The sequence below is a fragment of the Capricornis sumatraensis genome, chromosome 8 (genome assembly GCF_032405125.1).
Source record: "Capricornis sumatraensis isolate serow.1 chromosome 8, serow.2, whole genome shotgun sequence".
NCBI classification, from domain to species: Eukaryota; Metazoa; Chordata; class Mammalia; order Artiodactyla; family Bovidae; genus Capricornis; species Capricornis sumatraensis.
This window is the reverse complement of record NC_091076.1, coordinates 20534421-20606509: the sequence shown is the minus strand read 5'-3', so window position 1 is coordinate 20606509 and position 72089 is coordinate 20534421.

Genomic DNA, 72089 nt, shown 5'->3' with positions numbered 1-72089 from the left:
GTGAAGAAGTTCTCTTTCAGTGATGACACGTCAGTGGCCGCAGCTCGCTTCCTGTCTAGAAATAGCTTTCTGTCATTCTTCATAATGGTCCCACTGGGTTTGGGAAGGGCAGCGTGTTTAGCCACTGACCATACAGGGCGCTGAGTGAAGGATGACGCGGAGCGGAGTGCTGTCAGACCTTCACGCACGCTGGACTAAAAGCGTGTAATTCACAACTTCTATAAGCTTGGGGAAGTTATCATTTAAAAGTTGTTGCTCCAGAGTGCCTTGACAGTCTAACAATACAAAATAAATCTTCTATTCACGCCTCTCCAGCAGGGAAGAGTGCTAGGAATATGCAGCAACAGCAGAAAACAGCGAGAAGTTCCTTGTTATGTTGTCAAAGATTACAGCCGTTCCATGTGGCCCTGATTACCATACATTAGCCTCCTACAGACCCATGAAGACTTTCCGGGAAGCTTTCGTTCTGGACAGCACTTTACAAACATTTCGCATAAACCCTCAAGTCCCATAGGGTTCCCCCTCCAGAATCTCTGGTTTCCAGACGTTTCCAAGCTATAATGTGTTTTCCCTCTTTAGGTTGAGTGTCTTGCAAACATCCCATAGAGCTTCTCTGGTGGCTCATATGGTAAAGAATCTGCCTACAGTGCAGGAGACCCAGGTTCGATCCCTGGGTCAGGAAGATCCCCTGGAGAAGGCAATGGGAACCCACTCCAGCATTTCTTGCCTGGAGAATTCCATGGACAGAGGAGCTTGGTGGGCTACAGTCCATGGGGTGGTAAGGAGCCAGACATGACTGAGTGACTAACACACACACACACACACACACACACACACACACACACACACACACACACGCCATAAAGGGTTGGATGGAACCACAAGGCAAAAACAATCATCCACCAGAGATCATTTCTGCACTCAGCCCCATACTTGGGCACTGACAATGTGCTGGAGGCTGGGGGAAGCCGGAGGCGTTCATGTGAAGGAGGGGAATTGGCACCCCAGGCAAGACTCAGGAATGGCTCATAAAACGGACATCTGTTTGGAGGAGTAACTGAAAGAGATGAAGACCTCATGGGCTACTGAGTCTGAAACACCAAATTAATCAGGGAGGCTGAGTAGGAGAGAGCCGTTTCCACCTTTTGTTGCAGTCCTGGCTGCGACCTCGAAAGTGTGATGCTCTTCTGGAGATTGTCTGAAGCACCGCCTCAGCCCTGAGCTCACTCCCGGACAGCTGCAGGTGTTTGCTTGCACATCAGAGCATGCATGGGAAGGAGGGAGCTTGCTAATGAGCCGTGCAGCCCGTTTGACAAACCCCATCTGCTCCCTTCCATCAGCCACCCAGGCTCTGTGCTTTCTCAGCCAGCACCCCCGGGCATGTGTGTGTCCCTGCTGTGGGCCCAACGGGAGTGTGAGATCCCCGATTCTAAGCTCCTGCTGTGGCCAGGCTCTAAGGAGCCAGCAAGCAACTCCACGCCTGGTGCATCACCAGGGCCCGTTCGAGGTCACAGTTGCCTCTTCCCTCCTGTTCTGAGAAGGCTGCTCTTCCCAAGGAGGTCCTCCTCAGCTCTCTCCTCCCCCTACTCCCAGCATCCGCCTTCTCCCAGGAGACCTTTCGACCCAGAAACTAAATGACTTTGATATGGAGCCATGTGGTCTGAATTTTCCATGTGGTTGCTGTCTTGTAAACACCAAAAGGGTTGGGGGAGACGGTGTCTGGACTGTTTCTTGCTAGGTCCCTGGAACCTTGCAAAGTGCCTGACACATGGAGAATTCTCAATAAATAGCTGTTGACTATTTGGATGGACAGATGGACAGATGAATGAGTGAATGAATGAGAACCATGGTGTATTGGGCAGGAATGGGGATGTGACAGTTCTGCCTTCTTTTATAGGACTCCACATTAGCAGAGCTTCTTAGCCTAAAATATATCAGATCACGTCCTCAAAGGGCTATTTCTAAATCCTGCCCTCCCACTCCTTAAGCACTGTGACACATCCCAGACTGCCTATTTTCACTGAGAAGGTTAAGGCACTTTTAGGATTGGAGAATTTTTAGACTCAATTTATGTTTGAACCATTTACCTTGATGACATGATATAGTAGATTCTACCTAGTAAGCAAACAGTTTACTATTGTCTACCATTTAACTGGGCGTGGCAGGTGGCGCAGTGGTAAAGAATTCGCCTGCCAATGCAGGAGAGGCAGGAGACTCGAGTTCAATCCCTCAGTTAGGAAGATCCCCTAGAGAAGGAAATGGCAACCCACTCCAGTACTCTTGCCTGGGAAATCCCATGGACAGAGGAGCCTGGCAGGCTACAGTCCATGGGGTCACAAAGACTCGGACACGACCTAGCACACATGTACCATTTTACTTACTGTTAATATTGCTGCTGCTGCTGCTAAGTTGCTTCAGTCATGTCCAACTCTGTGCGACCCCATAGACGCAGCCCACTAGGCCCCTCTGTCTCTGGGATTCTCCAGGCAAGAATACTGGAGTGGGTTGCCATTTCCTTCTCCAATGCATGAAAGAGAAAAGTGAAAGTGAAGTCACTCAGTCGTGTCCGACTCTTAGCGACCCCATGGACTGCAGCCTACCAGGCTCCTCGGTCCATGGGACTTTCCAGGCAAGAGGACTGGAGTGGGGTGTCATCGCCTTCTCCGACTCTTACTATTATCATCATATAAAACAGAATGCCAGAGACCTTTACTGTCCTACTTGGGAACTTTGGGGCATTTATGATGGAGCTGCATATACAGGAGGCTCTCATTCACGTTGTCTTGAAGATGCAGCTGATGTTGACAGTGGCAAGGAGTGTGGGGGATGGGGTGGGCTCCCAGGCCAAGTACTTGTGGTTCAGACAGCAGAGCCCCTCCCCCGCCCCAGAATCTGTCCACACTTTATGACAGCGCTTCTTGATGAGCTAGGACAGCATCCACATTGATTGGTGTCTAGTAGAGAGGACGCAGAAAGGTCAGGCTCCACGTCCATGAGTCAGTTACACATGTCCAGTACTCAGCACATGGCACACATATCACAGATGCCGGCAACTGCTTTTTATAACTGTTTTTAAATTGAAGCATTACTAATTTATGATGCTGTTCATGTAAGGTGCACAGCAAAGTGATTCAGTTATACATACATGTATATGCACATACACATATACTCTTTTTCAGATTCTTTTCCTTTATAGATTATGAGATTATTAGGAGATATCAAATGTCCCTGTGCTATATAATAGGTCCTTGTTGCTTATCTATTTCCATGGAAAAATGCAAATGAACATTTTAGTCAACCTAATATATAAGTGTGTGTGTGTGTGTGTGTGTGTGTGTGTGTGTGTGTTGGTCACTCAATCATGTCTGACTCATTGAGACCCCATGGACTATAGCCCACCAGATTCTTCTGCCCATGGAATTCTCCAGGTAAGAAAACTAGAGTGGGTAGCCTTTCCTTTTCCAGAGGATCTTCCTGATCCAGAGATCAAACTCAGGTCTCCCGATTGTGGGCAGATTCTTTTTACCATCAGAGCCACCAGGGAAGTCCATTATATATATAAAATGGACTCTAGGAGATGCTCATCATCCATTTATGGATATATATATATATATATATATATATATTTTTTTTTTTTTTTCTATAGTGACTTTTTGGTGACTAGATTCCAACCTGTGGGGTCTTAGATGAAAGGAAATGGTTAGTCACTATGAAAAAAGCTAGTAGAGGTGACGGAATTCCAGATGAGCTATTTCAAATCCTAAAAGATGACGCTATGAAAGTACTGCACTCAATAGGCCAGTAAATTTGTAAAACTCAGCAATGGCCACAAGACTGAAAAAGGTCAGTTTTCATTCCAATCCCAAAGAAAGGCAATGCCAAAGAATGCTCAACCTACCACACAATCACATTCATCTCACACAAGAGCAAAGTAATGCTCAAAATTCTCCAAGCTAGGCTTCAACAGTATGTGAACTGAAAACGTCCAGATGTTTAAGCTGGATTTAGAAGAGGCAGAGGAATCAGAGATCTGATTGCCAACATCTGTTGGATCATTGAAAAAGCAAGAAAATCCCAGAAAAACATCTACTTCTGCTTCATTGACTAAAGCCTTTGATTGGGAAGATTACAACAAACTGTGGAAAATTCTCCAAGAGATGGGAATACTAGACCACCTGACCTGCCTCGTGAGAAATCTGTATGCAGGTCAAGAAGCAACAGTTAGAACCAGACATAGAACAATGGACTGGTTCCAGATTGGGAAAGGAGTATGTCAAGGCTGTATATTGTCACCCTGCTTATTTAACTTATATGCAGAGTACATCATGTGAAATGCCAGACTGGATGAAGCACAAGCTAGAATCAAGATTGCTGGGAGAAATATCAGTCACCTCAGATATACAGATGACACCACCCTAATGGCAGAAGGCAAAGAGGAACTAAAGAGCCTCTTGATGAAAGTGAAAGAGGAGAGTGAAAAAGTTGGCTTAAAGCTCAACATTCAGAAAACTAAGATCATGGCATCCAGTCCCATCACTTCATGGCAAATAGATGGGGAAACAATGGAAACAGTGAGAGACTTCATTTTCTTGGGCTCTAAAATCACTGCAGATGGCGACTGCAGCCATGAAATTAAAAGACACTTGCTCCTTGGAAGAAAAGCTATGACCAACCTAGACAACATATTCAAAAGCAGAGACATTACTTTGCTGACAAAGGTCCATCTAGTCAAAGCTGTGGTTTTCTCAGTAGTCATGTATGGATGTGAGTTGGACCATAAAGAAACCTGAGCAGCAAAGAATTGATGCTTTTGAACTGTGGTGTTGGAGAAGACTCTTGAGAGTCCCTTGGACTGCAAGGAGATTTCCTAAAGGAAATTAGTCCTGAATATTCGTTGGAAGAGCTGATACTGAAGCTCCAATACTTTGGCCACCTGATGCGAAGAACTGACTCATTGGAAAAGACCCTGATGCTGGGAAAGATTGAAGGCAGGAGGAGAAGGGGATGACAGAGGATGGGATGGTTGGATGGCATCACCGACTCCACTGACATGAGGTTGAGCAAGCTCCGGGAGCTGTCGAAGGACAGGGAAGCCTGGTGTGCTGAAGTCCATGGGGTCACAGAGTCGGACATGACTGAATGATTGAACTGAACTGAACTGAAGTATTAGGCTTCTTTAGTTTGCTTGAACTTTGAGCCTCAGTATTGGGAATTCAGGTTCCTTTTGTTGAAACGAGCAGCCACTATTTCATAAGAACCAGGTTCAAACAATGAGCCACTGCATTTCCATCAAGTTCCACTGCGAGCCAGTTTCTGGGCTGGGCACTCTCTCTTAGACCCTGTGTGAGCCATCCCCATTCACTGTGCCCAAAGCACACCACTGTCCGGAGCCTGCTCACCTCACTCCCAAGGGAAGTGGAGGCTCTCACTGGAGTCCACAGCCAGGTAGGACACCCCAGCAGAACATAACAGACAGATCAAAGCACTAAGGACACCTGTTTCTCCATTTCATTAGTCACAGCTCACTATGTATTAGGCCCGGTTTCCCCAGCTCAGACCATGGACTGGCTCCCATCATTGAAATAAGGCTTGCCTTTCCTTGTAATCACTGCAAGGTTTTATGGAGATCTCTAGTGAAAACAATTCAGCCACACATCTGAGCTGAAAATAACTTGATTCAAGGACTGTGCCTTCAGATGCCCAGGACTAGGGGAGATGAAGGCATTTTCAGCCTTGCTTCCCTTTGTGGCTGGAGCATTAACAAGGCTTTGGGATTCACTTCAAAATCATTAAAAACATGTTCATTAGTCCAAAGCACCTCTCACCACCTGCGTATGAAGCAAATAAATTGGTGGAATCTCTGACCCATCCCTGATCCCTATTGCTTGCTTCTCCTTGGGCAGTCCCTCATTTATCTCCTTCCCACACATTCACCCTGCCAAGATGATATCTTTTTTTTGTTGTTATTGTTTAAAAAGTTGAAAGTATTTTGGACCAAAATATTACCTTGAGATTTGGCTTACTTGACTTTCACTGCAGTGAGTGGGGAATTCTGCCCAAAGAGTGAATGAAGAACTGACTCCCTTGCTTATTAAAGATTCTTTTTTTGATGAGGACCATTTTTAAAGTCTTTATTAAATTTTTCACAATGTTGTTCTTGTTTTATGTCTTGAATTTTTGGCCTATGAGGCAGGTGGGATCTTAGCACCCTGACCAGGGATCGAACACTCACCCCATGTGTTGGAAGGCAAAGTCCTAACCACTGGACCACCAGGAAAGTCCTGATATTAGCTTTGATATCTTTGCAAACATCTTGACTAGCATTAACCCTGTTGCCATCAGAACTTATGAGCTTAGATCATTTGTATTGAGGTTAGTTGGAAGAGGAAATGTAACCCATTCCAGTATTCTTACCTGGAGAATCCCATGGCTAGAGGAGCCTGGCGGGTCCATGGGTTGCAAAGAGTTGGACATGACTGAGTGAACAACACACACACACACACACACACACTGAGGTTTGTATCTGTGATGACTTTTATGCAAATAGGTCACAACTATGAGGCAGAGAATGGGATTCTTCTCTCAAAGCTTCTTATTCAAAATCTAAAAAGTGCTAAAAGCGATAAAACACAGCCCAAACAAACCAAAACATAAACAGCTTCTTTTAGGTTGCTGTTGAGTCGTGTCCGACTCTTTGCGACACCATGGACTGTAGCCCACCAGGCTTCCCTGTCCTTTTAGGTCACCTTCCTGAAACTGCACCCTAAATTGAGAAGATTAGTCGTGGACACGGAAGCGCCTAAACCCGTTGGTCCCTTCTTTTGGCTCCGAAAGTCTGCTCTTATGGTGTTGACTTACTTAGAAAAGGAATTGAAGTCTCTACGTTAAACCTTCATCTTTCTTCTCTAGAACCACAGCAAGTAGCACTTATGAGCTCATTTCCATAACAATGCTGGGCACACTTTACCCCCACACTCAAAAGTCTGGGGATATCAAGATTCCCGCTCGGCCCCTGCAATGACTGGGTGGAAGGGATGAGGCTGAGAAACCAGATGGTCCTGCTTCTATCTTAGCTCTCACGCCTCTTACTGTGTGACTTCAGGGACACGCTGAACCTCTTTGAGCCTTCTATTGACTTCTCTGTAACAAGGGGGGAGGATAATGCCTTCTATTGTAAAGGTACAGAGAGATTGAAGAAGACAAACCTGAAGCCACACTCTGCCCAATGCATAATCATGTTCAATAAATGGCAGCTATTATTTTTATTAGAAGATATACTTTTTGTTCTCTTTTCCATTGGTTACAGTGCTTACAACTCTCAGTAAGTAAAAGCTGCACCGAAACAGTGGTTTTAACTGGTTTATGTAAAGTTCTTACAAAACCCAAAGCTGAGCTCATCCACCAGAGAAGAGCAGGAATTACTGTGTGTTTTCAATATTAATAAACAAATGACCTCCTTCCTTATTATGTATCTGTATTCAAAATGCCACAGCTAGTTCTAGTGGTAATGACTAAATTTTCAACATTTATAGAGAGACAGCACACACAGAATGGAGATAATTGCCCCATCAAAGTCTTAAGAAAGAGTCAGTCGTCTATAGATGAAGGATTTTGTAATTATCACTAGTGCTATGTGTTAAAATTAGAAAGTAGGTAAATAACAAATAAGAACAGTATTTATTTATCCATTATCACTCAAATGTATGTCAGTTGAATTTCCTAAAATTTCACAGACAGATTGTTTTTCTCCTTTTGAGGGGAAGACTATTTTTAAAAATTGAATTTTAATTTATTTAGTGTTGAAGTATAGTTGATTTATAATGTTGTGGTAAATTCTACTGTATAGCAAAGTGACTCAGTTATATACATCAATGCATTCTCTTTTATATGCTTTTCCACTATGGTTTATCCTAGAATATTGAATAAAGTTCCCTGTGCTATACAGTAGGACCTTGTTGTTTATTCTAAATGTGATAGCTTGCGTCTATTAACTCCAAACCCCTAGTCCATCTCTCCCCTCCTCCTCCTCCCCGTTGTCAACCACAGCTGTTCTCTATGTCTATGAGTCTATTTCTCTTTCATAGATAGGTTCATTTGTACCATATTTTAGGTTCCACATATAAGTGATATCATACGGTATTTGTCTTTGTCTTTCTGACTTCCTTCGCTTAGAGCGATCACTCTGGTTGCAAGATTTCTTTTTGAGTTTACGCTTCCTGAGGTAGAGTGAGAAATCCATTGTTTGACAAGCCGACAGGATTATAATGGCCCCTGGATTTAGAAGTGGGCTGAAGGCAGGTTTCATCTGTCTGTGCTCTGGATTCATTGCCTCGGTTCTGAATTAAATGTGTTAGAACTGCTTAGAATTGTAAAGTTGGAGCCCCACAGGGGACAAAAGAAAGTTCTGGCTATGTTTTCATTTATAATCCCTCATGCTAAATTTGAAGGTCAGATCCAAGCACAAATCTCCAAACCAGAAATTTCCCAAGTGCTCCCAGAGTTTTAGGGATGCTTGTCAATCCTCTCCTTCCCACCCACCCCTCCTCTTCCCCAGCTGGGAGCTCAGAAGTCACGTGGAAGCAAAACCCCAGGCTCACGTCTGCTCCAAGTTCTGCTCACCATGTTGTTCCAGCCCAAAGCTGCTCAGGACGCTGTGGGAGCCTTACCACAATCAATAATTGTCCAGGAAACAAACTCAGAGAAGAGAAATAAGTGATTTATAGAAAAGACGGGCAGAAATGGCACAGGCACGGCGTTCCTTCTAATCAGAGACTTGGCTCCTAGAGGAGCCACTGAGCAGAGCCTCGTTAAACAAATGTGGATACACTGGGCACAATCAAAAGCAGTTACAGGGAACATGGTACCTGATGAAAGAAGCGAAAACCTGCTGCATTTAAAACAGGGCCAAGGAAAGAAGCACATAATTGTAGGAGCGCAGGGAGAAAAAGACCAAACAGGAAAAAGCCAACTCTACTGAAATTAACAGCAAAGGGGGAGAAAAGTAAAGGATTGCGGCATCGATACACAGCAAAAAGAGCCAAATGTGTCAACAGCCCATCTAAGACCAGAGGATGAACAGCGTGCACTCTGTTGAAGATGATGTCTTTAGCATCTGGCAAGTGAAAAGGAATGCAGATTTCCTGAGTCAGAATCAGTTTCCAAGGAGGAAGAGGGCAGCGTGCTGAGGGCAGTGGCTGTGCAGAGCCAGTTAGCAAAAGCTGATGGTGACTTAGATGCCATTGCTGGCCAAAGGCTGCAGATGACCAAGGCATCTGCCATCTGGTCTCCAGAGGCAGAAGAGCATGGGGTAAGGTGACCATGCAGCTCTCTTCTCTGCGCTGTGGGCCGGAGAGGTGGAGGGAGGGGCCAGTCCTGCCACTGACCAATCATGCATCCACACGACCAAGTCTCTGATGGCCAGTCACAGGAACCCTGTCTGTTACCTCCCCATCCCCAGCCTGACCAGGAAGTGCTTGCTTTCCCATCCTTCTCACACTTGGGGAAGTGGCCGGGGGCTCCAGTGGGAGGGAGAGGCATAGATGATAGACTGGCCTTTTGCAGTTAATTGCTTCTGATTCATCGAAAAGGCCAACAGTGACTTAGGAAGGCTGAACAGTGAAGCAAATACATGTCTAGAGGGAGGCCAGGTGGCAGAGTGCCAGGTGCTTAATCAGCTTGGGAGTAAGGTAGATGCTTGAATCCCGCCTCTGCCATATATGAGCTGTGTGGGCTTTGGGCAAGTTCCCTAACCTCTCTGAGCCTCAGTTTTCTCACCTAATTATGATGCCATCTCTCTCACAAAGTTGTGACATATATTAAATAAATATGAGGACTTTATTGTGGCTCAGCAGTAAAGAACCCGCTGCAATGCAGGAAACTCAAGTTTGATCCCAGGGTTGGGAAGATCCCCTGGGGAAGGAAATGGCAATTCACTCTGGTATTCTTGCCTAGGAAATCCCATGGACGGAGGAGCCTGGCGGGCTACAGTCTATGGGGTTGCAAAGAGTTGGACACAACTGAGTCACTAAGCACAAATAAGCATGCACAAACCATGCACAAATAAAAGTATGTATACCAAGCACCCAGAATGTTATAGGGTTTCAGTAAAATGTTAATCACTCCACTTTTCTATATATTCTGTTTAAAGTAGGAATTTGGTGTGTGTGTATGTGTATGACAGAGAGAGACAGAACCTTAAGACTCCTCTGGAGACTTAGGAAATACTACAGAGAAATAAATCCTCTTTGATTATCAGGACTCCCCCATCACATGGACTCTATAAAATGACTATAAATGTTGATTCCAGGTGTGCCCGCACCTCGAGTCCACCGCTTGGTCCCTGGTCCCCAAATTCTTCAGGGATATTTCACAGTCATTCAATTTCCTGCGATGTGAAACTTCATTAGACAGTGAACCCCCAATGGCAGGGAGTGTATCCCCACCTTCCTGCCCTGGCCCAGAGCCTGGTCCAAGTGAAGAGTCAGAATGATGTGGCTGGTGAGGACGTGTGGGCAGCTATAGGCATCTAGACACCCATCAGCCCAGTGCAACAAGGGGGAGACACGCAGGGTCCCAAGGAGATGACGTTAACTGAAAGATGGCTGGAAACCTGGGGTCCCTAGTTTTCTGGGCAGCCTGGGGTGATGAGCTGGTTTGCCAGGCTCCTGCCTGCCCCCAGGGGTGTCTCTTGGTGTACAGTGCCCTCTCCTAGGCTGAGGGACACAAGAGCTTTCTGAGTGCAGATCCAGTCCCCTGTGCCACTAAGAGCAACATGCAGAAAGAACATAAAGATACAGGAAGCAACTCTCCGACATGGCTCCACCCTGCCTGTCAAGGCAAAAACAACACGTATATCAATTTCTCAGGTGTAATGAGGTGTAGTCGAGCAGGAGTGGGCAGGTCCACGGTGGAGGCTGCTCCTTCCAGCTGTTGTCACAGGCAAGATGGATAGTTGGTTCTTCCCGGCAGCCTCCCAGTTAGGAGAACCTCAGTGGGTCTCTTCCCGCGGTTACGATGTGCAGGGTCCCTTGGGTGGGGCTCAGGCTAGACTTTGGAAAATGACAGAGGATATGGTCTCCATATACCGCTCTGAGTAACGGGGAAAGGGTTAATGAGGCCAACCTCTCTGCCTGTCGGAAGGATTTTACCTGCAGACAATGTATCAGCGTGACTTAGAGTTCTGCCAAGATCGCAGCCGACAACTAACAGTTCTGCTATAAAGCAGCGGTTCTTTTCTGATGGAGTACTTTATTTTTGATTGGAGTATAGTTGACTTATTGGACCATAGTGGAGTATAGTGGTTATACCTATACATATATACATATCCACTCTTTTTTAGACTCTCTTCACATACAGGTTATTACAGAGTATTGAGTAGAGTTCCCTGTGCCGTACAGTAAATCCTTATTAGTTATCTAGTTTATATATAGTAGTGGATATGTTAATCCCAATCTCCTAATTTATCCCCCACCCCCACTTTTGGTAATCATAAATTTTTTTCTACATCTGTAATTCTATTTCTGTTTGGTATTAAGTTCATTTGTACCATTTTTTAGATTCCACATATAAGCAATGTGGAATTAGATATTTGTCCATATGGAATTTGATATTCTGCATATAAGTTATATTTGTCTTTCTCTCTCTGACTTCATTTAGTATGACCATCTCTAAGTCCATCCATGTTGTTGCAAATGGCATTATTCCACTCTTTTTTATGGATGAGTAATATTGCATTGTGCATATACACACACATATATACCCCACGTCTTCTTTATCCATTCCTCTGTGGGTGGGCATTTAGCTTGCTTCCATGTCCTGGCGATTGTAAATAGTGCTGCAATGAACACTGGGGTACATGTGTCTTTTCGAATTATACCTTTTCTCAGGGTATGTGCCCAGGAGTGGAACTGGTAGATTATATGGTAGCTTTATTTCTAGTTTTTTAAGGAACCTTCATACTGCTCTCCATAATGGTTGTACCAATCTACATTCTTGCCAACAATGTCTGGGGGTTCATTTTTCTCCACACCCTCTCCAGAATTTATTGTTGGTAGATTTTTGATGGTGGCCATTCTGACTGGTGTGAGGTGATGCCTCAATGGAGTTTTGATTTGCATTTCTCAAAGATATCAGAACTGTCCAGGAGAGGTCTCAGGGATGTCATCATTCAGGCTTCCCTGTGGCTCATCGGTGAAGAATCCACCTGCCAGTGCAGGAGACACCAGTTCAGTCCCTGGTCTGAGAAGATCCCACATGCCGCAGAGCAACTAAGTCCGTGCACCACAACCACTAAGCCCACGCGCTGCAGCTACTGAAGCTCATGTGCTCCAGGACCCATGCTCCGCACCAAGAGAAATCAGCGCGATGGGAAGCCTGTGAGCCGCGCTGGAGAGTAGCCCCTGCTCTCCGCAGCTAGAGAAAAGCCTGTGCAGCAGCGAGGACCCGGCACAGCCAAAAATAAAGAAATATTTAAAAAAAAAGAAAGGAAAAACAAGAATATCATCATCCAGACCTCACTCCAAACATTCAGCATTGGACTCTGCACTTATTTGGGGTCCAGAACATCTGGAATCTATTTGATGAGGGCTAATGAAGTTAGTCATCTAATTAATAGCTAATTAAGGTACTCAGCTGAAATTTGTATTCGAAATATTTTTCAACAATTTTCGTTCATTTATGCAATAGTTTTAGAGCTCCTACCATGTGGCAGGCATTGTTTCAGGGGCCGGTGGTTCATTCATGAATGAAACATACAAAATTCCCTGACCCATCTTATTCCAGTGGCAGTTTTTTAGGTGATAGTTGGCCCGTAGGGTAGAGGGGATGCTGCAGTAGGAGTCAGGACCCCTGGGGCTCAGGTTAACCTAGCAACGAAATGGCTATTGGTTACTATAGGTGTCCTTTGTCTTTCTTTTTTTATTGAAGCATAGTTGACTTACAAGGCTGTGTTAGTTTCAGGTGTAACTTTACAGTAAGCTTCTTTAAATAATAACCTAGACATTCTGTAAAGTAGGTCAATCTTCAGATCAAGTCATCCTTATCAGACACCTGTGCCCCTCATCCTATGGTGGGTCCATGATGAACTCAAGGCAAAGTGTGTGTAAGGAATGGATTCTGTCCCAGATGAGCTCACAGCCTCTTCTGGAAGAATGACTCAAATCTAGGGAGAAACGTGAATAAAGACACAAAGTTACAGGCTACGGACACATAATTATGAGCTGCTGCACGGGAAGAGGAAGAGGGTTCTGACCAAAGGAGGGAGTCAAGCAGGTAGAGCAGGCTTCCTGGCAGGTGAGGTGGGATGGAAGGGCAGATGGGAAGTTCTGACAGCGGGGAGAAGTGACAGACAGATGGAGAAAGCAGGTTGGAGGCAAAGTGGCCAGGGCATGTGGTTGGGGCCAAAGAGACTTGAGTTCTAAGCCTATTGTCATATACTGGGTATTTAATAGCATACGTATATCCATTCTGCAGGTGTGGAAACTGAGGGTCATAGAGATTAACAGCTACTTGGAGGGGTTTTGGTAGAGATTAGAGGTCACTATCACAGGTATCTAAATGACTGCCAGGTCACACGTGTGCAGGAGAGCAAGTCTTGCATCTGGGGCAAGGCTAGGAAAGTGCTGTGTGGCACACGTGTGGAGGTTTGCAGGTCCAAGGCACACAAAATGTTTTTAAAGAGCTCCAAAACACCCCCTCTTTATCTCTCTGGGGACTGAGAGGGTTGATGCACTGGAAAGATTTGTGGCTTCACGATGAATGGAGTCCCCTTATCGTAGAGTTCATTATTGGAAGGTTTTACTGGAAATGAGAAATGGTGTTTCTTCAGTTCTCAGGGACAGATAAGCGAGCAATCTCGGAGGGGTTTTCCTAGACAAGGTCTCTCTTTCTCTCTTTTGTTCGGGTTGGAGAAGCCGGCAGGGGGAAAACCCCCAGTAGTGCTTCTCATCACCATAAAGCTGACAGAAAGTTATATTTCTATGGGCTTGTGGAAAGGCACGGTGATTTGTTTAGTCCACTTTCAAATGACATCCCTCCCTTTGGAAGGGTTTCTCTGGCCATTCACCAGAATACTTCTGCTTTTTAGCTGAGACCCTACAGTTTTAGGTGAAGTGACATTTGGATTGTGTGACCTTGGAAAAATGACTGAACTGCCATGATTCTCAGCTCCCACACTTATAAAAGGGAGGCATAGCCATTCTCATCTGATAGAGTGTGGTAAAGAATTTGCCTGCAATGCAGGAGACCTGGGTTCAATTTCTAGGTTGGGAAGATCCCCTGGAGAAGGAAATGGCAACCCACTCCAGTATTCTTGCCTGGAGAATTCCACAGACAGAGGAGCTTGGCAGGGTACAGTTTGTGGTGTCGCAAGAGTCGGACACGACTCAGTGACTGAACCACCACCACCAGAGTGTGGTAGGCAGAATAATGACCCCTCTCCTCCCTTTCCCCAAAGAGATGCCCGTGTCTTTATTCTTGGAGCATGTGAACACTTTCTGCTACATGGCAAGGGGAAGGCATTAAGGCTATACGTGAAAGTAAGATGTGTTATCCACGTGGCCCAGTGTAGCCATGCAAGCATGCTCAGTTGCTAAGTTATGTTCCACCCTTTGCAACCCTAAGAACTGTAGACCACCAGGCTCCTCTGTTCATGGAATTTTTCAGGCAAGAACACTGGAATGGGTTGCCATTTCCTCCTTCAAGAGATCTTCCCAATCAAACCCATGTCTCCTGCATTAACGGTGCTTTCACATAAATCATCTCATTTCTCAGGTGGATTTTTTTTTTTTTTTAACCACTGCATCACCTAGGAAGCCCCAAGGATTTTGTGAGCCTCTGTAATCTACTATGTATGTCTGGTATTCCCTAGAGATAACCCAGAGAAGGAGAAATGGGAGTTGATGTAAGGGATTAAACTGTCCATCTTTGGAATACAACAAGAATCGAACCTATTGGCCTGCATCACTTTGGACATTTTGGATTCAACTAACACACTGCGTATCTACTATTTGTAACACCAGCTTCCCTGGCGGCTCAGTGGTAAAGAATCCATCTGCCAATGCAGGAGACACAAGTTCAGTCCCTGGGTCAGGAAGATCCCCTGCAGAAGAAATGGCAATCTGCTGCAGTATTCCCGCCTGGAATATTCCATCGACAGAGAAGCCTGGCGGAGCTACAGTCCATGGGGTTGTGAAAGAGTCAGACAAAGACTTAGTGACTAAACAACAACACGTCAGGCTGCTGCTGCTGCTGCTGCTAAGTCGCTTCAGTCGCGTCCGACTCTGTGCGACCCTATAGACGGCAGCCCACCAGGCTCCTCCGTCCACAGGATTCTCCAGGCAAGCACACTGGAGTGGGTTGCCATTTCCTTCTCACATCAGGCTAGGCACTTTCACATTCTGATTTCCTCTGATCCTTTGAAAGGATAGTGTTCTGCCTCAGCTAAGGCACAAAACAAAGCCTGGAGAACATGGGAGGGGGGACAATTGAAAGCCCCTCATCTGACCTCCAAGGCATTTGCTTTTCATTACAGGCTCATCTAACTTAGGCTTTATGCTTCCATTTTTCTGACTCTAGGTGGACAGAATGGCCTCTGCAGGAACGCAGGCTGTCTTAGACATCTGTGTCCCAGGAGGACCGGGGGGACACTTTGAATCCAGGTCAGTATGGACCCCAAATGAGCTCATGTTTCTAAAGTGCTTTGAGCTCCTCAGAGAACAGAAACTATTTAACTCCAGAGCCTGGCTGGTCTCCTCTGTGGGTCCCTGCAATGAGGAACCTGCTAGCACTAGGCGACTGCCTTGGATAAATACAGGAAACCAGTCTCCAGGGTTCTCTGTCTGCCATCCTTTCAGCCACAATAAATTAATTTTCAGAAAAAAATGGAACTCAACAAAAGAAAATCGAGGAGGGGGAAAAAAAACCAACCAATCTGTCAAGACTGAAAGGGAAAACAAAATTTCTGCTGCCTGCTGCCCCTAGCTGAAGCATGGAGGCAAAGGCTGACAGCTGGGTCCAGAACAGCAGTCCAGGCACCCTGGTGCCACAGGGGCTTCAGGATGGCAAGTGAAGGGGCAGGGGCCAGGTGGAGGGCTGGGCGTGTCTGGTGGCCGCTGTCTGTAGATAGTCTGGATTTCTTAGTGTCTCTCAAAATGAGATCAACTTGATGCTGATTAGAGCTGAAAACCCCCACCAGCCTGGCATGCCGAGTGTCTGACTCTAGGGCCCCTGAACAAATTGTTTTCCCTTTTCCTGCCGATCCCTGTGAACCCTTTGGCTCAGTGTGGTTCACCCGAGAGGACAGGGTTGGAAGTGGAGGCAGGTTTCCTCTTGGCACCTCGCTGTCAGAGCCATCCCCAAGCATCCTGGCAGGCTCCCCAAGTCCCAGCAGGAGGTGGACAAAAAGCATCTTTTCCCACAAGCCCATGTCTGCATATGCAAATGGGCTGAAGAGCCCACTGCCTTCAGTCAGATTCAAAAATTCTTATGGAAGGCGAACCTGTGCAGGTTAGTTGTTGTTTAGTCACTCAGCCACGTCTGACTCCTTTGTGACCCCCATGGACTGTAGCCCATTAGGCACCTTTGTTCATGGGATCTTTTCAGGCAAGAATACTGGAGTGAATTGCCATGCCTTCCTCCAGGGGATCTTCCCGACCCAGGGATCAAACCCTCATCTCTTGCATTGGCAATGCTTTCACCCAAATGGTCTCATTTCTACTCATGACAATCAGCAAGGCAGGAATTATATTACCTAAGATTTGCTATGAGGACATTTAGGTTCAGAGAGGGTGACACCTTGCCCAAAGTCACACAGCTGGCCATAGGCAGTATCCAGATATGGGCCATCTAACTCTTAACTCCAGCATACTTCCCACCACCATCAGGTTGGTTCAACACTGCAGCTCCAGGTAGAGCAAAACAAATGGGGTTTTTAAGTAGGAAACACCCTCAAAATTATGCTTAGCATCTGAACATCTGATGCAGAACAGGAATTCATAAATTTTGGCAATCTTCAGATGCTATGGACCTCTTCTCAGAATAATGTTTTCAAATATAAAACAAAATACATAGGATCACAAAAGGAAGCAATTATACTGAAATATAGTTATAAAAGTGTTAAGAGAAAAGCACACATGTGGGACAGTACAGTATGTGCTTCATTATCGACACAATGAACAGTAGACTTGAGCAAAAGTCTAATAACAGCTGTCATTTAGAGTTTTGACTGTGCAACCCCATGGACTGTAGCCCACCAGGCCCCTCTGCCCATGGGTTTCCCAGGCAAGAATACTGGAGTGGGTTGCCATTTCCTTCTCCAGGGGATCTTCCCCAGCCAGGGATCAAACTCAGGTTTCTGGCACTGCAGGCAGATTCTTTACGTGCCACAGGGAAGCCCTGGTAAGTGAGCATATTTTTGTGATTGTCAAGTTAACATCTGTTTCTCTTCCTAGATAGTGAGTGCCATGAGGCGAGACTCAGCCTGGTTTGATCATCTTTATGTCCCCAACCCCTGATCGACGTGCCTGGCGCCGGTAGATGCTCTGTAACTGTGTACAGAACGACTGAACAGAGGATGATGAATCCTGGGGACATCACCTATTGGCTCACTGTGACTACTGATGTACTTGACCCCTCCCCCCACGTTACCAGGTAACCAACCATCAGCTACATCTTTCTGTGGCTGTTTCTTAATAGGGTCCCTTTGTCCCCCTGGATTTTAGACCATCATTCTTTCTTTCCTCTGAATCTCCTCCAGCTTTTTCCAATGTTATTTCTGCTCTGAACATCCGGGACTTGGATGTTCTGGGAAGTATACCTGTGTGGTGTTGGGAGGCATCATCACTTAACGTGGATGCTGGCGCTCCTCCAGAGCACGTGCTCTGGTCCATCCCCAGAAAGGCAAGCACCTGTTGGGGCTCCAACCTGATGCTGCCAATTCTAGTCGCCCCCAGGACCATAGCTGAGGACAGGAAGGGAACAAATGGACATCTTTCTGGATGCCTAAAAGGCTTCCCCCTAAACAAAATGTTTTCATGAGGCCACTGAGTGCCTGAGCCCAGAGTCAGCGTCTCTGGCGGGGAGACACCCAATGGTGCAGCCTCAGGCCACCATGTTGGAAGTGAGGTGGGAAACAGCATTCATCTTCCCTCCCAGGCTGTGAGTATGATGCTGGGGCTGAGGATTTTTCTTTGTCCATTTTTGGATGCTCCCTACCCAAGCTATCTTTAGGTTCATCTGGATTTTCCTGTTTTTACTACTTGGTATTTAGGTAAATAACAGAGCAGAACCAAATTCCTCTTCTGTGACCCCAGACATTAAGGAAAGTTGGGGAAGATCTTTCTATCTTCAGAGGCTTCGTTAAATTCCTCGCTTTGGATGAACTGGGATCAGGATTACTTTAAAGGGTGATAGCACTGCCTCTTCTGGGGGTGAAGTAACTAGTCATATATATTAGAGGATATTCTTTTGAACCAGTTTTGGACATAATGCTAAAGGATTTCTAAAATTGTGTAAGGCTATCGTTGCATCAATAAATAGGAGGGCAGATCTCAAAATGACTGCTTTAAATAAGTAAATGTGTGAGTTTTGGTGAGTGTCATTTTCTTTGATTTGCACTTGAGTAAGCTAAAGGGGTGCTAGGGGTCGAAAGGAGCCCCTTGAGTCACAGATAGAGGGGAGGAGTTTTCTTCCTGTCTTTGCCTGAGCCTTGTCAAATGGTCTCCACTGGATAATGTTCCAATGAATTACATAATGTTAAATTGAATTGCACTGGCTTGTATTCAATCTTAGCTGACTTGTGATACTAGGGGTGGAGTTCCTTATCTTCTTCAATTTAGTTTCTCATCTGTACAATAAGGACAGTACTACTTATATATATATGTGTGTTTGTATATAAAAGGTAAACGTGTTAGTCACTCAGCTGTCTCCAGCATTGCAAGCAGCTTTTTACCAACTGAACCACCAGGGACACCCAGAGGGTGGATGTTGCCAAAAAGTCTGTTGGGAAGAAGTGAATTTTGATCTGAGCCTTGAACACACAGACACTTCATTTCCCTGAACACACAGACACTTCTGCTTCTTTTGTTTTTCGTCAAGACTAAACCTCTCAAGGTACAAAAAGAAAGCCAAGAGTGCGGCAACGATGACCATGTTATAATCTTACACTTCTGGTTGCCTTGCAAGAGAGAAAAAAAAAATGCATTCTGTTTCTGGTGGTGATCGAGTTGCTGGTTTGCTTGTAAGTCATTCATGAATTAACAACCCTTGCTAATTACTCCTGGCTGATATTTATCATAGTACCTTTTACAAGATGAGTTCCATCAGTGATGCTGGCAGCTACTCACCAAGTCCCACCAGCAGCTGCAAATATTCATTAATAATATTTTGTTTGGGTTCCCCCTTGCCACTCTCCGTCCTCCAGCTTCATAAGCATGAACGTCATCATTACTGAGCGGGGCCCGCAGAATGGAACACAAAGGCAACTCAGAAATTTTAAATGAAAACAGATGTTAAGAGATGCCACCATCCCAGGCATGCTACAGTAAATAACATTAACATTTCTAAGTGATCGCCCTCTGAATCGAATTGCGAGGAGCTCCTATTTACAATTAAACGAGGGGCTGATCCTCTTGCAACCCTGGATTCTACAGGTGGCTTGGTGACAATCATCTCTTAGTGTTTCCATTTCAGTGAGGCTGTTAAGAGCCAGCTAAGCAGGAATTGGACAGGCAGCAGGCATTTAGAAAGGTGTTAATGGTGCCAGATGCATTCCTTGTCTAACTGCCTGGATGCAAAACTCACTCAGCACAGCAGCTGAAATGTGAGAGCTTTTGCAGAGGTTTCTTCCTAACAGTGCACCTCCTTGTGCCAAGGGGTGGCATTATTGCTCATGTCACCGATGACTGGAGCCGGGAGTCTCCGTGCATTTTATCACCCCTGGTCCTTCATTAGAGCAGTTAGAAGAAAGATCACATCATAATTACGGGAATGGTGCTTTGTGGCCCAAGAGTATGTCCATATATGCCTTCACGTCTGTGAATAATACCATTCTGGGTATTATTACCAGCTAGACTTTACAGATGCTAAACCTCAGCACAGGGATTAAGAGCATGGATCGCAGATCACACAAATTGGGGTTGAAAACTGGCACTGCTTCGTACTAGCTCTCTGGTCTTATGCACATCCTTTATTCTGTACAGGCGTCACTGTCTGCACCTGTAAATCAGGGACACTGATGTTTACTTTGAGGTTATAGCTCCTGGCTTAAGTTCAACTCTGGGATCACTGTTACCCCATCTATTCACTGATGGAAATTCACCTTCACCAAGATGATATTCTAGGAGGCAGTGATGGCCAGAGAAATAGTGGGCCCAATAAAGTCAGGGCACAGCTTTCTTAGAGGATATGCTCATCATTTGTTAAATCAATCTCTCTTTCTTTCCATGCCTCAACCATTCATCCAACCACCCATCCATCCATCCAACCATCCATCCATCCATTCCATCTTCTTCTATTCTAAAGAGCAATCTAGACAATTGGGTAACCACTACACAGCTTGAAAGCATTCTTTTGAACCATCCCCCCCAACACATGAAAAGTAGATACATAATTCTGAACATGCTTAGAAGCAACAACTGCAATCTGTGTTAATTGGCTCCGCAATTGCTGAAAGTGCCCTTAGATAATTTATTCCCAACTTATAGGTTGGGGCTACATGTAACTGAAAATCTGTATTTTCTGTTTGTTTGTTTGAAGGAATAGCAAGCCTAGAATATTTCCGGAGGGGTTCTAATGTCTTATTAAAGCAAGTTTTGAGAAATAATTTGGGGTGATAGTTAGACACAGTAGGTGGTCAAAGAACTAGTGACAAGTCCATACTACTGGCTGAGCATTTGAAATGTCTTATTATTTGTAAAACATCATTTAGCAACTGTCTTCATGGCATGTAACTGGTTGACAAGCAAACATTACCTTAGCTATCTATCTATTTCTACAACTGTAAAAATAATATACTACTTAAATCTTTATATTTAATTGGTCTTATACATCTTATACTATTTAAACCTTGGAAACTCTCAAAAATTAAATGTTATTTCTTCATCAAATATTTCTCCATCTTCTTTTAAAAGAAGGAAAATGAACACATGTCCCAGATTCTACAGCCAGTGGGGGTCTGAATGGAACAACAGGGTCAAACCATTGCTGCACTGACAGTACGTTTGAAACCACTGTCGGTAACATTTGCTGCGAATAGCTGTTTCCCCTCAACTCAGGGCTGCATTAAATGAGAATAAACAGCATCTATTAATGCAAGGCCTAGGAGTCAATGCATGTTTGTTTTTAAAGTAAAGCTCACACAATGATTATACGCTTGGGAGATAAATATGATGGAGAAAATAAATAAATGAGCATGTGAAAATTTATAATTGCTTTAAGATAAAGCTATTCCTGTAAGATCATCCTTGGAAGAGGCTGCACAGAAAGGCAAGCCTCCTCCCTCTCCCAGGCGCTGAAATCATCCTCAGGAAAGCTTGAGGCAGGAGTGTATTTCAGGACAACATATTCCTCGCACATTCTAAACCACTCAAAGCCAGAGCTGCGCGTCTCGTTAGGGTAGAACCAGATGGAAGATAAACTCATGGGGCCACAGGATCACTCTTGCAAATTCATGCTGCTGAAGGGTCTTCTTTTCAAAGGGCCCTGCTCTCAGAGGTGACACTGGGGTTGGGCTCTGGTAATGTCATAATGAGCAGAAAGGATCAGCACAGCCCACGATGCAGCTCCTGGGACCTAGAAAAACCTGCGCCTGGACCCCAGCTTGCCCACTCTTCAAGGACCCAGCAGTGTTGTTCTTGTGTTTCTGTCTGATGCCCAGATGGCACGTTCCTTTGAGCAAAGGTTTGTTGAAACGGACTCTATCCTGGTGCCCAGATCAAGCTATGTTAAAATAAAGTTAAGGATGGATTGGGAGACTGAGATTGACATATGCACATCACTATGTATAAAATAGATAAATAATCCACCTGCCAAGCAGGAGATGAGGGTTTGATGGGTCGGGAAGGTCCCCTGGAGAAGGAAATGGCAACCCACTCCAGTATTCTTGCCTGGAGAATTCCATGGACAGAGGAGCCTGGTGGGCTACAGTCCACAGGGTTGCAGAAGAGTCAAATATGACTTAGCGAGTAAGCAACAACACAACAATGAGAACCTACCTATAGCACAGGGAACTCACTTCACGCTCTGTGGTGGACTGAACGGAAGGGAAATCCCAGAATGAGGGGATATATGTATGCATACAGCTGATTCACTTTGCTGTACAAGAAATTAACACTACGTTGTAAAGCAACTATACTCCAATTAAAAAAATAAAAATAAATCAGTATCTATGATTGACTCATGTTGAGGTTTGACAGAAAACAACAAAATCCTGTAAAGCAATTATCCTTCAATTAAAAAATTAATTAATTAAAACCAGAGAAAGAATAAATCATAAAATAATATTAAAGGTCTGCATTGAAGCAGTCCAAAGCAGAGCCTCCTGAGTTTCAGGCTGCCATACCAGCAGAATGTGCTCGCAAACGGCTGTCCCTACCCTCTTGTCACTGCTGTTAATCCTCCTAACAGGATCATTCAAGTTTGCTTAGTCTCCTCGATGCTCAGTTCCAACTATTTCAAACAGAAGTGATTTGTCACGTAGGTCCAGCCTTCCTCCTGCAAACAGCACAAGATGATGAAAGCTCGCTTTTATGTGTGGCCCAATCTCCTTCCCTTTTCTTGGTTAAGTATCTTGCTCACAGGGGCAACAAGCCCTTAAAAGTATAGAATAGGCACACTCACACATCACAAACCGGCACGCACAAGTGTAAGCTCAAATCATCTATGGCAAATGGGGTGCACTCATGGTCCCCAAGCCAGTTGGCCACTGCAGGTGCACACAGCCAGCTCCCTGTTGATAGAGAAATGCTTTACTACCCCTGTGCACACATCTGCTATATTAGCTGTATTTTGTCTTTCTGTCCACTCATCTATGGTTCCCACGTAACCAGCATCCTTTTGAATCTCAGCAGTATTCCGTTAAGACAGCAATGGACTGAGTCTCTAAAAAAATAAAAAATAAAGCGTTCCTTTTACACCGAAACATGCAAATTGGAATTCCTTTGTAAAGACAGTTGGTGACACACTGCCGTGTATGAAGAATGAACGTCCTCACACCTTTAGCCCCCTGAGCACGGCGTGGCTACAGGCAGACGAATGGGCTGCTGACATCCGGAGCTCTCGGCCGTGTTCAACAAAGACTGATTTGAAATCACACACAGATCACCCCCATCTTCCTGAGTTTCACATTTCTCCATGTGCGTTGTTTTTACAGGTCTGATTAGGTCTTAGGCTCTTGAAAATCATGTTCGGCCTACATCTGACTCCAGACTTGTGAGGAAAAATTAACACCCTGTCACTCTCTGAGGTTTTATTCTCCTGGAAGTCTACATCGTGTTTTAGCCCTCAGGGTTCACCTCATTTTTTTTTTTCTTCTCAACTTCTTTTGCTCTGAATATCTGCTCTTCCCACACCTGCCCAAGGCACCCACCCAAATGTAGAACGTTTGGGAGGAAGTTTGCTTTCTGAAACTTTTTTCTACAGTATAATTTTGTACGATGGATAGCTGAAATGCAGCCATTACATCTACAGTGATATATATGGTGGTTGTTTAGTTGCTGAGTTGTGTCTGACTCTCTGCCACCCCATGGACTGTAGCCCACCAGGTTCCTCTGTCCATGGGATTCTCCAGGCAAGAATACTGGATGGGTTGCCATTTCGTTCTCCAGGGGATCTTCCTGACCCAGGGACTGAACCTGGGTCTCCTGCATTACGGGCAGATTTTTTACTGCCAAGCCACCAGGGAAGCCCCCAGTGATGTATGAATGTGAAAGTGTTAGTCACTCTGTTAGGCCCGACTCTTTGCGATCCCGTGGACTGTAGCCCACCAGGCTCCTCTGTTCATGGGATTTCCCAGGCAAGAATACTGGAGTAGGCAGCCATTTCCTTCTCCAGGGGATCTCCCCCACCCAGGGATTGAACCCAGGTCTCTCACATTGCAGGCAAATTCTTTACCATCTGAGCCACTAATTGTGGTTTGAGGCTGGATCGTCTATATTCCCTGGAACCATTTTGTAAGGCCTTATGACCCTATCACATGACCTCCTATTGTAGACTGGTTGCTGAGGCTGCTATAGTTCACATGACCTGGAATATGGAGGTGGGGGATGGGGGAGATGGATTTCTTTCAAGAATTTACCTTCCAGATGACTTAGCTACCAGAACAGGTCTAGGCTAGGATGAAACTACTTATTACCATAACGGTTAACACCTAATCCAATTGGAGGCTAACAGAAAAGCCTGATTTATAGATAAAAACATGGGCTTTCCTATCCTTTCAGAAGCCTGAACTCTCTGTTAGACCCTGGCTCTTGGCAGGAGAGAGAAGAGCCAATAACACTGTTCATCATCTCAGCAGCTCACTATTGAGAAAAAATTGGAAATTAGATCACTCAGGGGCACTCCGAATGCCATTACTGAATATTACTTTGAGATGCTGTTGGTTTGAAATTCTGCCATCTAAGAGTCTTGCTCTCTCCCAATTTGTAAAGAAGAAGATTCTCATGACAGGAGTCTCGGCAGCCTCTGACCTGCAGCCCATCTTCCCTAGTGCAGAGCACTGCAGGCTGCACCGAGCTGCACAGAGAACACACTCTCACATGCACAGCTGGCAGTGTGGCCCCTAGTCTGTGCCACCATTCCAGACTCATTAGCAACACTCCACAGCTGGCACATAATTAGAAGCTCAGTGCAAGCAAATCATTGCTGTTTTTTTGCAAGCGTTCCGCCTACTGATCACGCTCAAAGCATAGCTGCTCCACCCACAAAACAACAAACATGCAACAAGAAACAGAACTTGGGGGGAAAGACCCAGGTGCATCCAGCTGTGCATTTTTCAGTGGCTTCCCTGCCACCTCTCCTGTTTATGTTCTATTTGAAATTTCCTGTTCCTACCACAGTAGAGTTTTTCTACTCAAAGTCCTGTGATTGATTCTCAGTGAGCTGAGTTCTCCTGCAGACTTATCTTGAGTAATGTCACCACATTAGAGAAACGACACAAAGCAAGGGATAGCTCCTTTGGACTCTATACTTTCCAGGGTTTGGAAATAATTTTCTCCATAAACATCATTGACATGCTGAATGTGCATGGTATTTGCTCAGACTTAACAAGATTCTGTAACCATCAGTGGAAGCTAAGATAACAGCTGAGGGTTTTACTAGCTGGTAGAAGGCTAAAACATTTTTTTGATGTCTTCCACATGGATGTAAGAGAAGAATTACACCTAAAAAAAGTAAATGTCCACCAGGAAATAAAAAAGCACCTAGTAAGATCTAAACTCTTTGCAAATCTGAAGATGGGTCTCCTCATCAAATAGAAAAACTCAACCCAATTAAAATTTATTAAGTGCATACTATGTACTCAGGCTTCCCAGGTGGCAATAGTGGTAAAGAACCTGCCTGCCAGTTCAGAAGACATGAGAAACTCGAGTTTGATCCCTGGGTTGGGAAGATCCCCTGGAGGAGGGCATGATAACCCTATAGGGGCATGCACTTGACCATATAGATGCTGAGTGCTGGAGCAGAATGATTACTCAGCTGTGGTCTTCAATTCCAATGTAATCAATGCAAACAGAGACCTGGACAGTCCTTGGGGGCTCCGAGGGGGAAAGCAGGCTCTGCATGGGGGATACGTCTTACAGCTGGTACTGTGAATGAGATTGTAAATTACTGAACTTTGCCCCCAAAGAGAACTGGCTATAGTCAGTGTCTTTAGTGCCTTCACTTGTATGGGGGCTTTGGTTCACACCACACAGTCTAACCATGTGATTTAGGTTGGGGACTTTGGGTTGCCAGGCATCAATGGACCTGGAGACTGAGATTAAACATGAGAGCAATCAATCAATCTACGAACCAGTCATGCCTACACAATGGAGCCGCAATAAAAGCTCTGAACACTGAGGCTCAAGTGAGTTTCCTGCTGAGCAATATTTCCTTTGTGTGTGTGTGTTTTTTTTTTTTAATTTTTAAAATCTACTTTATTTATCTTCTGACTGTACTGGGTCTTGGTTGCTTTGTGTGGGTTTTCTCTAGTTACGGCAAGTGGGGGCTACTCTTCGGTGTGGTTGTGTGGGTTTCTCATTATGGTGGGTTCTCTTGTTGTACAGCACAGGTTCTAGAGTGCAGGGGCTTCAGGAATCGCAGTTCATGGGCTCTAGGGCTCGGGCTCAGTAGTTGTGGCACAGGAGCTTAGCTGCTCCAAGGCATGTGGGATCTTCCCGGACTGGGGCTCGAACCTGTGTTCCCCACACTGGCAGGTGGATTATTATTCACTGGACCACCAGGGAGTCCCTTGTGTGTTGTTAAATGTGGATACCAGGAAGGTGAGCATCCTGACTCCACAACACAGGACTAATCTAAGCTTTGCATTGGGCATTTGCCCTGAAGTCTTCCTCCTTGGCTGATTTTAATCCTTTTTTTTTTCTGAAGAAAACCTTGATTATGATTTTAATGGCTTCGGGTGTGTTCAGTAAGTCATTCTAGAAAATGATCAAACCTCAGGATTGGTTTGGGGGATGCTCTTGAAGTTTCAGTTGATGTCAGAAGTGAGGGTCTCTTGCAAGCGCTGTGCCCTCTAATGTATATACAATGGGATGATTCTAACTCACACAAGGATGAATGAGAATTTGGGAGGCAGGAGATAAAGGTGACACAGACTGACTTTCAAATCTGATACCTTTAAGATTCTTGCTTGGCATAAATCCTGGCTCCAACAAAGCCCTGATAAATAGCCTTTGTTTTCCCTACCAGGATCCTAAGGTAGATGATAAGGATCTGAGCCAAGAGCTAGAAGGAAGATGAACAGAGTGCTTAAACTCAAGTTAAACCAAAGGATTCAAAAAGTCTTTATTGTATTGACAACCTGGTTAAAGATGCCTGTCTGAGATGCCTAGAGGATAGAGTTGTTTCTTTTTTTTTCTTTAATCTCATGAAGAACATGCTAGCAAGAAGGCCAGCTTCCTCTGACTTGTGTAGGGAAGACAGAATGTTCAGAGATTTTTTTCCTTGAGGTCTTGATTGCAGAATGGATCAACAGGCCTAGTTATGTGCACAAGGTGGACAGTGCCCAGGGAGGAAGCATGCGAGTGTTTCATGATCAGATGTGACCCAGTCTACTTCCTCAGGGTGCTCTCCTTTAGCCTAGTGGGACTGCAGACCTCAGGCATGCTCTCGTGGCACCCCGCACACAGCTCTTCCAACACACAGCAAACCAGTCTGGGCGCTGCGCTCCTTGGAGCAGACTCAGCCATTACTTCGATCCTCAGTACCTTGAAAACACGGACGGTTTGACATATAGAAGCTGCTGATATGCTCAATGTTGGGTGGCAGCCTGGATGGGCTAGGGGAGTTTGGGGGAGAATGGATTCATGTATATGTATGGCCGAGTTCCTTTGGTGTTTACCTGAAACTATTACAACATTATAATCAGCTATCTCTATTTTTTTTTTTTCCACTCAGTCGTGTCCAATTCTTGGCCACCCTATGGACTGTAGCCTGCCAGGCTCTGCTGTCCTTGGGAATTCCCAGGCAAGAATAATGGAGTGGGTTGCCATTTCCTTCTCCATAACTGGCTATACCCTAATATAAAATAAAAAGTTAAAAAAAGAAGCTATTAAGTAGGTATTTTTTGGTTAAGTGAACACAACAACAGATTCAGCGTAACATGGTGTATAAAAGAGAAATTTGGGGGTAAAAAAAACACTTGGTTCAAATCTAATCTCTGTTTAACAAGTGTGTGACCTTGAGTGAATGACATTTTTGTCTAAAACTGTCTCTTCAACTGTGAAATGGGTTGACTTGAACCAGCCTCGTGAGATTGAAGGAAACTGCATATGTAAAAACACGTGCTCAGCATGCAAAAGCAAACTTCCACATATAGGTCAGATAACATTTCACAGTCCTGAGTGAAACCTATGATCCTCATATATAAGGATGGTGCTAGACTCAGAGTCAAAACAGAAAACCTAGTGGATGGATGGATTGCATTTTTTATCACTGGATTATTTCCATAACAATTAATTAGTTGGGTACCAGATCTTGTCTAAGACACGGGTCCAGAAAGACCCCTTCCCACCATTTCCAACCCTAATGATCATAAAGGAGTCACACTGGTAAAAATATCAAAACAACACAGGGAATTGCCTCTGAGCTGCATTATAGGTAGGCTAATTAGAAATATTTTTACAAAAGATGTTGGTGATCTTGACAATGGTATCTCAATGACAAGCTATTGAGATTAAAGGTGATTTTGCTAGAAAAAAATATACAACACAACCTCTCACACTGAAAGCCTTGTTCATTTCACATGGGAGGACAACACTTTCCACCACTCTCAGTCTTCGGCCAAGATTATATCTTATCTCTCTGCACCCCTGGAGCCTGAAATAGCTGCCATTTTCAGAAATATATCTAGGATATAATCTATAGTTAAATGTGCAGTTGATTTATCATTATCTTGGGTTATTTGGAATTCACATTATTTATGTTCCTAATTCTGTCCCCAGACCTCTAAGTCATTGCCCATCATTCTTCTAACAAAATAATAATAATAAAAAAAATCGTCTTCAACATTATATTTGGACATCATCTGTAGGAAAGGTAATAAGATACAGCAACTACAGTGATTGAAATGAAGAGAAAGATTGCTAATAGAATCGAGGTTTCCACTGGGCAGGCTTTAAATCAATGTGCAGAAGCAATTTAAACAACCCATCTTGTCATCAGGTTTCAAACACATGGATTTCTTTTCTTTTTTCCCCCTTGTGGTTTTTATCTCTTAGGTTGTTTTCCCCCTTCCTGTGGATTTGGATTGGAACCCAAAGGAAAAGAAACTTCAACAAAAGGTCTGGCTGAAATAACCTGAGTGACAGACTGCCCCTTTTAGAACATTTCTAATAAATCAAGAAGAAAAATAAATCTCTGCCATCATGTCACGTTTGACAAATTGAAATTAAATTGCACCAACTCTGGGGAAAGCAGGATGCCCGGCTCTGATATTTCTTCCCCAGGTTAATAGCTAACAGGTAAGAGAGGATATTTGAGGGTGATATTTTTCAAAGAATCCCCCTCGACTCTGATCAAAACGTGATTTTAGGCACCCAATCCATATTCAGTGTGGAGTACATGTTCGGGAGCTAAAAATAAATATGTATATTTTTGCATAGACATGTATATGTATTTTTTCCTTTAATTCTAAAATTATTATCTTGGAGAGAGTGGTAAATGGGATTTTTTCGCTCGTGGTGAATTTTCGGTGTTATCAGCTGTCAGGCTGGAAAAAATATATGGCAGTAATAACAGGGGGGATATATGATCCATAAATAAAGAAAAACGGGATTGTTTGGCATTATAAAGTTTTAATGCCTTTAGGTAGCAAAGACTCCAAAAAAGTCGACTCCCTTTAAATCCTCTTACACTCTCTTCAGATTGTGTCTTTCCAATTCCTTTCCCAAAGCCTATAAACGGTGCTCTGGCTAGAAAGGCCTTGCATACTAAGGAGGAAAGGCTCACTGTTGCCAACTCTGGACAAGAACTGGACTTTTCTTCTTTTTTGAGTCAGGATAAAGGGCTTGTCAGATTCATGGTCAGCGACAAGTTATAAGAAAGTTCTCATGGCAAAAACTTGCATGGAAAGTTACCTTTTGTCTCTACTTCTAAAAATTCCTATACGCTGCTGAAAATAATGATCTAGACCATTAACAATATTCATCCACCAGCTCTCGTATACCAGGGTTAGAATACCAGGGCAGTCTGATACCAACCAGGGTTCTTGGCCATCCCCAATCAATAACAGTTGATCAGAGGCCAGACAAAAAATTCAGGCAAGGCTTTTCTGGAACTCCTGCTGCAGTGGGGGCAGGTGGGGGGAGGGGGGTGGGAGCAAGAACAGCAACAAGTTCCCTTGTTCCCTCCCGAAGGTGGGGTGAACTGGCTCCTTATATGGGGTGAGGGCAGGGGCAGGTCCAGGGGTCGGGTGGCTTAGGTGGTCTGCCCACCCCTTTGGCAATGTTGTGTGCAGAGGGCACGGGTAGTACCTTGCTTTTGCTCCCAATACCTTGCTTTTCTCCCAAATCTTCAGAAGTGGCAGTTGGGTGTTTGGTCTTTTTGCATTTCCTTGTCCATAATTTGCCCTGACTGCGCATGCATGTAGTTACTTTCAGTCCTTTATATCTTCTTTGCATTTTGTTGCTCAAGGAGATGTTTGTCCAGGTGCAAGTACTGCAGCAAAGGGTCCCAGCCTGTCTCAGGACAAGCCACAGTATCTGCCTTCAGAAAGCTCATTCTCTTGTGGAAGATATAGATCAGGTGCTCTGAGAGGCTGCTGGAATGTCCTAGAATAGTCCTTCTATGCAACAAGTGGACAACAGATATTAGTTGAATAAACGAGTAAATGAATGCTAATGTAAGGCTGTCACTAATTAGCCATAAACACGGAGGGCATCGAGCTGTGTTATTTTGTTTGTCGTTAGAGACAGGAGAAGGGGTCGGCCGCACAACAATAAAGGACTGGAGGGAAGAGGAGGAAGCGCAGAACTGGCTCCTGAAAGCTGTCCTTCAGCATCACTTTATATTCGATACATTTTAGTTCTTAATGAGACGTCTGCCTTGGGTAAAAAGATAGTGATGAGTCAGCGTATTACAGGCAAACAATCCCCAGCCGTTGTGCTCGGGTCTTTGCTCTGGTGGAAATGTGTTATCTTCCTAAAACATCCAGGCGGGCTCTGCTGCTGTCAGTGTACAATTTGCATGCTTCGGTGATGTTTTATGTATTATACTACTTATACGCTAAAATGTACATGCACGCGCCTGCAAATTTAGCTAAATTATGAATAAATTAAATCTTATCTAAATAAACAAGTGTCTTTTTGAACCAAAATGCAAGCTGTCATGAATATTTAAGTGGACAAGGATGAATCCGCTTCCTGCCGTGTGTCTTACCGAATACCCTCTGTATTCTTGATTTCAGGAAGGAAAGTGCACACAGCTACAGCAATAAAATCAACTTCTCACTGGGGACATGAGCACTGAGAAATCTCTGGGAGATTGATCCATTAAAAAATAAAAGCCACTACCACGATTAAATTATGTGGGTTTCTATTGACACTGGTAATCACTGCCTTTTCATGCCATTCTGGAGACCTGAGTTCTAGAAGACCATAATTATTTGGATCCTTTCTATTAACAGAAAGGGGCAATTCATGCAAATCACTGCTCTAGAACTTACTGACAGTTTCTTTTGGTTTACATATGATTTCTGTAGGAATCTCAAGGATAAGAGGCTATACCCTTCTCCAGGGGATCTTCCTGACCCAAGAATTGAACACAGGTCTCCTGCATTGCAGGCAGATTCTTCACCATCTGAGCCACCAGGGAAGCCTGGACAAGAGGACAAACTTATCCTAATTGGAATTTTTACCAACATTCCAGCGCCCAGGGTCAAGTCTAAGGATCTCAGCTGATGTCTCCAGACCGTATCTCAGTGACACTGTCCTATTTCCCATGAGTCATAGCATCTGAGGATCTGAGTTGAAAGAGTGGATGGGCCTGGGGTTACAGAAGAAGAAACGGATAATTTTTTCATACTTTCCCAAGCCGGCGTGCTTTCCCATCTCTACATTCTTGTACTTTCTGCTCCTTCTGTTTAGGAAGTCCTTGTACCCTGGAGCCCTGTCTAATCTCCCTGGGCAGACTAGGCTGTATTCAGCTGCCACACATGGAGGAAGCATTCAAAAGGGAATCCTTGGGAATTCCCTGGCAGTCCAGTGGTTAGGACTAGGTACTTTCATTGTTGAGGGTGCGGGTTCAATTCCTGGTCAGGGAACTAAGATCCCACAAGCCACATAATGTGGCAAAAAAAGAGGGGATTCCACCTCTGATGTCTACAGCATACTGCACAGATCTTTCTCTAGCACTTATTAGATTTCTTTGTTTCATAATTTGCTTACCCGTTCCTCTGGCCTGCTAGACGGCTGAGCCCTCAAAGGCCAGATTCCAGATTTTCTTATTGATCTGTATTCCCGGGGCTAACCACCATGAGTATCTGATAAATGTTTGCTTATTGAAAGAGTTATATCCATTATAGTTCAATTAATTACAGCAATAAACCCCAAACTTTATTTCCTCCTCCTCTGTGCCTGACAACATCATCTTTGTACTTCAGAGCCACGCTCAGTGTCTAGGCACCCTTTTATATTTTGGCCATGCTCAATGGCATGTGGGATCTTCATTTCCTGACCAGAGATCCAACCTGCACCCCCTGAGTTGGAATCATGGAATCTTAACCACTGGACTTCTAGACAAGTCCACTAAATAACCCTTTTAAGTTATTGTTGACAGTGGTCTTGCTGGATCTCTCTCAGCTGGCTAGAAAGGTTTTATACTTAAATGCTCCTATCCAATGATCATCTTTTTTCTGCCTAGATCCTGCAGGAAAAGACAAAGGCTACATATATGGTCAAGATGAGGCTTTGGGTTGAAGCAAGGAGGAGTAAGAAGCAATCCTAGTGAGTAAGCCTCTGTCCCCCTTTTCCCCTCAAAGTGTATCCCCAGTCAGGCTCTGGGCTGGGAAGGATGGGCCAGGTGATGAGTAGTTGGGGTGATTCAGGCTCTGCTGGGCTCTGCAGCAGTGAAGAGGTGGGACAGAGGACAGACCGAGACTCCGGGAGGAGGTGGTAGGGAGAGGAATCGCCCATCTACCTTCATGGGGCTGCTGTGTGTCTGTATCAGAGTCTGCACCCACAGCCATGGCCTGGGAGGTTGAGTCTGTCTCATGCCATGTGATTGCTCCTACCTAATCTTCCGTGTCTGAATTGCTAATTCTATGAACTTGACTTAGGACCTACCTCTCTTAGTCATGGGAAAACGGCCCCTGTATTGAGTCTAAATTTCTCAGGATTCCGTGATACAAATGCTCTTCCATCTACTCTGTTCCAGGTGGAGAGGCCAACATCTTGCCCCTTCCTTCCTGTGATAAGCACTAATTCATGGGAAGATTATGTTAGGGCTCACCCTCTCCTTTTTCAGAGCTGGCTCTAAAAAATGGTCTTAATTAAAAAAAAGTATACAGTGCAAAAGCGAACGGATAGTATGTGAAAGTGAAAGTTGCTCAGTCATATCTGACTCTTTGCGACCCCATGGACTAAATCCATGGAATTCTCCAGGCCAGAATACTGGAGTGGGTAGCCTTTCCCTTCTCCAGGGGATCTTTCCAGCCCAGGGATTCAATCCAGGTCTCCCGCATTGCAGGCAGATTCTTTACCAGCTGAGCCACAAGGGAAGCCCAAGAATACTGGAGTGTATAGCAGATAACAATGATAAAATCCAACATTTGAAAAACAAAGCCTCCCTTTCTAACTCATGGCTATAAAATTTTCCCATCCTTTAGTAAGGGTATGTAGAAACAGTATATAGATAGATAGATATTACTGTAAACCAGGGATAGATCAAATCAGTCCATCCTAAAGGAAATCAATCCTGAATATCCATCGGAAAGACTGATTCTGAAGCCAAAGCTCCAACACTTTGGCCACCTGACGCGAAGAGCTGACTCATTGGAAAAGACCCTGATGCTGGGAAAGATTGAAAGCAAAAGAAGAGGGTGCCAGAGGATGAGATGGTTGGACGGCATCACCGACTCAATGCGCATGGATCTGAGCAAACTCTGGGAGATAGAGAAGGACAGGGGAAGCTGGTGTGCTGTAGTCCACGGGGTTGTAAAGAGACAGACATGACTTAGTGACTGAACAACAACGCCCTCTCCTTTTTCAGACCAAGTCCACTCACGTCCTCCACGGACAGCCTTCCTTTGGGATCTAAACGCCCTCACAGTGCTAGTGTGGGACTGGTGGTTCTGTCCTTGGAATCTGCAGAGCTGCATGGTCAGACCTGACTCTGGCCCACACGGGATGGTTTATTTATTGTTGTCATTCAGTTGCTAAGTCGTGTCCAACTCTTTGCGACCTCATGGACTGTAGCCCGCCAGGCTCCTCTGTCCATGGGATTTCTCAAGCAAGAATACCGGAGTGGGCTACAGTTTCTTCCCCCGGTAGGTCTTCTAGACCCAGGGATGGAACCTGCATCTCCTGCATGGGCAGGAGTGCTCTTAACCACTGACCCACCTGGGAAGTCCGTGATGGTTTATACAATGAGGCTAAAGAACACATTCCAAGAGGTGGTACAGAGAAGCCAGAGCCACAGTCAGGGGCTGTGAAGGGCAAGGTGTGGATGATGAGGAGCCATGTGTATTCTCAGAAAGTGAACTGCCAGCTGCCAGAGGCCCAGTGTCCTATCAGCCTCTGTCACAGGCAGACATTGGGCCAACCGTGAGCTTGACTTAGTATGACACCTCCAGTTAGACTGAGAGCTGACCTCCAAATCAGCAGAGAATATGGGTCAGGTTCAGAAGGACCGAGCATCACAGATTTTTCTTTTTCTGCAAAAGCAATGCCTTTATTTGGCTTCTGAAGAACAGTTCCACAGACTCCCTACCTCAGTGTACACAATCTGAAGCCTAACTGAGAGGCTGGTCCCTCTTTCTGTAGTGTGGTATCCCCATTCTCTCCTGCCCTTTAGGACAATATCCTGCATGATCAGAGCATCAAGAGGAGACACAGAACAGTTCTCTGCTATCAAGAAAGAACACCATCAGGAAACCCACCAAAACAGCCTAACCTGTGTCCCCACCGTATGAAAGGCAGGTGTGCAGGCCAAGAGATGGGGTTTGCTCTTGCCTGGAGGTCAAGGGAATTCGGAAGATTGCCAAGTACAAAGGGGCCAGTGAAATGCTTACAGAGAGAAATTTCATGTTAGTTTCAGGCGTACCACAAATGATTCAATTATAATATATCTATTCTTTTTCAAATTCTTTCCTCATTTAAATTATTACAGAATATTGAGCAGAGTTTTATAGTCCAACATTAAATTAAAAAAAATTTTTTTAAAGATTTGATGGTGAATGATGGAGTGAGTGAGTCATTCACTCATCCACTGGTTACAAGAAGGAGTGACCTCAGCCCCAGTTCCTGCATTTGACGTGGGTCTGCCCAGCTTTACTCTCCGGGAACTTAAACAGCCTAGTTGCTCATACTATGAACAAGTGACCAGAGAGCTCACCATTGTGAATGAGACCATGGGGCCTGGCAAAGAAATGGGGGTCTCCAGGGGACCCTCCTCCGAGAGGGTCTTCCTAGACATTCTAGCTCTCCTGACCAGTGGGTTACCTTGAGCAGGTGTGGACAGGCTTAGGACACCCAGAGATCTTTTCCACTTGGTGACAGATGGGGGTGCATTTGGGAAAGGAGGACTGGTATGGGGTGGGGGCCACCGCAGAGACAGAGACACAGGTGGGGGTGACGGCAAGTGGGAAGGTCCACCGAGAGTTCACGAGGCTGCCTTGGTGTCTGTGTTGCAGCTTCCAAGCCTCTCTGGAAGGCGGTGAGGCTGGGATGCAGACTCGTTCCCAGACAGCCAGCTGAGGCCCATCCGTTACCAGGAGGCCGACAGTCCCCCGGTAACCCGTCTCAGAACTTTACTTAGTAAATCAAAGCTGACAACTCGTCCTAAATTGATATGGAAAGGTTCTTTAGTGTCCATGAACTGCAGACGTTTTATTCATTTCACTTTCTAAAAGAAGAGGTGAACAGTAATTACAAACATCCGTTTTTTCAGGTCGCAGCAGGGCCTCTTTTCCTTGGCCACTAATGGATGGTGAGGCCCCTGTGGTCTGTCTGGCCTGGGCCTGGGGCAGAGGAGACAGAGCTAAACAGCGAAGGCCCAATGACAACAGCCACCGTCTGCAGGCCGTTCAGACTTTGTGGAGAGGTTTCCTCGTGTTATCTTGCTGAGCAGCACAGGCAGCCTGGCAGGTGGGTGTCATCACCTCCACTCTTCGGGGGAGGAGGTGGCAGGGGACAGAAGAGTCTACTGGGGTTCCGCAGCTCACACCCCACTCTGGACAGGAAAGGACCACAGAGCAGCCTTCACAGGATTGAGGATGGGGACAAAGCTAACCCAGGCCCGTCCCCACGGGGCCTCCCAACCCCTCCTCCTCTTGGACCTCATTGCTCTGGGCCCAGGCTCCTTGTACCCCTTCTGTGGTGACCATGAGCTAACCACACCAACAAAGGTCAGGTGGTGGGGGCGAGTGGAGGGAGCCTGGTCACCATCTCTTCTGCCAACAGAGGAATATTTTCACCAGGACTCCAGAGGCTTATTACTAAATTCAAAAGATGGACTCAAGTGGTTGAAATGCTGGATCTGGGAATCTAGCCTGCTAGGGGCTCCAGCCATGCAGGGGTGAGAGGCTAAGAGGCCAGGACCCTGGCGGGCTGTGATTTGGAGAAACCTGCCTCTGGTCCACAGGAGACCCCACACTCAAAGCTGGCTGCAGAGGCAGTCAGACCAGGAGACAAGAGGGTAGGAAGGACCCTGAAGCCGCATCAGCACTGCACACTGATGCAGACGCAGAGCGGTGCTAGCCTGTGGAGGTTCAGATGACCTCTGCAACCAACCCCCATGGGGTCCCTGGGAAGGTGCCAGGGCTTTTGGCTGTCTCTGGTAGGAACTCCGAGGGTCAGGAAGGAGAAGGATTCTGTACAGAGAAGGCTTTGATCTCAAATCTTTTTGTCGTGTCCAATTACATGGGGCCCAGACTGCCAGTGGGTGTGCACTGGATGAAAGGGCTGTGGTCTGGAAACCTCAGTGTGCAGGTCATCGGGCTGTGTGCCCTGATGGTACAGTGGTGAAAGTCCTGGGCCAGGGGGCAGGGCATCGCTTCTAAACTACTGGACACGAGTGTGCTGCTGCAGGCACTGGGGCTCCCCACACGATGTGTCCATGCGGAGGGGCCCCTCTCTACATGCCTGCTTGGGAGCTTCCCCAGTGACATGGTTTTGGTGTTACACAAATTCATATCTGTGGATAAATTAGAGAGAGTGATGAAGTGTTGGGACTAATAAGGGGGATGTTCTGGGGTCAACCTGGGTAATACCTACTCTCATCCTCTGTATTTCAGCTGGAGAGACTGTGCTCATCATCCTTTCCCGCCAGCCACAGAGCCAGACTCATCTCCAAGCCCAAGGGGTCTTTGTTCAGGTCACCCACCCTATCTCCATCGTGTGGTTCTCTCTCTTCTGGCCTGTAGGCTGCGCATGTTGGACTCAGGCCCCCAGGGAGAGCGATTAAGACATCCTGGAAGGGAGGCGAGCTCCTTATTTGCTCATTTTTGATGTGACAGCATAAAACCAGATCATTCCTCTGAGCTCCCTTGGGGCCATGAAATCACGTGGGCAGGTGGCTCCAGCTAACAGGCCAGGAATGCACCAGCAGCTATAGAGAGGGCCAGGGCCTCTTCCCCACCTGGAAGGTGGGCTGGCAAAGGTCTTGGCATCCCATTCTCTTTGTCTGACCCCACTGCTTTGCATCTACCATTCTTTTATAAAGCACAACTTTTCAGGAATTCTAGAGAAGAGGGAGGGAAGGAAGGGAGCAGAACAGCCACTGGGCTTGAAACGATTCAGAAGATCATGGTTCCAGGGAGTTCCCTGGTGGTCCAGTGGTTGGAAATCTGCCTTACAATGCAAGGAATGCTGGTTGGGATCCCACGATGCCTCGGGGCAACTAAGCCCATGCTCTGCAACTAGAGTTCCCACATGCCACAGGGAATGATCCAGCATGATGCAACCAAGACGCGACGCAGCCAAATAAATAAATAAACATCCTCTTTTAAAAGAGAAGACCATGGTTCTAGGCTCAGCTCTTCCATTTAGCAGCTGTCTAGCCCCAGACCAGTCACTGAATCTCTCTGAAACCCATCTGGAAAATAAAACAGTCTTCAATGTGCAGGGCAGGAAAGGAGTGAACTCCTCAGCACCCACCCCATGCCAGACACCATCTATACACTTTTCCTCACTTCTCACCACAACCAGGGAACCTAAGCTTGAGAGGTCATCTGTGCAAGGTCACCCTGCACCAGGACTCCAAAACCTGTCGCATCTCTACATTAAAGCAATGAGTTGCAAGCATCACAAATGCAATGAGGTGGAGACAGCAGAGAAAGAACCTTATGAACTCAAATTCAAGGTACTATATCTGAGCTCAAAATATCTGCTGTGCTTTTAATTATATTAATTTTCAAAGAAATGCAAGTGTGAGGATTCAGGCACTGAGCTAAAGGTCACTTGCATGCATGCTCAGTTGCTCAGTCGTGTCCGACTCTCTGTGACCCCATGGACTGTAGCCTGCCAGGCTCCTCTGACCATGGGATTCTCCAGGCAAGAACACTGGAGTGGGTTGCCATGCCCTCTTCCAGGGGATCTTCCCAGCCTAGGGACTGAACCTGAATCCTCTGCACTGCAGGTGGATATTTTACTGCTGAGCCACCTGGGAAGCCCCAAGCTAAAGATCCCATCACAACAAAGCAATGGTGGGCTATGTGCCCAGGTCAGAAAGCAACCCCTCCGTTTTAGAGTCAGTCAAAGCTCATTGACAACGAAGACTTCATGTCACTCTGGCAAGTTTTTTGTGTTGTTGCTGTTTTTGTTTTTAATGGAAAAAATATTGCCTTTTTCCAAATGCTATCAATTTCCATCAAATTATATACATTGCCGAACCAAAAAAAGATGCTTAAATGGCTGTTTTGTTATTTTTTTTCACCCCTTTCCTTTCTCTCAATTCTTCCACTCAGTTTCTTGAAGAATTAAGGTTGGGTCTTTTTAAATGTAAATTGGGCAATTTGAAAAATATGTTTGTTGGCAGATAGGCCACTTGGCTTTCCAAACAAACTGGAACTTTATTGATTCTTAGTGAACTGCCATCTTATGGAGTTATCCTGTGACCATAATTTGAGTCTTTAATACAAGGGGCTGTTTTCACTTTTATTAAGCAGGATATTCTGCTTTTATCTCATCCCACTTCTATAACTAGGTTTTAAATGAGTTTAAAAAAGGGGGGATGTTAGTCTTCATAGGCTTTTCATGAGTTTAGTTTCCCAACTGCTGACTCTTTATGACCCCATGGACTGCAGCATGCCATGCTTCCCTGTCCATCACCATCTCCCAAAGTTTGTTCAGATTCACGTCCATTGAGCGGTGATATCATCCAACCATCTCATCCTCTGTCGTCCCTTTCTCCTCCTGCCTTCAGTCTTTCCCAGCATCAGGGATTTTCTTCCAATGAGTTGTCTCTTCACAACTGTTACTTTTATCCTTTTGTCCATTTTGTTTATTATTAAAACAACCTTTGACACCATGAAAGAAATTAAAACGTGGAAAACATTCACCTCCTATTTCTGCCCACTTCAGAGTGTTTCACATTTAAGCAGGCTCTCTCCAAGTTTTTGTCACCAGGCATATGCTTCTTATGGCATTGTACCAATCCTGTGAAAACTGTCAAAATTATTTTTATACAAACTTAAAAGAAAAAACATTCTCTTGACCTCCTTTCAAGATCTCTGAACCTATTCTGCAGAACACTCGGTTCTCTGTTTCATTCTAGATATAGGATAAGGACTTCAAATGTCAAAGATTTAACAATATATTTCTCGGTCTCAGGGCTTCCCTTGTGGCTCAGCTGGTAAAGAACCTGCCTGCAACGTGGGACACCTGGGTTCGATCCCTGGTTTGGGAAGATCCCCAGGAGAAGGGAAAGGCTACCCATTCCAGTATTCTTGGGCTTCCCTTGTGGCTCAGCTGGTAAAGAACCTGCCTGCCGTGTGGAAGACCTTGGTTTGATCCCTGGGTTGGGAAGATCCCCTGGAGAAGGGAAAGGCTACCCACTCCAGTATTCTGGCCTGGAGAGTTCCATGGACTTTATAGTTCATGGGGTGGCAAAGAGTCAGACATGACTGAGGGACTTTCACTTTCACTGTTCTCAGTCTTAAGGACATGCATGGTGGGATGGAAAATAAATACATGGAGACTGATGTCCAAGATCAGTTAGTTCAATACTTGGATCAACAACCAAGGTGCAGGAACTGTCTCACTCAAGTCCTCTCGGAAAGCACTAAAGAATAGGGGGCCTCCAGCCTCTGACCTACAGCCGTGACTCCCTATGTGGGTTTTTGCTTTTTCTAGATTCTATTTTTCTCTTTAGTGTTACTGCTTTTTTAAAATTATGGTAACTATAGATAACAAAGTTATACTGTTTTGACCGTTTTTAAGTGTGTAGTTGAGTGGTATTAAGTACATTTACATTGTTACGCAAACACCATCACCATCTACATCCAGAACTTCCTCATCATCCTGAACTGAAATGTCCCCATCAAATACTAACTCCCTGTCATCTGTACTCCCTACTTCTACTTACTGACAACCACGGATCTTCCTGTCTCTATAAATTTGCCTACAGTATTTGTCCTTTTGTATCTGGCTTATTTTGCTTAGCATAATCTCTTTGAGGTTCATCCATGTTTCAGCATGTATTTGAATCTTCTCTCTCTTTACTGCTATTGCTACTGCTAAGTCGCTTCAGTCGTGTCTGACTCTGTGTGACCCCATAGACGGCAGCCCACCAGGCTCCCTCATCCCTGGGATTCTCCAGGCAAAAACACTGGAGTGGGTTGCCATTTCCTTGTCCAATGCATGAAAGTGAAAAGTGAAAGTGAAGTCGCTCAGTCATGTCAGACTCTTAGCGACCCCATGGACTGCAGCCTACCAGGCTCCTCTGTCCGTGGGGTTTCCAGGCAAGAGTACTGGAGTGGGGTGCCATTGCCTTCTCTCTCTTTAGGACTGAATAATATTCCATGGTATGGATATATTACATTTTATTTCTCCATTCATCCACTGATGAACACTTGGGTACCTCCACCTCTTGGTTCTTATAAATGACGTACGAACAGCTGTTCGAGTCCCTGCTCTCCATTTTCTCAGATGCACGCCCGGAATCGGGGTTGTTGGATCGTATGGTAATTCTGTATTTCATTTTCTGAGGAACCATCATACTGTTCTCCGCAGCTGCTGGACCATTTTTTATTCCCACCAGCAACTTGCAAGGTTCCAATTCATTCCCTGCAGTCATTTCAACCTCTCTTTCTCTCTACATGGAATACCTAGCCACAGTCCTCATTAAAATAATCCTCACAGACGTAGATGCATCCTTGTCTTTAAGTAATGCTTGCATCACAGATGAGGACTCAGAGGCAGAGAAGCTCAGCTTCAGCCTGAGGGTTCAGAGCACAGCAGAGGCAGGACTCATAGCAGGGAGGTTTAGCTCAGGAGCTTGGGGACATTATCATCATGCTACATGGGGTCTCAGAGATACCAATCTTAGGGCGGCCCCTCCTGCCATCTTACTTTACACATTTGCTACCATGCCACTTGGAACTGCTTTGTAAGAAGCAGCACTATATCCATAGTTTGTGACGGCCGAGGAACTGGTCACCCTGTGGGTAGCGTTCTCCCACTGGTCCTGTCATCGCCCTTCCTGGCTGGAGGGCTCTTCCCCCAGGGCTCCTCTGGACACCTCAGGGTAAGGTCTAGGCAGACATGATGCCATCAGCTACACTGGGGATGACGCTCTATGGCCCATGTTCCTTCCCTCTCACCACCTTTGCCGGTACTCATGGCTCGCTCATCAGATCTCAGGCTCTGGGCTCTCCTGGACCTGGTCCAGGCTGTGGGTGGAGGCAGGAGCTGTGGACCCAGCAGGAGATTTGGGGAGATATGCTGGGCCCCAAACATCTGCCCCAGAGAGCTCTCGTTCTCTTGCCTGAAGCCTGGAGGTGGTTTAGTCGCTAAGTCGTGTCTAACGCTGCAACCCCACAGACTGTAGCCCACCAGGCTCCTCTATCCCTGGGATTCTCCAGGCAAGAACACTGTAGTGGATTGCCATTTCCTTCTCCAGTGAATCTTCCTGACCAGGGATTGAACCCATGTTTCCTGTGTCTTCTGCTTGGCAGGCGATTCTTTACCACTGAACCACCAGAGAAGTCCAGGTGCCTTAAGCCTGGTATTTCCCAAAGTTGTTCCTGGGATGGAGAAACCTAGAGCTGGAAAATTTGGGAGAACACTTTGCACCTCCAGAGTCAGGATGCACTTTAACTCATTGCTAGCGCTGGGAAAGTCCACACTAAAGACGCCTGTTTAAGTCATAGTATCCACTGATATCTGTTGAAATGCAAATGAATCGCTTGGATGGGGATTAGGAACCAAAGATAAAATCTATCAACCTCACGACTTTGCCTCTGCCTCTGAAGATAGGAGTTGGAAACAAGTGAAAACAAGATGGCCTTTAAGTTTTTCTCACTGAATTTAATTAAACTGCTTGATCTTTCTAAGCCTTGGTGTTTTAAAGTATCTTTTTAAAAGAAAAATAACACTTGCTCACAGGAGAAAAACCAGGAAGGTATAAAGACATGATAACAAGTAACTCAGAGTTCCAATACCTAGAGATTATCTCCATTAGCATGTTGAGCGCTTTTCAGTAATGTTACGGTAAGTCGCTTCAGTCTTGTCCAGCTCTTTGTGACCCCATGGACTATAGCCTGCCAGGCTCCTCTGTCCATGGGATTCTCCAGGCAAGAGTACTGGAATGGGTTGACTATCTTCCTGACCTAGAGGTCGAACCTCTGTCTCTTATGTCTCCTGCATTGGCAGGTGAGTTCTCTACCACTGAGTTACCTGAGAAGCCCAATAAATATTTTAAGAATCTTATACAATGGTGAGTAGGCCAGGGACATCTATATCCTGAATTTTTTCCCACGTAACATTTTATGTTGGGGCTGTGGGTTTGCGTCCTAGTTTAGGAAGATCCCCTAGAGTAGGAAATGGCAACCCCCACCAGTATTCTTGCCTGGAAAATTCTATGGACAGAGGAGCCTAACGGGCTATAGTCCAAAGAGTCCCAAAGAGTTGGACACGACGGAGATAGCAAGCTTAGGTATGGGATTGTTTGTATATGTGACCACCTTTCAGTCTCATAACAACTTTATGGAATACCTAGTGGCATCCTCCGTTTACAACCAGGGACATGAAGCTCAGTGCACTTGGGAGGCAGGGGGCTCAACTGGTGGTCCACCCAGACCCCCTGCATCCTTCTCCCGGTCCCTCAGGCAGTCTCTGACCGCCTGCATGCTTTGCTTCTACTGGTCCACACCTGCCAGTCTCCAGGCACTGCTGCCATTGGGCCATGGAGATGCTTGGCCCCACTGTTCACCCAAACGTTCAGAGAATGGGAGATGCCTGAGAGTATGGATGCTCCTTGGGGCTCCTAGCCAATGATGGGTGTGGGAGGATGAATGTTTACAGAGAGTCAGATACACCCTAAGGTGTAATTTACATTCTGGAGCTTCTCTGCAGGGTCAGTGAGACTGGGCTCCGCCTGAAGTCACACCCCTGCTTGGCTTTTTCTCCAGTGCCATCTGCCACCCTTTCTCCTCCTGTTTCCCCTGGGAGCACCATCTCAGGCATCTTTAGTTAGGGACTGCAGCTGGGACTCTGATCTGACATAAGCATTTTCTCCACGGTCACTCCTTTCATAACGTGCATATCCAGACCCCAGGTGGGCATGTTTCTTATCACAACTCTTTGCCCAGTTCCCAAAGAGGCAGCTGACGTTTTGGGAGGAGGGTCTCTTGGCAGACCTGTTCATCAGGGCGGGGGCAAGGGTGAGCCTGGCTCCTCCAGCACTGTCAGGATGTGCCCAGTGGAAGGCAGTGGAAGGCTGGAGGCAGCGGAAGGCTCTGCGAAGGGGCAGAGAAACCCCTGCTCCAATATACCTAAGGGAAATGAACGAGCATGGCTGCCCCAGCCCTGCTCCAGACAGCCAGTGGGCACAGAGCTGGTGCTGAAGATGAGATAAGCAACAGACTCACAGCTCTAACATGCTGGCACCCGGCCAGGGCCCCACTTACCCACAAACTGCCCCAGCTAACCAGGCCAAGAGGCTTGTGTACGAAAGCTCAAAAAATATTACTGTGGGTTCCTGCTGGGAAGCAATTTGGTCCATTTCAGCTCTCACATCATGGCAATGAAATACACAAATATAGACCCAGCTAGTCCGAAGGAGCTTTTCTCTCTTAACCTTGAAGGACATCCCGTCTAAGGCTGCTCTGGAGTCAGCCACTATGAGGGGCTGCTGGGCCCGATTTCATGAAGCAAGAGGACTTAAACAGCAGCCATCAGACTGTCAGATGCAGTTCCCTCTCAGTACACTAGAGACCCACTGTAAATGCTGAGAACGGGGTGTGCAGAGGGCGGAGAGACTGCGACGGTGGGCCAAGGACAAGCTGCTTGCCACTGGGTGTGGCTCGTCGTCAGCAAAAGGGATTAACCTCTCGGTTCTGACCCCCTAAGAACATGTTAGCATGTTCTCTCTATCTCACTCACATACACAGCCAATGTGAATCTCCATCTATCATCCACAGGCAGGCTCATATTTTGGCTCTGATCGCTTAGGAAATTGGTCAGCTCTGTGAGAGTGTGTGTGTGTGTGTGTGTGTGTGTGTGTGTGTGTGTGTGTGTGTGTGTGTGTCTGTCGCTTTTAGTTCGGGACTCTGAGAAGGAGGAGGGGCAGGGTTGAGCACTCACACACTGGCCTGTGTACAGACAGCTGATACACAGAGTCTCCCGCAAAGGGATGCTGAGAGAATGACAGTCTTCAAAACCAGCTCAGTCACCGTTCTATTTATGGCTGGAGAGGCAGCATGCCGGGTTGATGGCAGGGACTGTGGTTTTTCCCCAGAAGAAGAGTTTCAGAGGGAAACATGGTTTAAACAAGGCTGTGGAGCTGCTCTGGGGTCAGCTGGATGGCCACCATCTCTTAGGACAGCGGTCTTAGCTGCTGAAGGACTCAAGCTATGGACAAGGATTCTGGTTTCCCACAAAATTAAGTGATGAGCTGCTGGGGTGCAAACATCCATTTAAGGAAGTTTTGCAAGGACAAGAGTTGACTTCTGCTCAGCTACTCCCCAGAGAAGACTCTTGAAAGTCCCTTGGACTGCAAGGAGATTCAACCAGTCCAACCTAAAGGAGATCAGTCCTGGGTGTTCATTGGAAGGACTGATGTTGAAGCTGAAACTCCAATACTTTGGCCACCTAATGCAGAGAGCTGACTCATTTGAAAAGACCCTGATGCTGGGAAAGATTGAGGGCAGGAGGAGAAGGGGACGACAGAGTATGAGATGGTTGGATGGCATCACCGACTCAATGGACATGGGTTTCGGTGGACTCCAGGAGCTGGTGATAGACAGGGAGGCCTGGCATGCTGCGCAAAGAGTCGGACACGACTGAGTGACTGAACTGAACTGAACCCCCCAGAATATTCATTGGAAGGATGATGCTGAAGCTGAAGTTTCAATACTTTGGCCACCTGATGCAAAGACTCAACTCACTGGAAAAGACCCTAATGCTGGGAAAGATTGGCGGCAGAAGCACAAGGCATCTCGTCCTCTTGGCAGAGGACAAGATGGTTGGATGACATCACCAACTCAATGGACATGAGTTTGAGAAAATTCCAGGAGATAGTGAAGAATAGGGAAGCCAGGTGGGCTACGGTCCATGGGGTCACAAAGAGTCAGATGTGATCAACTGACTGAACAACAACAAAGCCATGGTATGCGGTAGCTGTGTTGCCCTGGGCTTGGTTTCATTTCTCGGAATGTATTGGTCAGGCTGCAGCCAGGTGGACAGAGACCATGTCAGGTAGTCTAAAAGAGGAGTGTGAGGACACCCAAAGGCTAGTAACATAGGGTAGCCAGGCCAGGGAGGGAGACACAGGCCACCCCATGGGAACTGGATTCCAATGAGACACAACTAGTCTTAAAGGCCACCCCAACCAGGATGGAAGGGGTGGTATATACCTGTTTCTCTCTCTAGCTGCTAAGCCCCTGACAGAGGTTCCATTGGCTAAACCTATGCAGAAGCCAGTTGGAAGGAAGCCTAGGAGATGTATTTTGCAGGAGAAGGATGAGGAATGGCTCTGAGCCTGTAAATGGGCAAATAACCAATTCAGAAAATTCACAAGATGTTTCTAGCCCTACTTATTCCAAAGGATACTGGTGAGAATCAAATGGAATGATACATGGAAATTATACACACAGACATTACAGAATGCTACCCAAATACAGCTCTGGATTTAATTATGTTTGTGTATTAAGAGTTTTGGCTGGCAGTCAAAGATTATTCATATTTAACTGTTGGGTCATTAATTCTCTCCCCACCTGGATCTGGAGTAGAGATGGGCTGATGGTGTTTCCCTGGGGCTAGTCCCTGGGACGTGCTCACCCAGTAGGCTGCCACGGATATCTGGGAGCACTGGACACGTGATGACATCTTTCTGCAGACAATGAGACTCTATCACCTGCGTCTAAACCGTTAGTCTCAGAACCAGTTTAATGTGTATGGGAAGGTGGGCATCAGGCTTGGAGAGGGGCCGCAAGCAGCCCTGATGAAAAAAGCCACATCCAAGTGAAGAGGTCTGATGCTATTCAGGTGATGGAAGAGAGAGAGGAAAAGAGAGCTGAGGCTTTCCCGAGCAGCACCGCTCCCCCGAGCATCACACCTGGCACCGTCCCACGTCGTTTTGCTCCTGATGGTGGAGGAGATGCCTGGGGAATAGGGCCGATGCAACTGAACCCTTTAGTCTCTGCAGCCCCATTAACCCGCATCCACCCAAATGGATTCTCAGCCAGTCCCATTAAGACATCCTGTCAGAACCATCCCAGGTCATTTGCAGAGTGAAGTGAATATCAATAAAACTGTAATGAGTAATTTTCCCAGCTTCACTGACTCTTACTGGAAACCAAGCCAGCACCTCCGCTTGTGGGTATTGATGAAAATCTCCATTCCTCCTGGGATCTGGGAACATTTGAACCCCATCTGAGCAGACATCAGGTGTGCTAGTTTAATGGGCATGGGCACATGGGCAATGGGCTTGGAAGGGGGCCTCAAGCCTCTGTCCCTTCCTGGCAGGGAGTAGCCCCGATGAAGGAAGAGGCTTGATCGCCCCATGCTGAGGCAATAGAAAGGAGGCAGGCACCGACTTCCAATCTCCACTTACTATCCTCTACTCCCACCATCTACTCTAATCCCTCTGGACCTCATTATTTCATCAGTAACAACAGGGTCCTTTCCAGATCTGCATGCTGTGATTCTGAGAGATGAGACGGCACGGAGAAATCAACCTGCCAGAGATGGATGCATCTGACAGTGTAGACCCTTGAGGCCGAGTCTACACTGCCAGGCACTCACGAAGCAGACAGAGTGGGAGTGTGGCTGGCAGTTCCTCGCTGTGGCTCCCCAGTCACGGAGATCCTGGGCATCACACTTGCTCCATGGCTGTGACAGCCAGCACTGGGGGACCAGAGCTGTGAGTGACAAGGCGCTAATTCCAGCCGTAAGAAGTGTGAGGGTTAGGGACTGGCCTCCTCCTTTCCTGTTGGCTCCCTTCTGTCTGAAAGGCTGTCAGCAACTCTTGTGGATGCCTGGCTATCACGGCCTGGATGCCTTCTTCCCCTGCACGGAGGTATGGAAGAAAGTATGGAGGTGTTTCTGCAGCACCTGGGCTGCGGGTTTGGAATGTGCTACCTATGGGGAAAGATTGGGGACTGCTCAGCTACTGTTCCGCGCTGAGGCCCAGCCTTCTCTTCTCAGCTGCCCAATCAGGGTTCTGGGTATTTGAATGGAGGAGGAATTTGAGTGCACATGCATGCCCAAATGCAGAGTTAGGGGGAGAAGACCTGAGTCAGTGAAGTTGAGATCCTTGCAACCACGTGAAGCTTGATTTTCAGGGGAGGCTTTGCAGGCTTTTCAGAAGCCCCCATAGCTGCTATTCCTCCACCCTGCCTCCCTCCTGTGCCAAATGTCACACAACCAAGGGCAGGTGCAGGCCGCCCCTGGTAACCAAAGCTCTCCTGGAGCCAGGCAGCCAGGCACGAGTTCTGCGGGGACTGCTGTGATCCAGATTGGTTCGGATGATATAAGTGGTGAAGTGGGTATTAACTCCCCCCGCCAAGTGCAACCTGCCTGAAGCTGAACACTTGGCTAAAGAGAGGGTCTGACCAGATAATGTGTAGTACAAAGTACAGAGCACACTCACATTTATAAGGGCCTTTTCCTTATCTATTTCAATTGTGAAGTCAAGAAAATGGAGTTATTATTCTCATTTTAAGGAACTAAGGAAATACATAGTACCTGGTTCAAACTCTCTTCCACTCCATCCTAGAAACTGTCTCCTGCAGGAGGGAACACCAGCTTCCAGAATGACCCTAAGGATGCTGATAATGGAGCATCCTTAGTGTCTCCCCTTCCCCTGTGACTTTTGGAGAAAAGCAGGAGTGGGGCTGGGAGGGTCACGTGCCCCTATGACATCTGCGTTGCCATGGTGACACGTGATGGCCACGTGGCAGAGGTAGGAGCAGTGGCCGAGTTCTGAAATTCTTCTTACTTAGGGAAGCACAATGGTCCCTCCGAATCCAGAGATGCAGCACCCATGTTATATAACAGGACTTGAGTATCCGCAGATTTTGATATTCATGGGGCTCCCGGGACCAGTCCCTTGCGGATGCCGGGGGATAACTGTCCATGGCCCCTCTACTTTTGGAAACAAATATAAGACTGGAACCGATGATGTGTGAACTGGTCTGGGCTCCATGTGCTCTCCAGATTGGGTGCGCCTGGCTTGCTCTTCTCCCCGTAAGAAACAGTGACCTACACTTCCCTGAAGTAGGTGCCTTTACAAGCATTTGTCCCTCACTACAAGCTTTGAGTTGGTGTAGATTTATCCTCGTTTTATGGGTAAGGAGACTGAGGGACAGAGGTGAAACGAGCTGCCCCAGTCACACAGCCCTAAAGCTGGTAGAATCAGGATGCCCATCCAGGCTGCAGAGCACGTGCCCAGAACCCTGCAGACCCCACTTCTGTTCCATGCACGCGGACGCTCCCTGCTCTCCCACAATCTTCTACTTCTCTACATGTTTTCCTGCCAACCTGTAGGTGCAGACAGAGCGTGTGTCACGTGGGTGATTCCACACCCAGTGCCCAGCACAGAGCACCTCTTGGCCCCTCCTTGCAAGCACTGGTGCATGACTCCAAGAAGCCAGAGGGAATCAGTGGTTTGCCTCCAGGCACAGAGAGGCTCTAGCGCCCATGTGTCTCCTGGATCCCAAAGCCTCCTTCTCTTCTGCCCCCAGGCCACGTTGCTAAATATATCCCGGGATGATCCCATTTACCATCTATAGCTAAAATGCGTCTTGACTGTTCTGTGCCAAGATTAGAAGTCCACGTCGATGATTATTTCATCGGCTAAAAGCAAATTGATCAAGCCCCGCTCTCCCGGCAGACTAAAGAGGCTCTCAGTCTATTTGTAGCTCCGTCTGAAAGGCAAGCAGCGGCTTCTCTGAGTCAAGACTGCCTGTTGCTCAAGGCGCTGATGGAGTTCACACAGTGGGTCATGGATGTGTTTAGCCTGGGCTTAGCAGATCCTGGGGTAGAGGTCAAGGGGAAAGTTTCTGTCTCCGCTTCTTAAAGCAGACCCAGGCTGCTGAAGCAATGACCATCCTATACTCTCCGGGGGCCACACTGCAGGATTCCACTGGGTGTGAAGCTCACCTGAGCTAATCCATCGGGAAGCCCCTCCCACCTTGGCCATCCTGAACTACTCACAGGAGCAAGGTTAAACTCAAAATGGTTCTTGAGAAAGGAACAGAAATACCATCAACTGTGCAGGACTCTGAAACAAAGTTATTGTTTCTGTCTTTTGGGGAAGTTAAGGAAGGAGACTAGACACTTGGGTGGGAGAAAAATGCATAAGGAAGCAGAGAAAAAAAGCTTTCCTACCCAAAAAGCTTGAGTAGAAATTAAAAAGAGAGACAACAAAAAGTGAGAGCCAGGAAGAAAGATAGATAAATGTTTCAGTAGATATTTTTCTTACCTTTAAAAAAAATTTAACTTTGTTTTCCTTTGTGATCACAAGTTTCTTACCTCCACTGAGCTTCTGAGCTGAATAATAGAGTAGCCAGCCCAGCAGAGACACCCCATTGCTGGGTAGGAGGCTCCCAATACACAGGGAAGGGATTTTTCATTTCATACATCATTTAAAGCCTGCTGCAGTGATTTACCAATGTCAGGCCATCTTTGGAGCACAAAAAGAGAAGAAAGAGAAATATGCATGCTCCCGTTGTGTGTCCAGACTGGGATTCTAGGAGAGCTATCAGGGATAGGTGCTGGGATTTCTCACTTGTCTAAACACTACAGAGAAGCTGAAGACTGCCCAGCATTTAGGCAAAAATGGAGAGGAAGGCGGCTTTTGTCTTGCAGAGAAACTGTGCTTGCCTTTCCACTGATCTGGCCAGGCAGGAAGGGGCTCCCTTCCCACAGCCTGCATTCTCGTTGTTCCCAAGTTCTTGCACTTAGAACCATCCTCCACCTCAATAAGAATCACTGTCTTGAAACTCCACCACTATCACGCCATTGCCCTGCTTAGGGAACTAAAACCGTTCTCCGAGCAAATCGGATCTCTCCTCACCAGGCATGCCAGCCTTCAGGACCTGTATGCCTGACTCTCTTCCTATTTACCCTGCACTCCCATGGGGCCAGGTGCCCCAAGATGCCTGCATGCTGTACACCTTTGCCATCAACCTCCATCTGTTCTCCCCTCCTGGAAGACTCTCTTCCCTCCCATTTCTAAAACTCTCTCAAGGACCAATCTAATACCCACTTCACCCACCTCTCTTTCCATGACTAAGCCTGTCTGCTTAGTCACTTCTCCAAACTTCCATAGCACTTTGAGTCAGCAATGACTCAAATCAGAACGCAGATAATACCGATATTAGACAATGACAATACGTATCATGGAGCGATTATTGGGTGCCATGCGGTTTCCACACACTACCTCTTTCCACTCTCACAAACCCCATCAGGAGGTGCTGTAAATATTTCCAGGTGACAAAAATGAAGGCTTAGCCTCTGCTAAGTAATTATTTAAAGCTATGTGGCTCAGTGGTAAAGAATCCGCTTGTCAATGAAGGAGATGCAAGAGACATGGGTTTCATCCCTGGGTAAGGAAGATCCCCTGGAAAAGGAAATGCCAACCCACTCCAGTATCCCTGTCTGGGAAATTCCATGGGCAGAGGAGCCTGGCGGGCTACCATCTATGGGCTCTCAAAGAGTTGGACAAGGCTTAGTAACTCTAAAACAATAACATTCAGTTAGGAGGTAAGTTGTCCAGAATCTGAATCCATATTTTCCGCCTCCTTTTTTCTTTTATGAGTCTTTACCCACTCCTTTGACAGCCTCTCAGTCCAGTATTACTTCTGAGGTAATTGATTTTTAGGTTTTAGTTTAGTTGTGTAATAAAATTGTGCCCTCCCTAAGGAGGTTGCTCATGCCTGATATACCTGTATCCCCTATAGCTCCTAACCTCACAGCCAGATAAGCAAGGCACATTCAGTATAAACTTGATCACTGACTGACTGGCCAGAGAGCTTCCAGATCTAGAAACGTCTCCTTTTCTCATTTTGGAAAAGTGGTCAAGGCAGACTGAGGGGTGCAGGTGGAAGGGCGCGGCCAGTTTTCTTTAGAGAAGTCTGGTATGCGCCCAGTTCAAGGTAATCAAGCAGACGTCTATTAAACACACACGATGGCAGGCTGGGCATGTGGGGGACAGGAGGGAATCTGAAACCTTCTTCTTGTCATGAAAGAGGCAAAGCTGAGCCTGAAAAGATGTAACTAGAGAGCCAGGCAAGGCAGCCTTCACCAGGGGCTTTGTTCCTGCTTGGCTGTGTGGTACAGGGCATGGGAAAGGTGGGTCAAAAAACTCTGCAGATCAGCATGAGTCCTCAGTGTGGCTGGAGAGAGCTTCAGGAAAGGGGGGCCAGTAGGGTTGGAGGATGGGGAAGGGGGCCCTAGGTGGAGTGAGCAGGGATGAGGCACCATCATGAGAAAGACTCATCCTGATCCTTTATCTCCACTCTTTAGTATCTGAAAGATGGTTGTGGTTTGCTTAGACTTTGTCACTATTCATGATGTCTGCTAAGCTAAGGCACTTGCTCAGCCTTGCTTATGGGCTAGTCATGGGATAAAGTATGACCCAGTCTACAAGTGTGGTGCAGAAGTGGAGGTCCTCTATACATGGCGTCTGGTCATTATTTGTCATTGTCTTTGACGTGGCTGGTGCACTGCCCTACCATCTCAGCAGCACTCAACTCTACATGCAGAGGCTGTTTGTGGAGGGACCCTGGACTTGAGGGAGTTTGTCCAGCAGATCAAGGCAGAAGTAGTTCTCAGCCAGTGACAGATGGGGGCAGGGGGACTAGGGCCCCGCCTGCTTCCTTGCCCCTTGGCTCGGCTGATTCTGAGGTCTGTTCTGTGCAGCCTGAGTTCTGGCTGCCCCACAGTGACTTCGACATAATGAGCTGCTTGTTGGCTGCCTTCCCTTCCCCTGGCTTCCTCCCCACCTCCTACAGTGTTTTCAGGGATCACATCCCAAATGAACTGCTTGCATTTGAATCACATCTATTTCTGGGAGAACCCAAAGTAGGGGCTTTGGGGTCTTTATTAATTGTAGAGGTATGCATAGTTGCTAATAGATCAGTTCCTCCAACTGTCCACATGGGTTCTGCTCAAGGGTAATAAACCAGGTTGGCCATTCACAACATCTCAACCCTGAGCTCTGGTGTCGCACACATTCACAGGAGGCTGACAGCATCCTTCTCATGGTATGCACATCCGGGGGTTTGGTTTATCAGCTCCCTACCTCGTCCAACTCCAAACTAGGATTGGAAGTCCTTACAGCAGAGGCTACGCCACATTGAGTCTTTACTGTAAATCCCTCTTACAGAGTGGGTGTTCGATGAATGGTCTTTAAATTGGATTGTGTTCACAGAAAAAAATACCCCTCTGTTCAAAAGCAAGCTAATCCCTATGCCTTTCTCTGGCTTCTAAAGTGATAAAAGTCCAGTTCCTGAAGCCACAGTGTTCACAAGTTTCTTGTAATGGGGCCATCATTTTATTTATCCTGTTGTACCCACCCTGAGCGGCCTTTCAAATGGGATCATGGGCACCCTCTTCTTCATCAGCTTCAGGTGCCCCTAAACAGTCTTCTTTTCAGTGAAGCTCATCTGATCCACGTGTCAATGAACACTGCTGTAACTGATGCCTGAGAACACCGTGATTAATGAGGAGGAATGAGCGCTGGCAAGTGCGCAGTCCAGGAGATCTCTGTCCTGGGGCAGGGCTCCTGACCACAGTCCAAGGCTGTGTCCTCTCTGCCCTGGCCTCCCCTTTTCCCTGGCAGCATGGTCCACTCTGCATGCCCTCCTGGAGATGCCACGGCTACCTGTGCCATGCACTTGACAGTGGATCCATTAGATGGTTGGTTACTGGACATAATTATCAAAGGCGGCAATGGAACCAGCCTGGCTTCTGGGGGCCGAGGCCAGTTGGAGGTCCCATCACTCAGAGATGGCTCACCAACCACCACAGGGTCAGAGCCAAAGTGCTAAACCAGAGCTGGACTTCTCTCACTGAGGCTTCTGTCCCTGCCCCTGAGATGCAAGTCTCCTAGAAGGCAGATCCTTCACATAAAATCTGACAGAGCTGGTGAGAGGCAAACATCTTGGTAGAACGCAACTTCCTGGCTGGCCCATGCCAATTCCCCTCGCCCACTGTGGGCCCTCCTGGCTCCACCACACACACCCTCATCATGCCAGGCTTGGCAGGTCCCAGACAGGACAAACAGATGCTTCCTCAGCCTCTCTTCCAAGTCCACTCATTGCAAAGGATGCAGCCAGGAAGTCCAGGAGGCCTGGGGCACATCCACCCTCTGCACCTGCCAGGCAAGAGAGCAGAGAGCAGGGGAACCAGGGTGTACTCTGCACGTCTGTGCTCAGTGGAGGCTTTGGGGCTCTGCTCATCATACAGAGAGCAAAGGACGGCTTAGAGCAGGGTGCTGCGTGGGTCACAGGATACACACGGTGACAACCGGAACGGGTGTTCTCTGCACTCGGCACAGAAAGATTGGACCCAAACAGCTCTACTTGACCACAGGGGCACGGGGCACATTTCTCCAGACAATCAGCTCTGCTGATGACCTGGAAGCTGGCGTGGCTTGGGGTCTGGAGCCGGGAGGAGGCAACAAGAGCATCCGCAGAGCCCCCTTAGATAAAGCCAACAGATGATGCCTAAAGCAGGCCAAATAGACTCTTCAAAAGCAATCTCCATCCCTCAAACAGCTGTGCCCTCCAGTCAGGGTCTGCTGAACACATGGTCTTCTGCTGTGATGCCTAAATTAGGGTCGCGTATCCTTGTGAAGGAAGAGGAAGCACAAAGAGGTGATGAAGGACCTCTAGGTCTGAGTGGGATGGGAACACTCAGGGCCACCTGTGAGCTCAAAGGAAATCGAGGGAGAGGTCCATGGTGTGAGCGGTTGTAAAGCTGGGCTGCATCGTGCATTCCATGCTGCGTTACGCTGTGTGACTTTGGGTAAGTCACCTACCCTCTCTGCAGCTTCAACAATGCCAGATACAGATACACCTTACAGGGCTTGGGAAACTATGAAACAGAAGGCTTCTGATGAAACCTTTTTTCCCAAGGGAAGAATGAGGCTTCTGAATAAAGCTGTTGTCATTCTCCTAGCCTTTCGTCAGAAGAGCTGTTACCTTGTAGACCCGCCATGAGAGAATCTAGATAATCAGAGGGGAAAGGGGTCTTCTGGTCGCTTGTACCAGCCTCTCCCTGGAAGTAGAAATCTCTGCTTCAGGGTTTACTTGAGTGCTTCTGTGATAAAGAGCTTGTCTCCCTCAGTTCAGCAGTGTATAGGGGGAGCTCTCGGAGGACACGAAAGGAGTTCTTGGAAAAAAAAAAAAAGAAGGGTGATCTGAGCCTGGAGAAGACAGAGTCTGGTGCACCTGCAATCAAAGTCTGCTCAGCCCCCATTCAGCACACGTCATCCAGGGTCCACGCACGATGCTGGGGACACAGGTGAACAGAACGCTCATCCCGTGCCTGCCTTCACAGAGCCTGAGCCCCAAGGATGCCCTGCCATCAGGAGCGGAGGAGGGACCATTGTCCAACCAGTTCAGGACATCCCCCAATCTGACTGGGCTACCCGAACAGACCACAGTGCGCCCACCTTGCGCTGATGCAGATAGCAGCTGCAGCAAAGGCGCAGCGGCCCCTGGAAGGGACCTCAGGCTGCGTTACCTTTGAAACAGGTGCATAAAGCCTCTAGCTTTCCTTTCTGCTTCCAGCCGAACCCAGCCCAGCCTTGCGTTCACATTCTCCACGAGTAGGGGCACTATCCTGCTCTGTGCAGCCACAGTATGCTGAATAGAAATGAGAATCAAAGAAGATACTGACCAGCCCTCTGCATTCCTGGTGTGCCCTATAGAACCCAATGACAGCTGTGGTCCTTTGAAAGGCAGCCTAACTCCCAGAGCAGGCCTGGAGGGCACCCAGGGCATGGGCAGTGTTCACCCCTGAAACTGAGTTATTAGATCAGCTGTATCTCTGGCCACCAATCCTGAAGGGCACTGGCCACGTGTCATCACCTGGGTAGAAAATTAAAGCAACCACTCCATCGTGGGTACACATTCCAGCATGTAAGGGAACACATTCCTGCGGGATCCACAACAGACACATCTTTGTTCAGCCCAAGAACTTTGATAGAAATAGTAGCTTTTTTGGACCGCTCTGTCAAAAGTGTAATATATCATAGAATAGCGGATACAAGTTCAAAAGTACATATAATAATATAATTAAGATAGCTTGACAAGAATGTATTTTAAAAGTCTAAAATACCTGCAGGTGTAATAGCTTCATAAAGTCTGTCAGATTTACTTCTGCTGTGAAGAAATTTAAAATGTTTTACTTTAATGTGATGCAAATGAAGTCTGAAGTATGCATATAACACAGTCCTTACAAAATAAGTAGAAGGAAAAGAATAAAAGTCAGGTGCAGGCCAAACAAGACATTCAACTGTGCAGGTGACTGGGTAATAGATCAAGCAAACAGATCAGCGAGCGGTGCTGGGCTGTTTGGAGAAAACAGCAATTTCACTTTTCCCTCCCTTGTTGGCTATGGGAAAGTAAGTGTTTTTATTCAAAAATTAATGATTCCCTCTGTACATTTTTCTTCTGGCTCAAAAGGTTCAAGCATAATTCTTGTTTAAAGCAAAAGCAATTTTTATATAATTACTGGCCCCTGGAAAATTATTTTTCATCACTCTAAAAGCTAAGGAGAGGAGTGACTCATACTCAGCATAAAGGCCTTTGGGACATGTCCACGGACTCAGGCACCAGCCACCTCCCAGACAGGAGGAATCCTAGCACTGTCTGGCCCAACTCCACTACTTGTGCGCTAGATGGATGCTTTTGCAAGCAAAGAAGCAGTAACTGTTTACCCAGTATTAAAGCAGAGGTACCTAACCTCTAGGCTGTGGACAGATACCTCCTGTCAGAGCAGAGGCAGCATCAGATTAAAAATAAAGTGCACGATAAATGCGCTTCCCTGGTGGCTCAGTGGTAAAGAACCCACCTGCCAATGCACCAGACATGGGTTCGATCCCTAGGTCAGGAAGATCCTCTGGAGGGGGCAATAGCAACCCACTCCAGTATTCTTGCCTGAGAAATCCCCTGGACAGAGGAACCTGGCAGGCTACAGTCCATGGGGTTGCAAAGAGTCAGACAGGACTTAGCAACCAAGCATGCACAATACATGTAATGTGTTTGAATCATCCGGAAACCATCCCCCCTCTCACCCCCAGTCGGTGGAAAAACTGTCTTCCACGAAAACAGTCCCAGGTGCCGAAAAGGTTGGGGACCACGGTAAGGATGCCATGATAGGAAACTAGAAGGTTAATTCAATTAGCGAGGCCACAGATTGGGACACCCAGGTCATCTCTCACACTCCTCCCCAAAAAATTCTCCTAAGGAATCCCATCTCTGCAGCCATTTCTGCAGCCTGGTGGCCTGCACCATCAGAATTAACCCAATAATGTCCACAGTTTCTCATCTCACTGTGCTGGGTATTCTTCAGGTGTCAAGGTAATACAAAGTACCTGCCCCAACCATGACTCAAATGCAACATTCTGGCCTTGGTGTCATTATTGTTTTCTTATTCCCAGGTGGCATCAGACAGACAGGACTTGGGAATGAAGTAGCTACACAGTCTTCAAGAACCCTCCTAACCTCCGAGGGTCTAGGTCATGATTTACAGTGGGGTCAATGGTCCTTTCCTTTGCAACACAACAGGATATCCTGTATCTCACATCTCCAGCTGTGCTTGTGAGGAGGGCTAGGTGCTTGCCAAAGCAAAAGCAAAAAAAAAAAAAAAAGGCAGTCGGGGAAGGCAGTCAATAAACGGCGTCATCTTTTATCCAAGGTAAAAATTACATGCTCGAATCACAAAGCAGCGTCTTTTAAAAACCAACATCCCAGTGTCTCTGCCGCTGATGACTGCACCCGAAAGAATTTTCAAAGTAAATGTACTTTTTGCCATTATCTTGCTCATTTGCATTCTGCTCCATTTGGGTTCTGAAATTCGCCTAGACGCTTTATTTTCAGGGTAGGTTTGCGTGATGGCAGACAAACAGTTTGGGAAGGAATTAGCCATATGGGCCTGGGCATTATATTCTTAATGTGAGAATTGGGTCAACCCCACAAAATGTTTGCTCAAATACTTCCATGGGCACGTTCCCTCTTCGAGAGGGGGCATTTTTGGAATTCAGCTTCCCGTTTGGCTCTGCGTGGACTCATAGCTGGTACCTCCAGAGGCTCATGAAATATTAAATACATAGCAACCTCAGAGAACACACAGCTCAGCCTCCTCATTTTGTAGCAGAGACGGGGAGGTCCCGAGACATCAAGTGACCTGGAACGGTCACACAGCTCACGGGTCAGTCTGCGTCACACTCTCCCGTGACGTGACTGACCCTAACCCGGTGGAGGTCTGTGTCTGCCCTTCTTGTTTCCTGCATACTAGGAACATTCTTCACACTGGCCTCTAGGGCAGTGGTCCCCAACCTTCTTGGCACTAGTGACTGGTTTCATGGAAGACAATTTTGTGTAAGAATGGTGGAGGGGATGGTTTTGAGATGATTCAAGTGCATTACATTTACTGGGCACATTATTTCTATTATTATTTAATCAGCTCCACCTCAGATCACCAGGCATTAGATCCTGCAGGTTGGGCGTCCATGATCTAAGGGACACCATTGCAATGTGTGGCCCTATTCTATACTTTCCCAGCCCTTTGTGAATTCAGAGTTTTTGATTTTACATCCACCTGTCAATCAATCTAGCCTCAACCAATGAACTGATACATTCTTCTGCACACCTCCAGGTATGACCCTGAACCTTTTTTCTCTCTGTCTTTCAGAATCTGAGGCAAAGTGACAAAAGTACAGATGAGATCCCCAGAAATCACGATTCTCCCCTCGTGACTCTCAGAAAACATAATACTCGCAATGGCACTGCCAGCGGTGTCACAAGTGAAGGATAACAATACCCACAACAGACCTTTTAAGGGCAACCCATTATTTCTGTAATTTGTTTAAACAAAACCAAGTGACTCTTTAAACTCTAATTCACATCTCAGAAATCCAATGCTGCTATCTCTTATTTCTCTCTCTGGAGCCATGGCAATAATTTTAATGCCAGTAGAAGGCATTAGACATTAGAGGTGAGCAAGGCACAGGGCTCTGGCTTTTATCAGATAATTAAGATGCTACCAAAGTCAAACCTTTATCAACATTAGACTAAAAATAAGCTTTTTCCATCCAAGGCGTTGCTACAGAGCATTCAGAGTGACAGTGCTCTGGATAAGGGTTTGCTTTTAAAACTGGTTCATTGTTTTTCAACTTTTATTGGCAATCCATTCTCATTACGCTCTATGCATTTGTCTTCATCGAATGTACTTCACAATTATAATATCAAAGGGTTTGTATCTACATAATAAAAATGATCTATGGAATAGTACAGGGGAAACAGAGTAAAAGAATGATCATTAATGAGATGAAGACTTTGAGAGAAAACATGGCATCTCATGGGAGGACATGTCCCTATATTATAAGATGTTAGAAAGCAGGCAAAGGCTTGGAGGTGAAAGTGAAATTAAATCCCTGCTTCCCTGGAGACAGCAAGCACAGCATGGCCAGGCTTGACTTTGGTGATGGGAGGGGTGCACCAGGTGACCTCGTGTTGGAAATAGTCACTTCAAAGTCTATCCCTCTATCCTTCAGAACTTTCTGGCGTGAATACCATTGGCTAAACAGACCACAGAGACCAGGCTGGGGTCTTTTCTGTCCAGAATCAGCATTAGAAGTTCTCTCTCCTGACCAAGAGTTGCTGCTGCTTGCCTGCAGAAAGGCACCAGCTGTGTACAGGCTTACTAGAATCAATTTCTTAGGCTAAAGGCATTGTCTAGAGATGGAAGTCCCACATCTTTTTGGTACCAGGACTGGTTTCATGCAAGACAATTTTTCCACGGACTGAGGTGGCGGGCGGGCGGGGGGTGGGGGTGGGCGGCAATAGTTTCAGGATGATTCAAGCTCATTACATTTATTGTGCACTTTATGTCACTATTATTACATCAGCTCCACTTCAGATCATCAGGCATTAGAGTCTGCGGAGGTTGGGGAGCCCTAGTCCAGAGAAGAGAAAGGCGTGGAGAAGGGGTGTCTGTGTGGTACAGAGAAGCTTGGGATCATCTGGATAGCTGGATCGCCGATCACACTCAGGGGAAAATAAGCACAGAGCTGATCAGTTTGCACACTCCATCGTGCTGTTTATTACTGCACCTATGCCATCTATCATGGGGCTTGGTCGCAGTACATACTCAGTAAGGAGTTTTTAATGAATGGGAGAAAAGAATGACTTTATCATTAAGCCAAACTATTTCATAATTGATAACCCTTATAAGAGATGACAGAACACTTTAACACAGACTATCCCTGAAATGATGAAAAGAGTTGTATTAATGAGGACGAAGGAGAAGGAAGAAGAGACAAGAAAGGGGCGGGAGGCTCCTTGAGTTTGCATAAATATAAAAATTGGTTGTGGCGCTTGGCCAAGACAAGGCTGGGGACCCCTTGCCAGGCAGATAGGAGGCTTGGCAGATGTTCGAACAGGAAGGGGGAGGCCGAGCAGCTGTCCAGCGCTTTAAGAGACCACAGATTGAGAAAAAGCACTGTATACTTCTTAGCTGATAGGAAGCAGTGTGGACCCACTGGGGGCAAGAGTTTTTTTTTTTTTTTTTTTTTTTCTGGAATGGCCAGCCAAGAGCTGGATGACACCTGGAACTAGGTTCGGATATGAAAGCTGGATTTCATATATACATACACAGCCCTCCATATCTGCAGATTCTGCATCTATGGAGTCAACCAACCACAGACTGAAAATGCTAAAAAAGAAAAAAAAAATTCTAGAAAGTCCCAATAAAGCAAAACTCGAATTTGGTATTATAAGTAATCTGAAGATGATTTTAAAGTATATGGGAAGATGTGTGCAAATTATATGCAAATACCGCTGCTGATGCTTAGTTGCTAAGTCACGTCTAACTCTTTGTGACTCTGTGGACTATAGCCCACTAGGCTCCTCTGTCCATGGGATTTTCTGGGCAAGAATACTGGAGTGGGTTGCCACCTCCTTCTCCAGGGGATCTTCCCAACCCAGGGATAGAATCTGTGTCTCCTGAGTTGCAGGTGGATTCGTCACCACTGAGCCACCAGGGAAACCCATATGCAAACACCCTCACCGTTTTATATATGGGATTTGAGCATCCATGGTGCTTGGCATCTGCAGAGGGTTCTGGAGCCAATCCCCTGTTGACACCAAGGATGAATGTAATTTCCAAATCTTCCTGTGGCTTCTGTACATTCAAGCCCAATGAGAGTTTGAATGGAAAGGCTCTGGTCTGTAAGCAGGCTGGGAAAGTAAATTATTTGATCTGTAAAAACCCGAGCAGTTTTAGTTAGGATCTGTGATCCTACAGTGGAAAGCATTGCTCTGCTTCACTGGTGAGTGAAGTGGTGGGTGAAGCATAAACTCCCTAGACATACCTAATGCACATGGGGTCTACCCCAGGAAAACAAAGTCAATTATACTGGGAGCTAAAACAATTTCAGCATCAACTGATTTAGAGGAGAGCACTTCTGACTTGATTTATTTGGAAAGGCATCTCCACTTATCAACTTGATTTGGCTAGAAGAACTCATGAATGTGCCAGTGATGCTGGGAAAGATTGAGGGCAAGAGGAGACGGTGGCCACAGAGAATGAGAAGGTTGGATGGCATCACCAACTCAATGGACATGAGTTTGAGCAAACTCAGGGAGATAGCGATGGACAGAGACGCCTGGTGTGCTGCAGTTCATGGGGTTGCAAAGAGTCAGACATGACTTAGCAACTGAACAACAACTTTGAGCAGGGAGTGAGTGGTCGCACTGTTGTAACAATATCTCTGGGCTCAAGATGGCCTACAGAAATACAGCAGAGATGGAAACACCAAAACATAAAAGTAGTGACATACAGCAGTATGTGATAACAGCCATCATGCACTCACCATTCACATTTTTTATGCATGAAAAGGCAGAACATTAATATAACAGGTGCTAAACAGTTGCAGCGTCAGGGCTAGATTTCTCCTTAGAGATATAACCCAAGTTGCTTATTTCACAGATGACTCAAAGAGGCAAGATAACTCATCCAGAGTCTTAGAGTTGAGATGAAAACCTGGATACCCTTGATTCCTAACTCAGGCCTTTGGCAATCCCACACATGACCTACCATTCATAGGGAGAGAGAGGGGTATGTACGTGGATGAGGGATAGAGGGATAGATACATATTCTCTCTGTAGTGTTCGTTTTTAGACACAATTATTCTATCTTCAGGTTCAATATCCCATAGGTACATCAAAAACTCCCCGAAGGACATTTAAACGTTACTGCAGAGTTAGAAACTGTAGAGAATTAAAAATCCCCTGTAGCTATTAAAATAGTGTGTCTCGGGAAGAGCTGTGTTACGGGTGACTAATGGAGTTTCACCACCTCCCACCCCCATTATATACAGATGCTGATATAGATATATATGCTGCTGATTTCTTAAGCAAGGTGTCCAGTATTTTTATTCCTGGGGAGGGAGCAATTGCTAACTGTTTTTTTCCCCAAAAACTGCATTAAAACTTTCTTTTGTAAGAAAAATGAGAGAAAAAAATCAATAAAGCATGAAAGGACATGAAAAATGCATTTTAACCCATATATATTTTTTTCTAACAGTGCAATTTTTTTAAAGCTCTTTGAAAAAAAAAAGTCAATGTGATTCTCAAGGAAAAATGCAACACACACAACCCTGAATTCAGGAGCAAAGGCACACACACACGCACACACACACACACACACACACACACAAACAGCCCTCCAAGAATAATGAAGATCTAAAGATCTGACCTAGTAGTTTGAGGCAAGGATGAAAAATGGAATAAGCCTTGGCCACCGTGGGATTGGCAGGTCAAAGGGTGTGTTAAATGTGATGGGGAACAAATTCTGTTTTTGGATAGTTCAACATATAACCATATTAAAGCTTTTAAGTCTCCCAACTCAGTGAAATTACTCTCCAGGGACCAAGTGTTCCCCTGTGGACCTCACTGCACTTCTTTTTTTTTTCTCCCATAAAGAGTAAAACAGCACAGCAAAGAGGGCGAGACATCCTTTTCAGGGCTCAGGTGAAAAGTAAAGGGGAAAAAGACTGAGGGTTAAATGCAATATTGAAGATGATGTCTCTTAATCAGCGTATCTTTCTTTCTTGCAGCTAAGCAATCTTTGTCAATTACAGGGCATTACTCTGCAGGCCAACTGGCAATTACAATGGCATCTTTCTTCTCATCAGTGACAGCCAAAGGAGAGAGTATTCTGAGTCTGGCTAAATGTAAAGTGGGAAAGTGGAGCTCATTTCAGAGGTAATGTAGAGGGAACCTATAACCAGGATGCAGATGCTCCATGCAGCTGTTATGCAAAGAAGCCCCTGCTCAAAGAGCTGACGTGTTTATTTAGACTGGTGCTAAAGCCGAGTTAATGCCAATTTCCAGAGAGGATTAATATACACTAATGTGGAATTATTGAACTGTTATACACATCTGGAAATGCGTGTTTTTAACTCTTTCTTTTTTGTGGCTGCCAGCTGCACTGGAGAAGCAGCTGATACAGTTGCAGTTGCTTTTAAGACCCAGCTGAATAGATGTCATGCTGTTGGGATGACTATAGGCCCTTCTGATCAAGACCATGGCCCTCACCCGCCTCTGATCCTTTCGCTGCTCCTCTTCATCTTTGTCTGAATGCCAGTGTCCCACCTTCGTTTTCAAGATCAGCCTGCAATCTTTCCCATTGCTTCCCGGCTTGCTCACTGTTAAACCTCTTACCATGCAGCCGTGAGTGATCCCAAAAAGGATAACAGCCAGAGAATCAAAAGCCTTTGGATTTCACCTAGAATTTTGTGGTTCATTCATTTAACGTCGGTACAGCAGGAGATGCTGGTTAGATTCCTGGGTCAGGAAGTTCTCCTGGAGAAGGGATAGGCTACCCAGTCTAGTATTCTTGGGTTTCCTTGATGGCTGAGATGATAAAGAATCTCTGCCTGCAATGCGGGAGACCTGGCCTTGATCCCTGGGTTTAGAAGATCCTCTGGAGGAGGGCATCCCACTCTAGTATTCTTGCCTGGAGAATCCCATGGATAGAGGAGCCTAGCAGCTACAGTCCACGGGGTTGCAAAAAGTCAGACACGATTGTGCAACTAAGCACAGCACAGCACAGGACCAGCTGGGTCATCTGAGAGAATAATCCTTTGGCAAAGAGACCACTTAGATTCATGATAAAGGTCACGTCAAGGACTCAACTGATCTCATGACCCAGAAGTATCTCTCTCCAGAGACCTACACCGCCATGTCCCTTACTGAGTAGCTGACCCATCTCAGAAAAGAGCATTGCCCCCACTCCCCATCTCAGTTGTTTAAGGAGGAAGCTGCAGTATTTATCAGGAAGCATCGTGCCCAAGCAGACCCCTCAAGTAGGAAGCTAAAGGCCATCCAGCCCACCCTCTCCTCTTTGTCCCTTCTCTGCACCTATCCTTTCTTGAATGCAGGCTAATCTAGACCTCCACATGATCACTGAGCATCCTAGAAAAGTTTTACCTATTTGATCTTGGCTGCAGCTGTAAGGATTTGCCTCTCAATAATTACAAAGCACATGCCAATCAAAGTGCCCTACCCGTATCAGCCATAAATGCAATTTACCTTTTGAGATTCTGTTGGAGGCTTTTGACAACTATGTGGTTCAACCCATCCCTTCCCCCTCCCACCTTTTGCTCCCTGAATTTCCAGTCGTTCAGACAGATCCCACTGAGTGAACATCAGTCAAACTGTCCCTTCGTCTCCAGTTTCCAAGTACCCTGCAATCATTTGTGCTTTCCTCCAGAACATACCTCTTTCAGCGCCACATCAGAAGAGCTCTTTAAACGCTAACAAGAACCAATATTTTAGATTCTACTGCTCGGCACTTCAGCTCAAGTCACTTTATTGTAAAATTAGATGTCATTGTGAAAAGCATGGATATAAATATAAGAGCAAAAGGCCCTTTTCTTAATGCAGAAACCAAGGTAACAATATCCTATTTTTTCCTCGTCGTCAAAAAGTTCTTTCTTTTGATAGCTCAGCCAATATAATGTGTTGCATATTTACACTTGGCATTAAATAACTATTATGCAAAAGTACTCCACAGTAATATCTAAGTGTATTTATGGAAAGCTAAATTATATTGCCAAGTTTATTTTAGACCAAGGAAGCCCCTGGGAAGGGATCTTGTGTATTTTAAAGAGTAAATGTAAACTATTAAATAGAGAGAGCCTTTGTGGAATGTAACACATTCTACCTAGGTAAATCACAGAGCAATTACACAGTAAACTTTTCTTTGATGAAGCACTGAAGTGATGACATGTAATTACTTTTCCAACGCTGCACCGTGTGTTTATCAAAATGTTAATGCAAGCATAATAACAGGCTGTATGTTTGCGCCGAGAATGTCAGAGCCATCCAGCTGTCAATCACATCTGAAAATAAAATCGCAAATAGGCAGGCAGCTTGAGAGCAGGAGTGACAGCCAATACTCACTCAGCTGACAAGTCCTTTGCTCCTCCACCAATCACAGTGTCAGCGTAATGTACCTAATGGGAGTGTATCTTTGATTAGCCGGAATGGGTCCAAGTGGCATAAATGGCTGAACTCCATGTGCGGCTGCTTCTCGCTTCTCATGTTCTGCTAATGGGGCCGCACTCAGGTGCCAGCCGATCCCATTACTTTTCTCCGAGCTCTTCCAGATCAGTGCCCTTGTCAAAGAGCTGCAGAGCCCATGAACAGGCTGGCATGATGCACCCCCAATTCAGACCTGGCTTCCTGGCCAAGGAGCCTGGTTCTGAACCAACCCTACTGTGCTTTCCTCGGTCATGGTCCCTGAGACAGAAGGTCCTAGGTTAGGACCTGTCTGAGCAATTGGCTGAGCTGGTTTTCCTTCAAGCTCTTAATGCAACTTAAAAAAAAAAAGTGCCTGGTTTTGAAAAACAAGTGTCAAAATGTCTGGGAAGGGATGGATGAACTAAAAGTAGGGTGAGCTAAGTAAGCAGTGCTTGGAGCATGGAGGATCCCCCCAGGAACTTTCCTAGGGTGCAAGGGTGGGCAGGGGCAGGTGCTAAATCGGCCCCTGATAAGGTCATATTCCGTAACATTTCTTTGTACTCTGGAACATCTGGGAAATGAGCCCTCTAGTCCTGGAAACTTCATGCTTGCCCTGACGCATGTCCTCTTGACATTCTCTGAGAACACTATTCACTGAAGGATCCTTTCAAATGTATCTAAAAATTGCCAGCCACTTGCTAAAGTAGGAGCAGGTGCACGCATCACCTTTGTCTCCTTGAGATCAGGAACTGCAGGCCGCCGGCTCAGTAGGGGGCATTTTTGAATTTCATCCTGCTAAAGCAATGTGGGGCGGTCTGGTGGGCATAAATCTAACCCCACAGAGCATTGCTCACTTCCCTGGTCAGCTGAATTCAGTACACAAATCATACCTGTGTATTTCCATTTTGCTGTTACAAAATGCTGGGCCGGCTTGTCCACCCTGCCCTTCATGTGTGTATGTGATTGTAACCAGGGGACAGAGACACTGAAGGATGCAGGCAGAAACGAAGGCCCTAAACTCTCTGCTTGCCAGCAATCTCTTTTTTACTGCTTACATTTCTTTTTTTTTTTTTTATATTGGAGGATAATTGCTTTACAATACGGTGTTGGATTCTGCCATACCTCAACAGTAATCAGCTATAGGTATACATATGTCTCCTCCTTCCTGAACTTCCCTCCCATCTCCCACCCCATCCCACCCCTCTAGGCTGTCACAGAGCCCAGGTTTGAGCTCCCGGCATCATACAGCGAATTTCTATGGGCTCTCTATTTTATATATGGTATTATGCATGTTTCCATGCTGCTCTCTCAATTCATCCCACCTGCTCCTTCCCTCACTATGTCCACAAGTGTCTTCTCTATGTCTGTGTCTCCATTGTTGCCCTGCAAATAGGCTCGCCTGTACCATCTTTCTAGATTGCATATACATGTGTTGATAAACAATATTTGTTCTTAGTTCCATTATTTTTCATGCTTTCTGGTGATGCCAACACTGTTGCAATGACAAGAGCCATCCTGGACGTTCCTGGCGGCTCCAGTGCAGTGAATAGCTGATTCTGTACCCCCTTCCGTGACTCCCTGAGTGATGGAAAATTTCCTATCACATGCCTGGATTAATGGATGCATTTTGAGTGGCAGGTTTTCAGTGTTACAGAAACTTTAAAAGTCACTCAAACAAAGAAACGTATGGAGACCCTAGGTTCAGGGACCATGGCTGCAGAGCCCCTCACCCCTTTGCATATGATCTGTTGGGAGTTGGATGATTATGCAGGAGAGACAGGGAGTGGGAATTTAGAGAGACCTGGAAGGTCTGCCCACTGAGCCCCAGCTACTAACACCTCAACTCAGCATATATGGCTCCCCATTAGAGCAAGTGTCATTTTAGTTAAAAGTAATACATTTTCTCTTGTTTAAGCCAAAGTCCTTAGGGTTTGTTACTTTACTTTGTTCTTTTCTTCCAAACAGGGACTGAGTCAGATACGGAATCTGGGGCCTCACTTCTCGGCAGTTGAGGAGGAGACAAGAGAAACATCAAGTGTTGGAACGAGTCATGGAGAAGCCTGCAGCAGTTAAGGGGAAAACGAGGCAATGTGGAAAGGCAACCCAGGCCACCAGGGTGGTGAGAGGCCTCTCCAAACAGCACAGCATTTAAAGCCCTCGGAGATCTGTTCCCATCAGGTGCTTCCATCGCTTCCTGCCACCGCCCTCCCCTGCAGCTCCACCTCGCCGTTTTCTATGCACACACGACTCTGCACAGTTTCCTAAGTGCCTGGTCACCATCACGGTTTCCGTGACGCTACTTATGCTGGCACCTTGGCATGGCCTTTACTCATCTCCACCCCTGGGAAAAACTCTATCACTCGTCAAGCTTCATGAAGGGTATTTTTGTGGCAAAGAATTCATTGCTGTCCCCTTAGCAGACACATACACCTCTTTGAGCATTCACATCCCTACAAAGTTTTCTTAATACCATATCACACTATGGAAATCTCACGGGTAAGCATGAGGACCCAAATTCAGGTTTGGAATTCCAGAGCGGAACACAAGTCGGCTTATGGATTTGTAAAGGGTGCCTTGAAATGCATATTGATTGAATTTATGATCCAATATTAGAAAGCAGATGGGCTACCCAGTGGCTCAGTGGTACAGAACCCTCCTGCAATGCAGGAGACGCAGGAAATGTGGGCTCAACCCCCGGGGAGGGAAGAAGGCAATGGCAACCCATCGCCATTGCCTGGCAGGAGGGCAATGGCAACCCACTCCAGTATCGTTGCCTGGAGAATCCCATGGAGAGAAGAACCTTGCAGGCTAAAGTCCACAGGGGGGCAAAGAGCTGGACACGACTGAAGCAGCAGAGCACACATATTAGAAAGCACGCTGGGTAAAAGAAGGGCCATTATATATTTATTCAGAGTCAAAACTGGAACTGAGCAGAGAAGATGGAGGCTTTTGAAGCAGTACAAAGAACTTTCTGATCGCTAGAGCTGGTTCAGTTTGGAAGTCTCTTGAAGCTGTGAGCACCCTCCCTCTGCAAATATTAAAGAGGAGGATGTGTAATCTTGGGAGATGGCACACATGACCTCAGTGATCCTCATGACACATGTTGACCTTAAGATCCTGTGAAGCATCAGGTGTGTATAGAGGAACAAATAATTGTTCAGGTTTACTAGCTTAAAAAAACATTCTCTCTCAAATCACTGAAACATGTATATTACCATATGTGAAATAGATCACCAGGCCGAGTTCGATGCATGAAACAGGGCACTCAAAGCTGGTGCACTGGGATAACCCTGAGGGATGGGGTGGGGAGGGAGGTGGGAGGGGGGTTCAGGATGGGGATGCATGTACACCCATGGCTGATTCCTGTCAATGTATGGCAAAAACCCACTACAATATTGTAAAAGTAATTAGCCTCTAATTAAAATAATTAATTTAAAAAATTCTTAGAAAACAAATACTGTATATTAACCCATATATATGGAATCTGAAAAGATTAGCATACATGATCTTATTTACAAAGCAGAACTGAGAACAACATACAGATTCCAAGGGTGAAAGGCAGGGATGGGATGCACTGGGATACTGGGATTGACATATATCCTCTATTGATATTATGTATTAAAAAGATAACTATTGACAACCTGGACTTCCCTGGCGGCTCAGTGGTAAAGAATCCATCTGCCAGCGCAGAAGACTTGGGTTCAATCCCTGGGTTGAGAAGATTCCTTGGAGAAGGAAATGGCAACCCACTCCAGTACTCTTGCCTGGAAAATGCCATGGACAGAGGCGCCTGGTGGGCTACAGTCCATGGGGTCTCAGAGAGTCGGACATGACTGAGCAACTGAAAAAATAAAGAACCTACTGTAGAGCCCAGGGAATTCTACTCAGTGCTCTGCGGTGACCTAAATGGGGATGGAATCCAAAACAGGGGGAGATAGGAATACATATGGCTGATTCACTTTGCTGTACAGTAGAAACCAGCACAACATTGTAAAGCAACTAAACTCCAATAATTTTTTTTTTTCAAAAGTTCCCTAGTAGTGCTTGGTTCTCAGCATATATAAGACTCCCTCGTAAAGCTTGTTAAAATCCTGGGCTCCACTCCCAGAAATCCTGTTCAGTAATGTGGAGGCGGTCACTGGGAATTTGCATTTTAAACAATCTCTGTGGATGATTTTGTTGGAAGTAGTTCTGGACTGGGCTTTCCAGGTGGCGCCAGTGGTAAAGAATCAGCCTGCCAATGCAGGAGACATAAGAGACAGGGGTTCTATCCCTGGATCGGGAAAATCCTCTGGAGGAGGGCATCCCACCCACTGGTGAATCTTGCCTGGTGAATCCCACGGACAGAGGAGCCTGGCGGGCTACAGTCCATGGGGTCACAAAGAGTCAGATACGACTGAAGAGACTTAGCACGCACGCATGCATGCACGCAGCTCTAGTCTATTATTGGAGAAACACTGTTTTAGAAAGTGCCAATCAATAGACCAGAGACCATGTTACTGGACACATTTCTCTCTTTTTCTTTTCTTTTAAAATATTTATTTGGCTACACCAGATCTTAGTTGCAGCATGTGAATCCTCAGTTGGAGCAGGTGGGATCTAGTTCCCTGGCCAGGGATCAAATCCGACCCCCCTGCATTAGGAGTATGGAGTCCGACTTACCAGGGAAGTCCCAACAAATCTCTCTTTATATCTCCACGAAGACAACCCATGCTTCAGGGATCTCCCAGTACATGAGTGTGAGAAGTTTACAACGTGGGCTCCAAGTCCAGGCACAGAGGCACATGAAAGTCTGCAAAGCCAGGCTGTCAGGATGCATGGAGGATGTGTTTAGAGGGTCCTGGGGAAGGCTGGGCAGGTGGGAGATAGACACGTGCACAAGACGGCTACAGCTCTCCCATCTCCAAGGACAGCTCAGTGCTCTGGGGGGGAAAGGAACAAACGATCCAGCGCGCAAGGATCATGACCCGGGAATCTCACTGATTGATCAGCTAGATGACAGATTTTGAGGCCTGTCCTTAGAGAAGTGAGACAAGGAGGTTTGTCAAGGTTGTGGGGAGCTCAAAAGCAATGATGTCACCTCTCCTCAGAGAGTAATGAAGTGGAAAAGCTCAGCTACAAAAGCACAACAAGCAGATTTTAACATACATGGAGCAGTCAATAGGAGACACACAGCCAGTGGCTGCTTGGCAGTGAGATTTCTCCAAATCAGACAACGCACAATCTGTGTGGTTTAACAGCACCCAGAGTTGATCATTTAACCCAACCCTCTGTGAATAAATGTTGGGTGAAGGGGGGCAAAAGGTTAAGAGGCTAGTATTTTGTTTTCATATAGAAACCCTTCTCTGGACTTAGTGTCAATACAGAAATCCTCCATTCAGATAGGGTAGTAGTAGAAATAGGGTAATTTCCAAGGCTGTTAAAGCTTTGAAGATGGGAGAGGAATCTGATGTTAAGAGATGACCATGGGTACTGTATCCTTCTATCCTGGACAAGGGTCCCTTCATTTTGACACTTTATCAGTGAGAGAGATGTCAAATGCAGAGGTGTGTCAAGTCTGAGAAGATCCACGCTCAAGGTTACCTGGATCCCTGAAGATGGTGGGAAACATAAGGAGTCTCCGTGTGGCGGCATCTTCTGCAGTACCCACGCAGCGTTCATTCTCAGAATAGCCTCCCAGAGAAAGGATGGAAGCATGAAAAAACAGTGTTTCCCAAACGAATATTCTTAGAAATGTTCAGAAAGGTTCTTATCAAATGTATTGAATTTCCTAGAAAGGACAGCATAATGGGACTTCCCTGGTGGTCCAGTGGTTGAGAATCCAGCTTGCAATTCAGGGGTTGTGGGTTCAATCCCTAGTTGGGGAACTAAGATCCCTCATGCACCATAACCAGAGAATCCAGGCACCACAACAAAAGACCTCGTGCAATGCAATGAAGATCCCGTTGTGTGCCACAACCGAGACCTGACACAGCCAAATAGATTATAAATAAATGAATATTTTTAAAAAGAGAAAAGACGGTGTAAGGACAGATCATGCTAGAATCTCAGAAGCCCTTCGATCTTGCGTGGTTTGTGTGAATGTCAATGATCGCATTCATCATCACCATCATCACCAACACCGATATTGTTAGCATCATCACATGTTCTGCTCCCAGTGGAGGAAAAAGCCAGAAATAGTGAATCTGCCTTATTAGTTTCTTGCGGGTAATTCTTTCATAGTAACGGGGAGTCCCTTCGTTGCTGAATTAAGACTGTATCAATTAGCTGGAGCACAGAGCAGAGGGCAGTGAGCTGGCTTATCTCACAATGGGTGCCTTGGGCACACCCCGTTGTGCTCATCCTAGCGTACCTGGGACTTTAAAAAAAAAAAGGTTCCACTTTTCCATTTGGCAACAAATATTTTATCTTAAAAATTACAAGGCTCACAGGGTAAGTATGATTTCGCCCGTGTGAATCCACTGATTACAGGTTATTGAAGCTAATCAGTAAAAATGAGGAATGGGATTAAGAAACAATTTCTTTCCTTCCCATGTACGATCTGCTTGGCACCTGAATTCTGGGTTCTGTCCTCTCTCAGCCTGTGCTCTCCTCTAGCTTGGGGCCTATTACACCTTTTCCTCTACACTGTCCTTTGACATATTTTTTCCCTGTCCTGCTCTTCCTTGTCCTAAGGAAGATGCTAAGTGGCTCTGACCTATTCCTAGCACAGACAGGTGGTGCATCGTAGATGCAGAAGATACAGAAATGTGGTCCAGGCGCAGCCGTGAAACACCCAGATCCCAGCATGCCTCTCTCC